Source organism: Balaenoptera acutorostrata, chromosome 4, assembly GCF_949987535.1.
Source record: "Balaenoptera acutorostrata chromosome 4, mBalAcu1.1, whole genome shotgun sequence".
In the NCBI taxonomy this organism is placed as follows: Eukaryota; Metazoa; Chordata; class Mammalia; order Artiodactyla; family Balaenopteridae; genus Balaenoptera; species Balaenoptera acutorostrata.
The window spans coordinates 146,296,929-146,369,017 of record NC_080067.1 but is presented as its reverse complement, the minus strand read 5'-3'; the positions used below and the strand labels follow the sequence as shown (position 1 = coordinate 146,369,017).

The 72,089-nt window shown below is 43.7% G+C and overlaps 1 protein-coding gene across 4 annotated transcripts; it reads right to left on the bottom strand.

The window, feature by feature from the left end:
* Positions 1–14,275: 14,275 nt before the first annotated feature.
* IGSF5 (immunoglobulin superfamily member 5) lies at positions 14,276–58,253 on the bottom strand. 4 transcript variants are annotated; one of them, XM_007183790.2, is made up of 10 exons: positions 58,167–58,245; positions 56,109–56,201; positions 54,634–54,709; positions 47,023–47,340; positions 41,905–42,204; positions 31,011–31,148; positions 28,206–28,230; positions 24,549–24,649; positions 22,960–23,033; positions 14,276–15,283 (listed from the first exon to the last, which is right to left on the bottom strand). In XM_007183790.2, exons 2-10 carry the CDS (start codon positions 56,139–56,141, stop codon positions 15,188–15,190), a joined length of 1,161 nt encoding a protein of 386 aa, XP_007183852.2. In that variant the 5' UTR covers positions 56,142–56,201; positions 58,167–58,245; the 3' UTR covers positions 14,276–15,187. The 4 variants fall into 4 exon arrangements, with proteins under 4 accessions (XP_007183852.2, XP_007183853.2, XP_007183854.2 ...); XM_007183791.2 differs by lacking the exon at positions 58,167–58,245 and adding an exon at positions 57,892–57,943; XM_007183792.2 differs by lacking the exon at positions 56,109–56,201 and having other exon boundaries at positions 58,167–58,253.
* Between the last annotated feature and the right edge of the window lie 13,836 nt (positions 58,254–72,089).

Sequence of the window (72,089 nt, the reverse complement as noted above, 5' to 3'; positions counted from 1 at the left end):
TTAACTATTTTTATCTTAGCGATGAAATAAAAGTCAAGGGTACGTTGGTGCTAACCCAACACATGACCAACTGTAGCCAACGCGCTCTCACCACGATCTTCCATTGGTCATTGAAGCTTAGAGTCGTGCATTTTCCAGAGAACAGATCTAAATTTTGCATTTTGCAGGTTGCCCTTGCACCTCCCCACATTGGCCCTGAAAAGATGCATGAGTTTAGAGTTTACACTCATTCATTTTTAGGTATAGTTACTCCCATAGACCATGGAGAGGACCACTTGCATATCAGTGACAAGGGAAGCATGCTCATCTATACCCCTGGGCTTCTTCATTCATTCGTTTCCTTATAATTATCATAATCAAAGAGCAGCTGCAAGCTCTGCACAATTTCTCAGCGGTTTGCCAATAAAGCAGAAAGACTTTTAGTCTTCAAATCTGGGTACCAAAGTTATATTCATCAAATCTGAGCTTTTTCAAGTCCTCCTCTTCTCCTCCTCCCCGATCTTCGCTTGTTTGATTGTGAAGTCAATCGATCAATAGGAAAAGGAAAAGGGAGATAAGGCTCCCTGAGGCAGATGCTTTCTGGTGCCCTGAGTACCACCTCCTCGACCCACTGTCCACTGATGTGAGGAGTTAGGGGAGCCCTCAGACTCATCTTGCACTTTGCAGCCCCCTTCCACGCCCAACTCAGGCAGCCACCTTTAGTCTTTCCCATTTGTGCTGCAGGGTCTTCTCAGAAGCTGGGAGAGAAGGAGAAGGAAATTAATGTCCCCATCAGTGGCGATGGAGCAGGTGACAGGTGCTGCAGCCTATTGTCCTTCAGGGGGTTCTTTCCGGGGGCTCCCGTACCCTTCCTCAAGGAGCCCTCACTGGGTCAACAGCATCCCCGCTGGCTTTATAGATGAGACTGGTGACATGCATGCCTGCACACTGACTTCCCCTTTCCCTGCTTCCCTCTCTCTCTCCCTAACTCCCACCTCGTGGAATCACCTTCTTTGTCCTTTGGTAGGGGAGGAGACTCACACTAAAACTCTCCCCCTACCCCATCAATTTTGCTATGCGTGTCCTCAAGAAACTGGGTGAGGAGGTAACTGAATTTATGAGCCAATTTTGTTAAGTGGCAATTTTGGATCATCTGAAAATTTCCCTAATTCCTCAGAAAGTCCTGGTCTGTACATTGGCTGCAATATAGCCAGTCTTTGAAGAAACACAAAGTAGACAGACCCAAGAAGCAAAGATGTCTCTCTCTCTCAGACAATATTAGCTCATGTGAGAACCCAAACACAAGTCTACAGGGAGACCATGGTAAGCAGCAGCCAGCCTTAAAACAAGACTTTAACAAACCAATGACTTGAAAATTGGATGTGAACAGTATCTTATTCTTTGTGTCCTAAGGAACCTTGGAAAATCAATGAATGTTTATTGACTGACTCTTCAACTGAAGATAGCAAAATAAAGGTTCTGAAGCAAATTTGGCAGGATACTTCTGTAGTCCCAGAAAAGCTATGTCCCAGAGCAAATCAAGGGTTTATCTTAATAGTCAGATCATCCAGCAGTGGTAAATCTCTCCTCAGTTATTCATTTGTAATTCTTATATAACTCTCGCTCACAGTGTTTGCTGACTCACATGACAGAAAAATGTTTTATTAAAGTTTTCCTCTATTTTTCAAGCGAACACAAATCATGTCATAACAACAAGTATTTAAATAACAGTCTTTATGTATTAACATATAAAAATATACTTTGGAAAAATCTCTATATTAAAAAATATTTATAAGTTTTAGGCATGAATTTCTATAATTCTAGAGTGTTTTGGTTTGGGGGCATTTGGGTGTTTTCAGTTTTGTTTTTTGTTTTGCTTATTTGTTCATTTGCTCATGTGTTTGTTTCCTGGTACATGAAAAGGATGATCTAAAAAAAAAGAAAAATAAATGTCAGAATTAGGGTACCACTTTGTTACTGATAAGCTTAAAGGTACAAAATATATACTTTTGAATTATGGGATATCAGTGTTAGGATCTGACATGGATTTTCAAAAATCATTTAAGTGAGAGAAGTGCATTTGAATATCTTAAGTTTACAGATGACAGAAAAGTCCATTCAGAAGGGGTAGGCACAGAGAAGTTTGTGTAAACAGCCAGAAGAAAAGCAGCTAACTTTTAATATGGACATTTATAGATAAGTAATGCATGTGTGGAAATGGGTTGTAACAGTCTGCTCAGTCTGCCATGCAATATACCACAGAAGGGGTGGCTCTAACTACAGAAATTTTTTTCTCCCAGTTCTAGAGGCTGGAAATCCAAGATCAAAGTGCCAAGAAATTTGATTCCTGGTGATGTTTCCTCCTGGCTTGCAGAAGACTGCCATCTCACTGTGTGCTTGTATGGCCTTTCCTCTGTAGGCGTTTGCTCAGAGAGAGAGAGAGAGAGCTCTGGTGTCTCCTCCTCCTCTTATAAGGACACCAATCCCTTCGGATTAGGGCCCCACCCTTATGACCTTGTTTAACCCTATTACCTCCCAAAGGTCCCACCACCAAATACTATCATATTAGGGTTAGGGGCTTCAACACATGAATTTTGGGGGAGACACAATTTAGCCCATGAGATGGGTCATGCCCTTTGATGCAATAATGTCTCTTTTTAGAATCTATACTAAGGGATGATTCTAAAATCATCATTTATGCACATGGAAAAACATGTGCATAAAGATTTTTACTTGCAGAAAAAAAATACGGCACTAACCTAAAATGTGCAACAACAATAAGGAACATAAAGATGACAAAACCACATGAAGAAATATTATGTAGCCATTAAACATGGCAACTACAAAGATTGTACAGCAACAGGGAAAGAATTTATAATATAATGGCAGGTGATTTTTTAAAAGTGTGAGGAATTGAGTAAATCTAGTTAGGATCGAACTGGGTTTCAGTTTATTTTTTTTACTGTTACTGTTGTAGACTGAGTTGCTCACCCCAAAATCCAGATGTTGAAGCCCTAACCCCCAGTAACTCAGAACATGACTGCATTCGGAGATGAACATTTAAAGAGGTAATAAATGTTAGATGAAGTCAAAAGAGTGAACTGTAATCCAACTTGACTGATGTCCTTATAAGAAGAGGAAGAGGCACCAGGGATGCATGTGCACAGAGGAAAAACCATGTGAGGACACAGTGAGAAGACAGCCATCGTCTGCAAGCCAAGGAGAGAGGCCTTGGGAGAAACCAACCCTGCTGACACATTGATCTTGGACTTCCAGCCTCCAGAACTGTGAGAAAATGAATTCTGTTGTTCCAAACCCCCAAGTCGGTGGTACTTTGTTATGGCAGCCCAAGCTGACTGATCCAGTTACCTTCATGGAACCAAAGGCTTGACTTTCCCTAAGATGCTCTGTGCTCAGGTGGGGGCTGGAGTGCAGAAAGATTCTCCTCTGTGTTCATGCCCCATCCTCAGCTTTCACCCAGCCCTGCGCAGCTGCCTCTCTGAGTTTCCTGAGCTTCTGGGGGCTCTCGCTCCTTCCCCTGCAGCCTGCTGTTGGCTGCTCGGTCCTTGTTGGGCTGGCAGGAGGATGTGCCCGGCATCTCTGTCACCCAGCCCAGCATCAGCCTCAGATGGTCCTGTGTGCTTGGGACTTGAGGGTGGAGCTTTTTGGGTATCCCTGAGCCTTCTTCCCATGAAGGTCAAGCTGCTCTGTATCTTCAGTGAGTCCTACACAAGAGCGCTCCCTACCCACCCCAGAGACAGGAGATCCTAGTGGCGTGTGTAGGATTCCGGGTGCACGGCTTTCCCTGCCCCTCTCCCGGGTAGAGGGTCTGTCTTCTCTCCTTCCCTCAGCAGCAGTGGGTGTATACCTGCACCTTGAACGCTACAGATCCCACTGCCTCTTCTCCCAGAAGCTTAAGGCTTTGAGTGAAGGATCAGGCCTTAGGGTGGGGTTTCCTGACCCTCCCCCCAACTTCCTGCCCACTCTACCCCTGCAATGATACCTAGATTGTCTGCAGGCCTGCACCACCAACGAGGCTCTCTCCAGCCTCACACCCAATCCACCTGGAGAGTCCCAGGTGGAGCTCCATAGGAGAGAGTCTGGGGTGAGTGTGAACCCCATTACACCTGGGGGTCTCTCTGCTGTCCCCATGCTAGTCCACACTAGGCCTGTAACGATTAGTTAAAATTTTGCTGATTTCTTTGAAACACTTTTATGGCAGAGGTGACTTTCTCTCTGTTCTGATGCAGTACTTGTGTCCTGACTTTTCTCAGGGGAGAGACTCTGCCCCCTTGGAATTCAGGCTACTCGATTACCCCTCTGAAGGGTTCAGGAAAAGCTATGATTTTGTAGCTTATCTGGCTTTTCCTCATGAACGTCTGAGTGATGTTCTTTCCAGCTTTCTCCATCCTAGGCAGGAGTGGAACCCACATCCAATTTTAAGTGGCACCTTAGCTGCATGTAAATGCTGAATTCAGCACCGGCAGAAACACATTTTGCAAAAAGACAATGTCAAGCCCAGCACAATAATTACCACGAGGCTCTGAAAACCTCCAAGGAATCTGTAAATATCCAGTTAAGAAAAACAACAGATGGGAAGAGAAAAAATGAATACCTGAACATACCTAAACAGTTTGGGGGATTCCTCTTTTTTCCCTTTGCCAAACCTCCTTCAGAAGCCACATGTGACTCTGTGGAATGGGGGAAACACAGAGATATTTTAAAGCTAAAACGACAATCATGAGCAGATAGTCTAAAGACTCTCACACTTTCAAATGCAACGCCATATGAGTAAAGATTATTTTGCATATGAGTAACAATTATTTTGCAATGTCTATTTTACTTTTCTGAAATTAAATTCATAGATAATGTAACTTAACTACATACCTAAATTTCAAGATAAAAACTCCAACATAATGCCCTGTATATGATATAAAGGAGGTATACACTAATTATTAGAGAAATGCAAATCAAAACTACAATGAGATACCACCTCACACAGGTCAGAAAGGCCATCATTAAAAAGTCTACGAATAACAAATGCTGGAGAGGGTGCGGAGAAAAGGGAACCCTCCTGCACTGCTAGTGGGAATGTAAATTGGCGCAATCACTATGGAAACCAGTATGGAGTTTCCTCAAAAAGCTAAAAATAGAGTTGCATATGATCCAGCAATCCCATTCCTGGGCATTTATCCAGACAAAACTATAATTCGAAAAGATACGTGCACCCTTATGTTCATAGAATAGCAGCACTATTCACAATAGCCAAAATATGGCAACAACCTAAATGTTCATCAACAGATGAATGGATAAAGAATATGTGGTACTAATAAGAACCTGCTGTATAAAAAAATAAATAAAATAAAATTCAAAAAAAAAAGAATATGTGGTACATATATACAATGGAATACTACTCAGCCATAAAAAAGAATGAAATAATGCCATTTGCGGCAACATGGATGGACCTAGAGATAATCACACTAAGTGAAGTAAGTCAGAAAGGGAAAGATAAATACCATAGGATATCACTTATCTGTGGAATCTAAAATATGACACAAATGAACCTATCTATGAAACAGAAACAGACTCACAGATGAAGAGAACAGACTTGTGGTTGGGGGGGAAGGGCAGGGGGAGGATGGACTGGGAGATTGGGGTCAGCAGATGCCAACTAGTGTATATAGGATGGATAAGCAACAAGGTCCTACTGTAGAGCACAGGGGACTACATTCAACATCCTGTGATAAACCATAATGGAAAAGAATATGGAAAAGAATGTATATATATAGGTATAACTGAATCACTTTACTGTACAGCAGAAATTAACACAACATTGTAAATCAACTACTTTTAATAAAATAAATTTTTTTTTAAATAAAGGAGATATAAAAGGGAAGTCATTTATAAGACAGCAAAAATAACGCCAGTAGGACAACACTGAAGACATATGAAGACATATGAAGTAGTCAAATCCCTGAATCTACAATAAGAATTACCAGGGATGCAGCAACTGTAAATCCAGATGGATCCCAGTACACTGTAATAGCAACTCAGATACTCTAAGTAGCAGTGCTATCGGTGATGCGGTTTTCCAAAATGGCAAACAAGTCTTGAGGAAGCTCCTCCGAAAACCAACTTTAACTTTCCCTTGATTTTCAAGGTAGCTTCATTCATAGAAAATTAGATGTACCTTACACACATGATAACTATACTTTATGATATTTTATTGTGAAATATTTATAGTGAAATATAGGCTCAAGTAAACAGAGTTATCACTTACGTAGATGTCCGATGGGATATTTGAAAATTTTCAGGCTTTTCCCAAATATTGTAGGACATCTAGGAACCCACCCTCAACTGAAAGTCACCAGGACTGTCAATCACTAAGAAGTTCAAGCATTGCACCTACACCAGAAGAAGGGCCACGCCTTTGACCAACGATGCCATGACTCAGAGGAGGTCACAGGGCAAGTTGGCTGCAAGCCCAGTCGCTTCTTTGCAGGGTGTTTCCTCTGCATCATGTTTCTGGGGGCTTCTAAGCTCCAAAAAGGGAAAATCTAACTCTGCAACAACCCCCACAAAATTTTTTTAAATCGTGATGATTACCTTAACTGTGCGTCTTTGAGCCTCAGCTTGTGTCCCCTTGGCTGGGGACACTGTGGAACCAGGTGAGCCAAGGAAGGGAGAGTGGCCACTAACGTGTGTTTTGGTCAACGGGTCTCGACAGCCTGGAGGTTCTGAAAATAACGTGAACCACAGCCTAAGAGCAAAACCAATTTCCATGTTCCCTTGCTGGTTCTGGAATAAATCGTTCATTCTGCAAACATTTATAGACCACGCGGAATGCGCCTGCCCCGATGGGAGCAACGCCAGGGCCATGTGGGAGCAGGTGGAGGAGAAGCCCTCCCACCTTCACGGAATTTAATGGGAAAGTAGGCAGTCAGTGATTAATTACACAATTACATCATTAATGCAATGAAGGAGATGCCTAAAGTGACATATTAGCAGCGTGGAAGCATTAACCCAGCAGGGAGAGAGTCAGAGTTCCATTAGGGGAGCAGAAAGTTCTGAGTGATACGGAGTAAGGGATTAATTATCAGAATTCCACCTCCCACATCACGAGAGACGCAGGGGAAGAAAAGGTCCAGAAGCGGAGGGTTAGATGGTCAGAAAAGAGTCACTAACCAGGGCGTGCAAAGGGAAGTTGAGAAGCCCACCGCAAGCGTGGTCCCTGCAATCAGGCCCCAGTAGAAGAGAGAGTCGGGTGTGAAGCAACAGTCAGCAGCCACACAAACTTGACCCCGGGGAGAAAAACGGCCGCCTGCCTTTCTCTCAGCTCACCCACCCGCAATGACGCAGGCGCCCTGCAGAAGCTGGCACCCTTCCCCCTAGAGCCACACACACCTGCCAGGACCCAGAGAAGCGAAGGAGAAGGTCACGACAGTGCTGGAGGGGCTGCAGATCCAGCAGGCAGCAGGCCAGCCTCCGCAGGTGTGAGCTCCCAGGACACGGGGAGCCGCACGCCACGCTTCCACGTGCATTGCCTCTGGCCCTTCACGGGCATCTTTCTGTGCGGGCAGCTCTCACCCAGAACCACAGCAGGAAGAGTGGCTAACTGACAGAGTACAGAAGCATCCAAAAGGCTTCACCAAGGAGAATCTGAAGGATCAGCCAGAGTTGGACAAAGTGAGGGGAGGAGGAGTGAGTGATCCAAGCAGGACCACAGACACCGGGGGAACCTTCCGCGCTTCGGAGACCACAGTGGGATGTGTAGAGAGTGGTGCCTGGCCAGGGAGGGTTGGGGATACACCCAGCTGATCCCTGGAGGCCTTGGCAGGATTTTAGATTTCGTCCTAAGAGTGGTGGAGATGCAGGGGAGATTCTGCCCTGCACAGAGGGTAGGCAGAGCACCAGCCTAGGAGTCCGAAAGGCCTGGGGTCAGAAGGCATACGTGTTGTTCTGTGACCACAGCTTATGAGCTCACTTTGTTCATTGGAACCGCACAGGACTGAGCGAGGATTAAGGGAAATAACCCATGAAACTGCCAGTGTGCGTGAGGCAGGTGGGCACACTTCTTCTGCAAAGGACCACGTAGTGACTATCTCAGGCTTTGTGGGCCAAATGGTCTCAACGGCTCAACTCTGCCATCAGGCCTGAAAGTAGCCACAAAAAACATGTAAATATTGACTGGGTTCCGAAAAAATCTTACTTGTGGACATGGACGTTTGAATTTAACATAATTTTCATGTCATGAAATATTATTATTCTTTCAATTTTCTTCATCCACTTAAAAATGTAAAAACCATTCTTAGTTCACGGGCCATATAAAACTAAGCAGCAGCTGAGTTTGACTCATGGGCTAGAGTTTGTTGGCCCCCGAGGTAGACACAAAACTAGTGTCTCTCCCCTTAACTTTGCTCTTTACACACACACGCACACACACTCATATATATACTACCATATACACCCACACATAGAGCCACACATACATACACACCACACAAACACACACACATGCACGCGTGCACACCACACAACTGTGAAGAGGCTGTTGCCATAAGATAAGCCTTCGTGCTGACTGCATTTCCTTTAATTCAGTCCAATTTGTACATTCTGAGGAAAACAAACAAAACTAGATCAACCGGAATTTTTAAAATTGGTTTTTGATTTAGACAATAATGTGCTATGATTTGAACTACCACAGACTTTATTAGCCATGAAATTGAAGCAGTTATTACCAAGAGTTCCCAAATTAAGTTACTCTGTGAAACATCCCACATTCTTAAGTTTTCTGTAGAGAAATGTAATCAATACATTCTGTACTACATTTTCCCCATAGACTTTACTGGAATCTTATGAATTTTCTGCTTTGTCAACACAGTATGATTACGAGGCCAAGCATGAATCTCTCATTCTGAAGCCATTGGTTGAGCAATGATTCTCACAAAGCTTCCCACCAGCCCGCAGGGTTCTGAAACTCACTGTAGTTTTAGAAATAACATGTCTCACCCAACAAAAGAAGGAAAACAGTTGTGGGGTTGTTTCAGCTCAGGACCCAGCCTGCTGCCCCAAACTCTGCATTTTCCAGGCTGAGAAGCCAGGGCACCTGCTTCATAAACGTTGGAGAGTGAGTCTCATCCGAGGCCATGGCCTGTGGCATGATTTACAGGCTGTGCAGGGTGAGAATTAAATATTTACCATCTGCAGGGGAACGCAGCTCCCTCCAAATGCTGCGGGGATGAGGGAGGCCTGCACACACTCAGAGCAGGGCAGCCTTGGGCCTAAGAACTGGGCCATGTCAGGTGAAGACAGGGCAGGGCGTATATGTGTGCATGTGTGTCTGTGTGTGAACATCTCCATGAGGGTAAGCACCAGAAGGGACTTCAGGGGTCCACAATTCAATCCCTTTGTTCTACTGATGTGTCACCAAAGACATGACTTACTCAAGTTCAATGCAGCCAAATTCCTTTCCCCCCCCCATGTGTGTCCCCTTTTGTTAAATGGATTCACCCCAAGGAGAGGAAAAAGCAGAACCCTACAAGGCAAAACGTCTTTCCCCGTGATGTCACGAGCACAAGGCATGTCTCCATGCCTTGATTTGTTTCCTAAAGGTTGCCAAACCCTCCTGGCTGGGTATCTTCTGCCTGCCTCTCCCATCCATTGGCCGCCCTCGCCCTTCTCCATCCCGCGTGGACGCCACCACTGGGCTCCCTGGACCCCTGGCTCTGGATGGGCTTGGTGAGCAGGAGAGTGAGGAGGTGGCATCATTGTCACCTGACTCCCTCCCTGCCAGCTTTCCAGAGCTTGGCTGTGTCCCTCTACCTGTGGCCCAGCAACCGTCAGAGACCCTCTCCATACAGGGCTGGCCACCTCTCCTACCCCGTCAGCCCTATGGATGGTGACAGCTCCGCAGACATACACATCCTTCACAGGCCTGCTGCACCGTCCTCTGTCCCATCCTACATGCCCTTGAACCCTCCCTCCTGTCTTGCCGCTCACCTATTCCTCTCGTCTCTGAACTCCACGCTCTCATCTGTTCCACAGAGAGCATTTTCCTCCCTCTTTGCACAGGACACGTGTTCTTCCCCAAGGGCATCGTACTCACGTAAATGGCAGGTCCAGATGCTGACACAGCATCTCCTGTATCCTCCGCAGCATCCATTCACCTTGAGGTCATCACCGCCTAGGAACTGGCAACCCAGCTGTAATGCCCCTAAGTGTTTTCCAAGAACAGGGCCACATAGAGCAAAGGAAGTGCTTCTATTGGACCTCTCCAATTATCTTCAATGCGTTGACATTATGACTTGAGTCCTACTCGTAAGTAAACGATGAAGGATCCTTGACTCCATAGGGCAGGCTTGGAATCTGACAGCATAACCAGGGTCAAAGACCCTTGGAAGGATGGGCAGGTGTGGTCTCCCTGGGTAGAATTTTATGACTCAAGGCTTTGAGGAACATTTGTTTAAATATATCTGGGCCTTCATCAGCCATTTATTAGCAGAGAGCCGTATCTATCTTTCTGAGAAACACCCTTGGCCGTGATGTTTTGACTCCTCTCACCCCTTCCCCTTGAGGCTGCTTCAGCTCTCTGCACTGCAGGAGTGAGAGATAAATTTACCACATCAGCAAAATCCCATTATCAGTTGAGAGCTGCTCTGGGGCTTGCAGGATTCCTAAATAGAAACTGGCAAGTACACAGACATAACACTGAGAGAAAACATGGATTGCATGCTTGTGTAAAAGAGCCCACACTTGACACATCAAGGTCATTTCCAAGTAGCTAGCTCTAGGTCAGCACTGTCCAGAAAAAACTTTTTGCAACAATGAAGACTGTAATCTGCATGTCCAATACAGTAGCCACTAGCCAGACGTGGTATTGAGTACTTGACATGTGGCTAGTAGGACTGAGGAAATAAATCTTATATTTTACTTAATTTCAAATAATTTAAATGCAAATAACCATGTGTGTCTATGGTATTGGACAGAGCAGCTCTAGATAGTTTTGTTTATAAAATATCCATACCCCTTGCAAAATAAAAACTAGCCAGGGGTCCCTTTGAGAAAACTTACTCGTAGAATAAGCTACTATAAGAAAGAAGCTTTTTATTTGTGACACAGGAAAACTTCCCGAGCCTGATAAATGAAAAAATATTATAGACTGATTCACCAAGCACATAGCAAATTGAAGAAATTTCTATGAAGATCATTCGGCATTGATCTCCAGAGTTTAAAACTTGACGTTCAACTATATTCTACATGCAACCCCCCACCGACTTCTAAAATAACCACAAGAATATGATTCTTATAGTAGGCAGATGGCAAATATTCATTATACTTCAATATACTGTGTTTCTCAATATTGACTTGTTTGAGGTCAATATTTACTCTGTGCCTCCAGAATGCTAGGTTCTGTAAAGGTTACAAAAAGTGTAAATGACATGACATTTGCTTTGTCTCGGGATCCGTGTCCTGTGGCAATTTAAGGAGAGTAAACTATGAAGCAAAGAATATGGAATTCACTCACTGAACAGGTCTGCTTAACAGGAGACCAGAAGGTCTCCTGAACCTTCTGGGCTTTATCCTTGACTTGTACCCATTCAAGGATGGTGGCAGGAGACAGGATCACATTGACAGGGAGTAAAGAAGTTATAATAAACAAGAGTCTCACTTTTAAGCAGTTGAATTGTCAATTTTTCTCATTAAAAGGACTCTTTGGAAAGTACCAACTGAAAAAAATGCACAACGTGAGAGTTGTGAGTTAAGTTTTATTGGGGGCAAAATGAGGACTATAGGCCAGGAGACAGCATCTCAGATAGCTCTAAGAAACTGTTCTAAAGAGGCAGGGGAGAAGGTCAGTATATATGTGATTTTGTGATGAAGGGGAAGTCCATGCCATCAAGCACATATTTTTTGCAGAAGGGTCTGCTAGTCTCGTGAAGGTTTCTGCTAGTCACAAGGAGCAGACGTCACCATGAAGGATTTTAATGTGTTTCTAGATATGTGGAGATGCAAGAATTAGGCTCATAAAAATCATCTCCTGAAAATAACTATCTGAAGGCCTGTTCTGCCAGTTTTTTCTAGAGCACAGAGGGCCTCATTCCTGATCTCCACCCTGAACTCCTTTCAGACGGTGTTGAAGGTCAGCAGCTGCAGTGGCTCATAATTTAATCCTTGTAAATCTAGATGGCAAGTGCCAATTTGTAGGTGACAAAAGTGATATAGCTATATTCATGGTGTTTCGAAATTTTGCATTTTAGTTCTACTCTAAAGAAAATAGTGACCAATTCCCTCACATTAGGGACACAGTCTTAGAAGAGGTGATCTCTTTTTTAGGATCCTCTAAGTAGCGGGCATATACAAAATATTTGACAACCTATAAAACAGGAACACCACCCAATCAGAACGGATAGTGTATGGGCACCACCCAATCAGAGTGGGTAGTGTAGGGGCACCGACCAATCAGAACAGTACAGAACAGAACACAGCCCCACGTTGTACCAGCAAGTACCCCTTGAGTTAGTTGTCAATTCATAGGAGGGGGTCCAGGGTAGAGACCAAATGTGATTTATGATGAAGAAATACTTTAAAAATCATGGTAGTATACAGGTACACCTTGTTTTATTACTCTTTGCTTTATTCTGCTACGTAGATATTGCATTATTTACAAACTGAAGGCTTGTGACAACCCAGCACAAGTCTATTGGCACCATTTTTCCAAAAGCATTTGCTCACTTCACGTTTCTGAGTCCATTTTGGTAATTCTTGCAATATTTCAAACTTTTTCATTATTATTATACTCGTTATGGTTGTGGATGAAAAACGTTGCCTGCCATATCAGCAAACAAAGGGTGGTGCAGCCATCAAGACCTCAGCCACCGCAGCCCCCCACAAGCAGTGCCCCTGAGGGGACTCAGGATGGGAAAGAAGAGGCTCCTGGCCCCAGGTAGCTGAGGTGCACATCGAAGGAATGATTGTAATGAGCCCAGACTCTTGCATCTTCCCATACATAGAAAAGCACTAAATTCCTTAGCTTGAGATGTCTGGTTTTCTTTAATTAACAGTAACTTTTTGATGTTCCAACTATCTGCTCTTTGCTGCAAAACTCCTATATATCCTGGCTCCACCCTGGCCTCTTTGGAGCGGTCCCTCAGAGTTAACTGAGAGGCTGCCTTCCAGGCTTGAAGTCCTCAGAAAGTCTGCCAAGTAAAACGTAATTCTCAACTTTTAGGTTGTGCAGCTTTATTCAATCGACATGGTGACCTGTGATCAGTGATCTTTGATGTGGCTATTGCAAAAGGATTGCAACTCACTGAACTCTCAGATGATGGCGAGCATTTTTTAGCAAGAAAATATTTTTTAATTAAGGTCTGTGCATTGTTTTTTATACATAGTGCTAGGGCACATTTAATAGACTACTGTATAGTGTAAGTGTCACTTTCACATGCACTGGGAAACCAAAACATTCCTGTTACTTGCTTTATTACTGTGTTCTGGAACCGAACCTGCAACATCTCCAAGGTCTGCCTGTATAGACTTCTCTACCACTGGATTAGCACGCAGGGATGTGGAGTGATAAGAAACATCATCACGATGAATCTGTGCCTTTTACCAGGTAACTTCAAGGAATTCACCACAATCTTAACACTTTTAAAAGTCGAATTCCATAAAGACGCAGACCTACTAGAGAATGGACTTGAGGACACGGGGAGGGGGAAGGGTAAGCTGGGACGAAGTGAGAGAGTGGCATGGACATATATACACTACCAAATGTAAAATAGATAGCTAGTGGGAAGCAGTCGCATAGCACAGGGAGATCAGCTCAGTGTTTTGTGACCAGCTAGAGGGGTAGGTTAGGGAGGGTGGGAGGGAGGGAGATGCAAGAGGGAAGAGATATGGGGACATATGTGTATGTATAACTGATTCACTTTGTTATAAAGCAGAAACTAACACACCATTGTAAAGCAATTATACTCCAATAAAAATGTTAAAAAAAAAAAAAGTCGAATTCCACTTCAGCAATAGTGTGGTTGGGCCTGGGGGCCCAGAGCAGTTGCTAATTACTGACCATCATAGCAATCTGTTCCAACCAGGGCAGAGCACAGCCAAATAATAGCCTCTACGTTAAATATGAAGAGATGGGGTGGACAGTGAAATACACTGAGAATCTCTACATGAAAAAAGAAAAAAAAAAATTATAGAGGTCTCTGTTTTGTTTCTTGGAAAATTCTTGGTTCCTAAATTCTATGATTCTTTAAACTACCCCCAGAATAGTAAAGAGTTAAGAAAAGCAATACAAGTTTTTTGGTATTTTCCCTTTTATTTATGAAAGAACATATTGCCCATTTTCAGTTTTTTCATGGCTGGAGGTATGTCCCCCACAAGACATAATCCACATCTAACTCATCCGAGGACATGAGAACAAGACTCATAAGGGAGCAGATAAAAATGAATGTCTTCATGTCAATATTCAATAATGAGATATTTCTCAAGGTACACATTAGCTTTAGAATTTAAAATTACTTATAACCTGTAAGTTCTGATTTTCTGGGCAATTTTACTTTTTTGCCACGCCATGCAGCTTGAAGGATCTTAGTTCCCCGACCAGGGATTGAACCTGGGCTATGGCAGTGAAAGCGTCAAGTCCTAACCACTGGACCACCAGGGAGCTCCCCATTCTGGGCAATTTTAGATGTCTGATTGATCCTAGTTTTTATCCTCTTTTTTTCACAGATAATATGCAATACCCATATAGTAAACATACATAAATATCACTTCATAGGATTTCAGATAATAAGAACTTCTTAAATGTCATGGTGGGATGTAGACTTATCTACCATTTGTTGGGTTAGCAAGCAGGAGTGTTGAGTGGTGAGAAGCACGATCATGATGAATTTGCAGCTTTTACTTAGTAACTATGGAATTCACTGAAATCTCGAAATATTTTAAAAGTCAAATTCCACTTTAGAAGCTGGGAAAATGGATTCCTCCCCTCCGTATAAAATATCCATTCCGATGATGCCAACATCGCTTCTTCTAGGTCATGTTGGCAAAGCTGGAGCCCAGCCACAGGATGATGGAGAGCAATGGCGACACCATTGTGAGCAATGATGACATCATCATGAGCAGGGATGACATCATCATGAGCGCTGACAATATCTCAATGTAGGTCATCAGCCAAGTGCCATGTGGAGCCAAAGGGATGCCTATACTATACCAAAGTCACATTCCTGACCTTCTTAGGACTGGCCACGTTAAAGGAAACCTGTGGGCGACTTGCTGGGCCCAGCTGGTGCTGATCAGATCCCTGGAGACAGAGAGAAAAGGGTAGATTGAGTTGGTTGAGATCACCATAACGGCACACTTGAGAAGGAAGCTCAACTCGTCAGCTAAGATAAAACGAGGGTGCAGAGAGGAACACAAATGTTAACACAGGTCCTTCCTCTATGATTTTCAATAACACACACTGCAGATGTTTCCCAAGTTCAGGGCCTAAAGAGCAATCCAATTCAAAGAATCCAGTGTTTGTATGAAGGCAAATTACAGTAAAGATTCACTGTTTTGTTTTTCAATATTCCTATGGAAATTCTCACCATTGTGTGAAAATGTAAAATACTTCTAACCTTCTTTAAATAACACACATTCTTTCTAAAGGAAAGGAGCAAAACTGAAGAACTGACTCCGTGTCGATCACCCACCTGTCTCCTCGGACAGTGTTCCTGGCTCTTACATTCTGAAATGTACTACCAAGCAGACCACTCACTCCTCTGAGGGGCCAATGCCTGTGGAAGAGTGTTGCCCCATTAAAATACATGCAGTGGACTTCCCTGGTGGCACAGTGGTTAAGAATCCACCTGCCAGTGCAGGGGACACAGGTTCGAGCCCTGGTCCGGGAAGATCCCACATGCCCTGGAGCAACTAAGCCCGTGTGCCACAACTACTGAGCCCACGTGCCACAACTATTGAATCCCGTCCACCTAGAGCCCGTGCTCCACAACAGGAGAAGCCACCGCAGTGAGAAGCCCACGCACCACAACAAAGAGTAGCCCCTGCTCGCCGCAACTAGAGAAAGCCCGTGTGCAGCAACAAAGACCCATCACAGCCAAAACTTAATTAATTAATTAAAAGTCATCATTAGGGGCTTCCCTGGTGGCGCAGTGGTTGAGAATCTGCCTGCTAATGCAGGGGACACGGGTTCGAGCCCTGGTCTGGGAAGATCCCACATGCCGCGGAGCAACTGGGCCCGTGAGCCACAACTACTGAGCCTGCGCGTCTGGAGCCTGTGCCCCGCAATGGGAGGGGCCGCGATAGTGAAAGGCCCGCGCACCGCGATGAAGAGCGGTCCCTGCACCGCGATGAAGAGTGGCCCCCACTTGCTGTAACTAGAGAAAGCCCTCGCACGAACCGAAGACCCAACACAGTCAAAAATAAAGAAAGAAAGAAATAAAGTAGCTATAAAATTAAAAAAAAAAAAAAAAAAAAAAAAAAAAAAGTCATCAGTCCTTTACATTAAAAATAAATAAATAATTAAAATAAAATACAATACATGCAGCGTATTTTCCTGCCGCCCTGAGGATGCTGACTCAGACTCCAGGGCACCCGAGCACCCGAGCTGCATTTAACGTCTTAAATAATGTAACTGGGTGCCATAATAATTTACATCACAATGGAACGTCAGCCAGTCTGGGGGTGGAATCACTCTGGCTCGTGGTTTTAATTCATTGACTCCCCATCACACAAGGACGTAGCCCCACAGGGCTGATGGGGTTACATCGCACCGTAAAGACGGTGCTTCTGCTGTGATGATGCCTGGGATTTTTGCTGGCGTTTGCCTTTTGTCCCCATGACACGGTTGCACCAACCATTGTTGTTTTCTAAGTTTATCAAGAGTTTATTTCTGTTGACCTCAATGGGGAAAAGATTAGCAGGGAAGACATCGTCCAGGTTTCAAGTTATTCATAAGCTCACCCCCCAAAACTGAAAGAGTCAGGAGGAAAGACACAGAATTGCCTGAAATAACCAGAGAAATGGACTGACGGCGAGTCAAGGAGAGGAAAAGGTGGATCGTTTGATTGAAATATTCATCATGATGCCAAATATTTGCAAACCCTATGGCTTCCTATCAAAATAAAAGGTGCTTCCCTTTCCCATTAACTGTAATTTTCAGAAAGAATTTCTGATTTTATTTATTAGTTTTGCACCAGTGTGTTTCGTGGGCAGTTACACCTGTGTTATCTGTACTTCACCAACAGAAATTCTTGTCTGGAAAGTAATGTCAGTGTTATATATCCTAACTGGAGATGCAGCCAGGATAGAAATAATCAGTGTAGAAAAGTGTCATGTTTTGGTTTATGTCAGTTTGGAAAATCAGTCTCTTTTTTTACCTTCTGAGCCTTCTTAAAATTTAGTGCATGATCTGGGGTCTCTACAACCCAAAATCCTCTTTCTATCATTCATACATATTGAATGAGATGTGCCTTAGACCCACCTAAAACATGGGAGATTTAAAAAGTGTTCCTCAGCTATGGTGCCACGTGGTTATGGAATATTCTGGTGCCGAGACGCTTCCATTTGACCCTCATCACAGCCCCACCACAAGCATCTCGGATCCTCCATGCTCTGTGGCAAGCTCCATGCAGTGGGGTTGTGAACACGGATCATTCCAAATGCACAGATGTAAGCAAACCCCCAAAACTCAGACTGACTTTCCCTTAGAAGCAATGCAATACGTGTCTGTTTTCACGCTGAGCCACAAAACAACTTCCTTAAAGCAGATTGCCTGGGGAACAAGGTGTAGAAATGCCCTTTCTTCGGTCATATCTTCCAGAGATTCTGATCCAGAAGTTCTGGAAGAGATTCAGGAGTGTGCATTTTAACAAGCCCTCCCCCCGCCCCCAAAGAGCTTCTCTGTACCGAGGACCACGGCTCGATGAGCAGGTACCCAGATAAGTGTGTCTCTAGGCGCTGGCTGCACCTCCACGCTCAGCGAGCATTCTTTGGGACCCAGGATACAGGAAGCACTTCCCCCGTTTCTGCCCATTGGTGATAGGAACGAGGATTCCCCATCTCAGCCTCTGGTAAAGACCCCCAAGTTCACGGGGCACCCTGGCAAGGCAGCGGGCTGAGAGGTAGGGATAAGCATGGGAGATGCTCCAGGCGGCTAGCGGGGGCGTCTTCCCATGGTTTACAAGGCAGCAACTCCCAACGGACCTGGCCTACATCAGCCATGGCCCCCTGTGGCCTCTGACCACAGTGGCTGGCCTTCTATGGAACCAACCTCCAGCCCACAGCCTGTCCCCGATGACACTGTCCCTGAGCTGAGCCCTCACCCCTTCTGACGTTTTCAAGGACCGTCAGCACTGAAAACATCGGGAGACACCTGGAGATCTCAGAAAAGAGGTTCGCCACGACATCCATACTGCCCTTCCCCACAGCAGAGTGGGCCTCTGGCGTTCGGACCTTAACGGGAAGGATGTCGGAGGAGCGAGGGTCATGGGGGGTTGGTGTCATGGTGGACGAGGTTTCACCCCTTCCTAAAGCATTAAGAATCCAGGCTCCTGTTCTAGTAACTGTTGAGCGTAGGATGTAATTTAAATCATACTTGGCAATGCATGATGAAGACGCAGCATGTAGAAGCTCTCTGCAGCCTGCGGATGTAGACACAGGTGGTGGAACTCTGGGTGGGAGTGACCCCGAAAACCGCCCGCTCCTCAGCACCTGTGCTCAGCTCTGAGCGGACATGGCCACAGACTCCAGGTCCTTCTCTCCTTGTAAGGGGGTCCACATGATGCCAGCAAGAGTACAGGCACCATCAACCCCGGGGAGGGGTCCAGTACAGCCTCTGCCCGCTGTGGTTACCGTGAATGCCTTGGGACTCCGAACAAATCATAAGTACTGGATGGGGTGAAATGACAAAGTAGGCAAGTCCATCTTTGGCAAAGTCGCACTCTCCCCTCCTGCAAGCCCCATTGCCATCTTACTATAAGGCAGCCAATAACCCTTCAATCTAGCCATGTGTCAAGCCCCCTCAGCTGGCTCTAAAACGCAGAGATGCCCAGGCTGCCGCCCCAGCTCTACTGAGACAGGAAGTCTGCAGGTGGGGGCAAGAGCCTGGGCATCCCAAAGGCCACAGCGATGAGTCCCCTAAGCACCCCAGGCCCTTCGGGTTTCCCCTTTCTTGGATCATGTTTGAACGAGAGAGCCTTGAAGAAAACCCAAAGTGACCAAGATTACAAAGGAGCAAAATGGCAGTTTGACCTGGAATCATGTAACTTTCTTCAGGGATCCAAAACAAATTGTTGCATACTCGTCTATGTTGGTCAAATAGTATTTTTTGTCATGATTGCCCTGTGATGATCAGTCTATATGCACACAGGCTCCTGGTGTCGCCCTGTTGGTGGCACACAATGCTGGGCGTTGAGAACATTCTCCGCTGGAAGGAATTACTGTGTAAGGAATGCCCAGAATGCTGTGCCAGACTGTGTGTAGTCAACGGCCATCCACTACGTAAGACCTCCTGAGATGCAGAGGGCAAATAAGACACCAGCCGAGCAGAAGAGAAGACAGCGTGGAGAGAACACGCACACGTGGACTTGTGAGTTGTTGTGCTTGCCAAAGCCAAGATGGCCCTGCTCTGAGTGAGACCTGTTGACCCACAGCAGGAGCCTTAGCTGCTGTCATGCACACCCTGTCTCCACCCACAGGACTTGCATCCGACCCAACCAGCTCCACAGTGATGGAGCCTGGGCTGTGCTTTTGCTGCAGGCTGACTCACAGCTTGAGATCTCTAGGTTTAACTGACAGGTTTTTCAGGACCTGAGCCTAGCGCAGATTTTCTGCAAAACTGTGTCATCTGTAGTCAACTACCCTGAACTCTAACAAGCCAGCTTCTCAGGCCTCCCACCTGCTCTGGGCCCCTGAGGCCCACGTGGGTCTCACTGGGCACGTGCTCTGGGCCCCTGAGGCCCATGTGGGTCTCACTGGGCACCTGCTCTGGGCCCCTGAGGCCCACGTGGGTGGCCACACCCCACAGCAGCAAGGACGGCAAAGTGGACAAAATGAGTCACACAGAGACACGCAGAGAGGAAGGCAGGATGAAAGGACAAAGGACGGGGTCTGAATATCTCTCAGCTGCCTGTCCTGGGCCCTCCAGGGAGCAAAGCTCATTGCACATGGAGAAAGGTTATGAGGAAAGAAAGGACAGATTGCACTGTCCTTGCTCCGTGTCCTAAGGAGTTCTAAGGAAAGTCCACATGAGCCTGCACAACAAGCAACGTGGCCACACAGACCAGGCTGGGCTGCAGACCTGGCCTTGGCAAGTTCTAAAGGAACCTCTGGCTAAGGGTCGCCTGGACCTGCTTCTACAGGCTATGGCTTGACCACCTGGTGGCTCTTCTGTGGCCAGATGATCACATGCAGGACTATGTCCTCTTTGGAATAAGGACACAGAAGGGACCTACTGAAGGCCCAGCCCTTTCCTCTACTGACCATCTTGTTCCCTCCCTGCTTTTTTTTTTTAATTGAAGTATAGTTGATTTACAATGTCGTGTTAGTTTCAGGTGTACAGCAAAGTGATTCAGTTACATATATTGGGTTGACCAAAAAGTTTGTTCGGGTTTTCCATAAGATGGTACAGACAACCCGAATGAACTTTTTGGCCAAGCCCAATGTATATATATTCAGATTCTTTTCCTTCATAGTTATTACAAAATATTGAGTAGAGTTCCCTGTGCTATACAGTAGGACCTTGTTGTTTATCTATTTTATATATAGTAGTGCGTACCTGTTAATCCAAAACTCCTAATTTATCTCTCCTCCCCCTTTCCCCTTTGGGAACCATAATTTTGTTTTCTATGTCTGTGGGTCTATTTCTGTTTTGTAAATAAGTTCATTTGTATCATTTTTTTAGATTCCACACAGAAGTGATTTTATATGATATTTGTCTGCTCCCTTCCTCCTTTAAGTGCCTCACGGGAAGCATAGCTCACAGTATATCTCATGTTCAGGTTCTTCAAATGGGCATCCAGGACACAGTGCCTGGGCCCACACTGGCAAAGCACCCTTTGCTTAATGACCAAAGATGGGCCTCTTCATAAATGTGCTTGTCCAAGTTCCCTCGCTTAGAAAAATCCAGCTATTAAAAAACGCTTTGTCAGTTTCTAGCTCAGGAAAAAATAGTTCATCTTCCTTTCATCCTCTTTGTTTCTTAAGGACCCTGGTGCTCTGGCCAAGATGCCCTGCTTCCCCAGTAGCCTTACATACACTTCAAGAAACACAGATATGTGTGTTACCAGCCCCCAGGGCCCAGCACCTCAATGGCCACTGTTCTTTTTCCACCAATAGATTATTTAACTGGTTACATGTTTAAGTAGCAGAAACTTCTTAAATTTCTCTCCCTGTATATTTTCAAAACAACACTTCAAGCTTAAGAGCATCCATTCAGAGCTCCAAACGTCATCCTCCATTCCTGTATCCAAATGCATCTAGACGTCCCCTTTCTCCTCGTTTATATCAAGAGGAATCAACTGACATGACCCTCTTCTGCATCTCCTCCCCACCTGCCCCATCCTCCACTGCAGACCTGAGCACTGTGGCTTGTCAGGTGGAAAGACACACAACAGAAAAAAAGTAACCACAGAAAGGCCACGGAAGTAAAGATTGGCTTAAGTGTGTTCTTGGGGTGACCATGCTTGGCGCTGGGGGAGAGAGAGCCACTTCATCAGAACACATTCCCCACTCAGGTCCAGTCGTGGGGTCTTGACAGGAAACATCCTTCACAGCCCGGCGATTACTCCCTTTCACCCGCCATCTCTTAGTCAAGAGACCAGCCCTTCGAAGGGGAAACAGTTGCATCTCTACAGCCAAAAGATATATGTGCCCAAGAGAGCAGCCTTGATGGGAAGAATTTTACGTATCTATTTTCCTGCCACCCAGCCTGAGGAAGTAGCTTGAACTTGTACTGGGGGCTCACAATTTGTCATGTAGGCCCATCTGCTTTTGTGAAGACCCCTCATACATCTTCCCACCTGGCTACCTTGGTTGCCGCTAATAGCATCATTTCGTTCCTCCTGATACATGGCTGAGCATCAATCAAAACTCCCCTTCCCCCCAAAGGCCGGGGAGGCACACGTCACTGGCAAGCTGTGTATATGGAGCTGAATCCCGACTGCAGGAAGGAATATTACAGCCTGGAGCTCCCTGGAAACTCAAGTGAACATCTACGCCAGGAAGGAAACATGGGGCTTCGAAGGCACACGCTCAGCAGTAGCGCCTCAGGCCAGTAGCAACTCCAAGACAGAACAAAGCCAAGGCCACCTGATCCAGCGAACTGCCGGAAACCCAATCTGTGAGTCTGGCTTTCCCAAAAGCTAAATGGGGAAAACACCCACTGGGGATTTTATGGCAGAATCGCACCCAAGTACTTCTCCTTTGAAGATGCACAGGCCAGAAAATGGTCCTGGTTATATACACGTTTGTTTAATATGATTTTTGGATATAGAGAATCATATTTTCTGCATATGAACTCTAATTCATTCATGAGTGACAACCAATGCTAACTCAGTGTTGGAAAATGAATGTACTGTGTCCTCACGGTTCCTAATGGATGGTTTTCTTTATGTGTAACGTCCCTTGGAAGGGAGGTGCCCATCAAAAGTTGCCTAGCAACCAGGAACACCTGCGATCGTGCCTCTGCCTGGAGCCCCAGACTCACACATCCATCTGCACGCCCCATACCTCTGTGTGGACATCTAACAGACACCTCAAGATTACCAGCCCCCAATTAAACTTCTGCTCTTTCCCCAAAAACCCACTACAAAGAGATACTATGTGTTCCAGCCCCATTCCTCCATGCTGTCCCGTTGACTTGGAGGTGAGCAAAGGCCACGTTTGTCCATCATGAATGTAATGTAATCACCTACCACGGGGGAAGGGTTTTTAAGTAGCAAAAAAAAACTCCAAAAGGGAGAGGAAGGTCTGAGTCACCTGATGCGGTTGCCTACTGCCACGTTGTTCTGGAACACTGGATTCAGAGGACTTTGCAGGGAGAGAAGCAGTCTCTGCAACAGAAAAATGATTTTAGCGTCACAAGTGACCAAAACCACACTACCTATTCTAACAATTTCGATCCATAAAGAAATACCTTTGCTTTTAAGTAGTACCCCTGGCATCAATAATCTGTAACCACAAACGGGTTTTTTTTAAGTTTACTTGAGGTTACATATTTTTAGAACTTTGTCTTTCTAATGAAATTTAAAACGTAGCAAAAGGACTCAAAATCGATTCCTTTCTTGACACGTTAGTCTCATCCAGAGACAAGATGAATCCATAGCTTTAACCGCTCGTGGAGGGAAATAAACACAGGGGAAAAAAAGGAGCCAGAGAGGTTCAGTTTGGGCCATGATTTTGGTCAAGCTACTTGATTAATCATATAAAATATTAATGAATAAATATTCTATCACAGGAAATTCTGCAAGAGGCTTTGATCAGATTATCAAAGGAAACTGTCTATGCTTTGTGGAATTCTTTTAAATCTGAAGCATACAATTTGGAATGTATATAGGAGACGGCCACGGAAAAATGGAAATTATGGGGTTGCCAAGAATAGAGTCCCAATCTCAGTGAACAAAAGTTTTCTAGCCTCTCAGCAAGAATCAATTAACCAAAAATCTATCTCTGGAATTTGTTTTGTCGGCAACTTGTGAGGGCCAGTCTCCCTCCCCAACCGCTAAGGGGTAATTTGTACCATCTCTCTTTCTCTCAACTGCTTTCAAAAGGATCTTGGTTCAATCACTACCCTTGCCCCTCACTAGTGACAGTGGTTTCAGAGACACCCCCCGTTATGACTGTCAGACTGAAGAGGAAAAGATTTCTTGCTGAATTTCAGATTTAATTGAAGTTTTGGGGCCGTTACCCTCAATGTATTCAAATGCCTCCTCACACACCTTAAGGTAGAAGCATTTTTTTTAAAAGAGAGAAAACAGGGCTTCCCTGGTGGCGCAGTGGTTGAGAATCTGGCTGCCAATGCAGGGGACACGGGTTCGAGCCCTGGTCTGGGAAGATCCCACATGCCGCGGGGCAACTGGACCCGTGTGCCACAACTACTGAGCCTGCGCGTCTGGAGCCTGTGCTCTGCAACAAGAGAGGCCGCGATAGTGAGAGGCCCGCGCACCGCAATGAAGAGTGGCCCCCGCTTGCCGCAACTAGAGAAAGCCCTCGCACAGAAACGAAGGCCCAACACAGCCAAAAATATAAATTAATTAATTAATTAATTATTTAAAAAAAGTATATTATAAAAAAAAAAGAAAACATTGAGAAAAAAATTATTTTTAAAAAACTCTTAGATTTCCACCTCAATTTCTTTTAAACTTTAGACAAATAGGTGGGTTTTGACTGTTATCTTCTCCTAGAATATTTCTAGTTCTGGAATGTCTCTTTCTTCTAAAAATTACTCCCCAAATAATGACCGCCAACCGCTAAGGCAGCCGCCTTCAGAAGCCGGTATTTGATGGGCCAGCCTCTCTCCCGACACTTTCCCTTACAGATCTTTCCTCTGCACCCGCCCGGCTGCTCACTTGTGGTCCTCGGCTCATCTGAACTGTAGCCATAGTTTTCATTTCCGCTTTTTAACTTTGTCCCAGAAGTGTCTTTGTTTGTCTTCATATTTGCAGATTTCCTAGAATTAGACCATTTGAAAAAGCCAAATGTTAATCAGCAATGGATGCTCGGGTCTCACTACTCCACCCAGAGCATTCACACACGATGAACTCACCATGAGGCCGAAGCTCGGGCACTGGCCTCTGGAGGGTGGCTAGCCACGGGATATACCCTCACAGCCACCAGCACGGCTGTGTGGACGGCCTGTGTCTCGCACACTCCCCTTATGGGGAGAAATGGAACTTTATCATGATAGGCCCATAGACTCCAGTCCCCAGGTGGTTGGTACTCAACTCTCAGACACCAGTGACCAAATAAAGCAGGGCTGGCCAGCTATGACCCACAGGCCAAATCCAGCTCCCTGTCTGTTTTTTTAAATAAAGTTTTACTGGAACCCGTCTGCTTCCATATTGTCTATGGCTGCTTTCCTCTTACAGCAGCAGGGTTGAGTAGTTGTGACAGAGAGCATGTGGCCCACAAAACCCCAAAGATTTACCATCTGGCCCTTGATAGAAGAAGTATGCCAGCCTCTGAAATAAAGCAAAAATTGGTGCAGCTTCCCAGGGGAAAGAAGTTTGGCAATGGATACCCAAAGATTTTTTAATATTTATGCTTAACCACTAAGAACTGATTATAATAAGCAAGGGAAATACACAAGGGTATGTGCAAAGATTTATCTGAAAGAATGTTCATTCAAGAGCTATTTATACTAGCAAAAGTGCAAACACAGGTGCCCAGCCATAGGTAGGGAACTAGTAAAATAAATGACAATGCATCTCTAAAATGGAATTCCATGCCACCTGTAAAAATTATTACAGGTGAGAACTCTCATACACTGCTGGTAGAAGTGTAAACTGCTACACCTACTTTGAAAATTGTATGGTAACATCATCTAAAGCTGAACATATACCTGCCCTATGACCCAGCTTGCACTAATAGATTATACCCAACAGAATGCAAAACAGGAATGAGGACTGGTATACATGTCACCAAAAGACACACACAAGATTGCTTAGTGCAGTAATGTTCGTCATGGTCCCAAATGCCCTTTAGTGTAAAATGGAAAAATCAACTGCCTATATGCCCCTTACTTGGTATTATATAGTAATAAACCACTGACATCTACATTCAATAACATGATCGATCTCATAGCCTGAAGTTCAAGAAGGCAGACATATCACGTGACTTCATTTATATCAAGTTTATACAACTCTAACTTCTGGGGATGTGGGGATAGATGTCAGAAGACATGACCTTTGAGGAAGAGGCAGCAGATGATTTCATGGAAGCCTGAGTAGGGGTTGGGGTCCTGGGGGTGTCCTAGTTCTGCGTCAGCAGTCCAGGTCCAGGTGCATATGCTTTATGAAAATTAATCAAGCTATGTACTCACGATTTGTGTACTTTTCTATACTTATATTTTAATAAAAAACTTTATTAAGCAAATGAAACAAAAACATTGTAGGCAAGTATTTGTCAACAGAAATAATCTTCAGAATAGTGTCAAGTGAGGAGAAACAGATATTAAATGATGTTTATTATGATCCAAATTTCACAAAACATATACATGTGTGTATCTTGGTGAACACACATGTGTGTAAATATATACGTACTTAGGTAACAGTTACTTCTGGGCAATAGAATTAGGGGTGATTTTAAAACCATTTCTTATAAACTATCTTTACTTAAAATTTTTTTTCTAAAATAAGCATGCATTGATCCTACAGGAAAAATATATATACGAAATATATATACATGTTCTTTTAATGTAGTAGAAATCTGTGAGCAGCTAGCGTTAGCACTGTTGACCCAGTGGGAGGGGAAGCAGGTGCAACATGGGGGCCCCAGTGAGCTACCCCATTTTTCTTCCCTGGGCCCAATGCACTTGGATCTAAGGGTGAGAGCTGCACACGGACAAGAGCTCAGGCCCTGAGCAAGGTCAGCTGGTTCACATTCGGACCCTTCCATTCTCTGGACAGGAGATACTGAGCACATTACCCCTCCCTATACCCCTCAGCCTCTTCATCTACAAAATGGAAAAATAGCCTCATAAAATCATTGGGAGAGTTAAGGAAGATAACCTCCACCAAGTGTAAAATAGCCTGACACGCATGCTAGGCACTCATGCTAGCTCTTACTGTCACTACTTTTGTCATGATTATTATTGCCATCGCTATTGTTGTTCTCTACCCATTGCCTTGAATAGCTGTTGATCACTGTACTACGTTTTGAAATCACCTAAGATCCTAGAGAATAGAATTGACATTACACAGTCAATAATGACGAACAGAAGAATTCAGACCACTACCCTGCTGGTGATAGCAATTGAGAGAAATTCCAGTATAATTATAGAGGTCAGTTTTCCTTCCTCTCCTCTTGCCCCACGTCAGGCCCCAAAGGAGGTGTATTTTCAGATTGCTGCTTTGTGGCACCCTCAGAGAGAGCGAACCACATTATCACCAAGGAGCGACTGGGGTCGAGGGAAAATGGATGGTATCTGTTACATGATGATTACATACATCGTCCTTCACCACATGTAGCCAGAAGATATTTTAAATCACAGCATTTCACATATTAAAATTATCTAATAAAATACTGAAAAGTAGACGGGGTTTTAACACCCCCAACAAAATCACCACTGTCTAAAAATCCTTCCCCTGAGTGTATTTATAATTATGTAAATATTGCAGACATTGAAACTGGTTTTAGTAAGTGCTTGACATAGTTATCTTAAAAGTGCTTGCAGGGCTTCCCTGGTGGCGCAGTGGTTGAGAATCTGCCTGCCAATGCAGGGGACACGGGTTCGAGCCCTGGTCTGGGAAGATCCCACATGCCGCCGAACAACTGGGCCCGTGAGCCACAATTACTGAGCCTGCGCATCTGGAGCCTGTGCTCCGCAACAAGAGAGGCCGCTATAGTGAGAGGCCCGCGCACCGCGATGAAGAGTGGCCCCCGCTTGCCGCAACTAGAGAAAGCCCTCGCACAGAAACGAAGACCCAACACAGCCATAAACAAATAAAATTTTTTTAAAAAAAAGTGTTTGCAGTTACTTCTGGACAGCCATGAGAATGGCAGGAATTTCTCTGTCCCTCCGCCCTGAACAGTGAGCTGTGAACACTCCTAATCTGTCTGCCTGGTCAGTTTCATTGCCTTAGCCACCCAGCTGGTCTCACTGCCTCTACCACCCCAGAAATTCCAGCAGGACCTCTGCCTGGTTCTTTGACATCCTTGAAATGGTCCTCACATCTCTAGCCTTGACTCAAAGCAGGAGGGCCAACAGTCACAGTACAGAGTGTCCTCTTGTGGAAAGAGCTTCGAATGCCAGACACCAACTAAAATTCCACTCCACTTTCCTAAGTGAGCAAGTCGAACTTAGGCAGTAGGAACCCACCTATTTTATTCTGCAATTAATGTTGCCCTATGCGTTTGTGATTGGCATACGTGTTTTTCAGAGTTGTCCATTTTTAGTACCTAATTTTGAGTAACATAATCCTAAAATCCCACAGCTCTGTGTGTCTGTGTTGGTTGGTTTTCATTTGTTTTTTATTTTCAGAAAATTGATGTGATCTCAAACTTACCTTATTTCACTTTGATAACTAGATTCTGCAAAAAAAAAAAAAAAAGGAAGAAAATCACATTAGCAAAATCGGGATAGTTATTCTGAAAATAAAATCTCATATATTTTTATAGGTCCCCTGATTTTAAATACTCACATTACTGAGTGTTTGTGATCCAATAGATATTAAGCTTCCCAACAGTGAACTATCAAATGGCTTCCAAGCTTAAGGAAAGTAGAACTCGCTATTCACTATCATAAATATAAGTATTTGTGATACTTGGGTACCTGAAATATAGTAGGTGCCCAGTAAGTACTTAGTGAGTACTGAATCTAATTTCTGAGGTTATAAAGACTCTACTGTTCACCATGAAGAGATGCTCTGTGTTCCCAGTCTGTGCTGTCAATCATTCAGTACTTACCTGTTCGGGCACCATGCCAGTGCTATGCAAGGTGTTATTTCATCTAATCGTCACAACAACCCAAGAGGTAGGTGTTAGCATTATCATATTTTTAACAAACTAGATACTATTACAAGAGTATAACCATGTCTTTAACAGATAAGGAATTTCATTGCCTCGGCACTATATTTCTTTTGTTCTGAAATACTTTTTCAATCAATATGTACCAATGTTATCAATTCATACAGTTGTGTCCATGCCCCAAAAGCTCTCATTAAATTGCTAATGTTTTTAATCAATGGATTCTTGGACTGGAGGGACTCTAGCATTTTACAATGGGGAGTAACAGAGCCCACACAGCAGCCCCCGTCCATCTGGCACTAAAGCCAGTGTGCTTTGCACTTTTGCTGTCCCATCTAGGGCTCCTATGCATCAAGCTTTATCAAGATCAAAAAAATATTCATTTTCCTTATTTTCTGGATAATGTTCTCACTTATTTGCAGTTCTGACAACATCCGCTGATTCACACCTCATATTGAACCTCAGAAGCAATCTTCTTTGAATTGAAGGGGAGAGATTATCTAGTGTCCCTCTGGTAATAGAGGAATGTCGCTAGTGTTCCTGTGAAGCTTCGATCCCAAAGCCTCCAGGCCACGCTGAGTGGGGTCCTCAGCTGTCCTCAGTCAGTCTCCAGTAAACGAGGCAGAGTACTGAGAATTCTCCAGGCACCAACAAAGCAGAGCACCAGAAAATACTCTTTAAAACACTTGCTATTTACTATTTTTAAGCATGGAAATAATTATCATGGGACAATCCAAGTCTTTGCTGGATCCTATACATTTATGTCAAGGTGAAGTGTAGCGTCCATTGTGAATCAACTTTTCAAAGTTAAATGAAGGATAAAATCTAGGACAGATCATGATCACATAAACTTTTATTATGTTAATATACTTAATTCTCATAACCAATCTATAGGATAATACTTATCCCCATTTTGTAAATGAGGAAGCTGAGAATCAGAGAATCTCCCTGGTGCACATCCTGTGTGGCCACAAACCTTCTTAGTAGGCTGGAGTGGGACAGACAGAAGCCTAAGAGATGCAGAAGTCCAAATAAACAGAATGTTCTCCAAATATGCCACAATAGCTAATGTCAGAAATAATAATCTGAAGGCAATGAACAATCCTAGTCAGTTCTAAATTAAAATTTAAGTTATTCATAGTTTTCATTAAAATCCAGTGTTTTTTTTTGAGTAACGCATCTGTGGCATACAGGGTAACTCCTAGGTAAAAACAAATTCCCATCAAATATGGGTCAACAGGTATTTACTACTTCTCACTTCTGTTTCCTAAAGAATAAAGGTATAGCACAGAATTAATTCCCCAAGGACAAACCAAACCCATGCAGGAGCTAAGGCTAGACAATTAGCCTAGTTAAGGCTGGACCATGAACTTCTCATGGAATATCTCACTAAGAGAACTATTCTGAGTAAAAGAGTTAGGTAACATGTGCCTGGCAGACACGCAAAAAGTGCTCATCGAATGGCAGTTAGTGTTAATAAAATTAAAAGTGCAATTAAACTGACATGTAGCTAAACATCAAAACTCTAACTTTAAGAAAATTAATTTCATATTCAAATTTACATATTTGAATATTATTATTTAATTTAAATATTCAGTAGGAGTATGTGGAGGTTTCATGAGAGAAAGAAAGACAAAGTTGGACACACACACTCAACACTTGGAAAGTCCTGAGCTGTCCATATGACAAAGTCCCTGTGGTTTCTGAAATCACAAACTAACTCCAGAATAAGCCCACCCTAATATTAATAAGCCCACCCCTATGTTGGCCTGCTCCCCAAACAAGGCCACTCCTTCATATATCTTGGAGTATCTCAAAAGACTTCATTTAGAAGACATGTGTAACTATTTTTATTTATTTTATTTGTACTATATTTGTTAACAGAAGACCGTGTTTTTCTTTCTACCACTACACCAATATTCACCTACAAAAGGAGACTCGGAATTCTACAAAATAGAAAATAATCTTTTGATGTGTTCAGATAGGTGGGTATTATTCTAGAAAAAACATAGCATCTAAATGACAGATTGCAACAGCCTTATATCCTTGGCAGTAAACACAAAACTCAAATAGTCAGTGTCTTTGGTGAGAAAGTCACCGCCTCTTGACCCTCTCAAAGTGTGAAGATCTGTCTTCCTTGGGGGGGGTTGACTCAGGCCCCAGAGGAATGGCTTCCTTCCTTGAGAAAGTCCTTTCCCTCTCTATGAATGGCATGCATTTCCTTTCAAGGACTCTAAAAGCCAATATATCTTTTGAAAGAGCCGATGAGCTAATGAACTGCAAATGCCTGTACCAAAAGTTCAAAAATATATATAAATCTGTACGAACAACAACAAAAAAATTACCTTCTTTCTCTCTCCTGGAGACACAGCAGCAGAACATTATAACCAGAACAATGATCACGATCAAAAGCAATGACAATGATACTGCAAGTAGAGCTATGGCCCAGGCAGGCAATGATGTACCTGGTTTATCAATACTGTCTATAAGGTAGAAAGGAGAAAAAAATATATTTTAGTGATGCTTGCCACTGTCAAGGGTATGTAATCACTGATTCTGCCACACTATAAATTAGATTATGTTTTCCAACAATGTTGTAACTATTCAATCTGCTACAGCCAGATGTCAAAGGCCAAGTTCCCTTCGGTGTGCTTAAATATTCAATGCTCTACAGTATTTTCCATTACAGTGTTTATTGCTGCCAATAAATACCAGCCTAGTAACACAGTCCAAGCATTCTCTGGTTAACCCCTCTAAAATTCCTGAGAGGTGAATAAGCTGGGCTGGGCCACGACTCCCTGAGGTTGGAACAGTGGTTTCCATGCTCTGACATCCTTTACTTATTCAAGAAATGCTTATTGACTGGATATAAGCCCAGGAGTGGGATTGCTGAATCAAAACTCTAATTTGAAAAGATACATGCACCCTTATGTTCATAGCAGCACTATTTACAATAGCCAAGACGTGGAAACAACCTAAATGTCCATCAACAGATGAATGGATAAAGAAGATGTGGTACATATACACAATGGAATATTACTCAGTCATAAAAAAGAATGAAATAATGCCATTTGCAGCAACAAGGATCGACCTAGAGATTATCATACTAAGTGAAGTAAGTCAGACAGAGAAAGACAAATATATGATATCACTTACATGTGGAATCTAAAAAAAATGATACAAATGAACTTATTTACAAAACAGAAACAGACTCACAGACTTAGAAAACAAACTTATGGTTACCAAAAGGGAAAGGGGATGGGAGAGAGACAAACTGGAGTTTGGGATTAGCAGATACAAACCATTACGTATAGAATGGATAAACAACAAGGTCCTACTGTATAGCACAGGGAACTATATATTCAATATCCTGTCATAAACGGTAATGGAAAAGAATATAAAAAAGAATATATATATGTATAACTGAATCACTGTGTTGTACCGCAGAAATTAACACAACATTGTAGATCAACTGTACTTCAATAAAATAATTTTTTTTAAAAAAAGAAGTACTTATTGAGCAGCTACTTCTGGACAAGACTGGAAGGGTGACCTTGGTTCTCATTTCCATGTCCCCACCCACAGAGAGTCAAAAGCCCAGAGGAAATCAGAGCAAACTGAGGAAGAGTCACTCCCAAAGGAACCTAGTGCAAGTCTCCACCCCAGTGCCACCCACACCTCACCTGCAATTCGCTTCTCTTCTAGTAATTTCCCCTCACATGGCTCTCTGGGAGCCACCTTCCTTAGTGTCTACTTTGCCCTCTTGTTCTATCCAGTAGTCATGGAGGTGGGAGAGAGGAATGATCAGGTGGGGCAAGGCAAGCAGAAAAAAAAAGGAGCCGGGATATTGCTTGCTGTTTATTTTGTTCAAATCTGTACAGAGATTAACGGACATATAACTGAAACTCTCACCTACTCTCACCTGTTTCAAGCTATGGCTCGTCACCAACTTATTTTTAGGAATGGAAACAACTGTGACACTTTTGAAGTTCCTTTCATCTTATTTACATTAATGTGTCTAGTAGTACTTTAACAATGTAAAGGTTTTTTTCCCCCAGAAAGTAATTGCAATGATGATGTCTTTTATAAGTTGTTGATAGCAAAGACATTTTCCTTAAAAAGAGTTTTGATGTACACTACTTTAAATAGGGTGCTGAAATAGTGATTGTGCAAAATACATTGTACTAATTAAGCAAGCTAGAGGTACTAAGAAAATTTGTGATTATTATGTTAATTTCTGGAAGAAATGAAAAAGTGCAGTCAAAAAAAAAGGGAGAGGGAGAGCTGGGGAGAGAAGGAAAGAGAGAAGAAAAGCCATTTTGATTTTTCATAGCCATATCCTAGCTGTAACTTTCTACTACATATCATATGGTTGTCTAAATTCAAATTTAATTTAATTTAAATTATATACAATTAAATAGCGCCAGTCACAGTGGCCACATTTCAAGGGCTCAGTTGCCACAGGTGTAGAACCTCACCTTCATCAGGGAGTCCTGTGGGACCCAGGCCGCCTAGCCATGGGCTGTGGGAACTGCACGGGTGTCCCAGAGAGCCCTCATCCATCATTTCACTTCTCCTACCGAACCACGTTGAAGTCAAACCACATTTACGTTGGTCAGCTTAAATGTGAATTGCTATTCAAGAAAGTCTGTCACTCAACCCTGAGTACGTGGGTAGCATCTCAGTGTAAATTTGTGCTATTTTATTAGATGCTAGTCATTAGAAAAATATTAAAACAACAGACTTCCTATGAAGGAAGATGGGGTTTGCTTTTAAATCAACGGCCTTCCCGCACTTTGGAACCAGAGATATAGCTGGAAAATGTCTCTTGGATGTTCTGACTTAGAGTTTTCCTTGAAATCATAGTTTCAAAGTTAAATCCGCAGAATAAGTTGCGGGAATGGTTAGAAATGATCATTAATGCTCTGGTGTCGACATCTGGTTGCTGATTCATGGGTGAGCAAGGATCCCACTGCAGAATAATCCACAGGCTTATCTCAAAGCAAGTGCTAAAATCCAGGGAACTCTGTGTTTTGAAGAACTATGTAATATAGAAAGATATTTGTCTTTTGCCCTTTGTGCAAGGCTTCTCTGCATTACCTACAATGGTTTTTACATTTCCTTCTTTTTTTTAACATCTCACATTCGACGCCATCTTAAATGTCTATGAAATTGACCACTATCAGGTCCATTCTTCTTACACTTCTGCTCCTATCTAAATTAGACTTAGTCCCCACAAGGACCGTGTCTTATTTTCCTTATACTCCAAGCACCTGGCACATATTGCACACCTTGAACAAATGAATTGATAGATGGATGGATATATGGATGGATGGACCGATAAAGAGGCTGAATTTCCTTCTGACTCTACATGGAGAAATCTGTACATCAGGCAGTCAGCTGCCTCTAAGCCAGACCTAGGACTCATCTTTCTCCCATATTAAGATGCTCAGACAAGAATTACAGGACTTTAGAAAAGTCAGAACTAATGCCATCTATCTCCACATCAGTCACCATTTTTCTGAGGTGAGCTGGGACTGATAGAGATAAGAGTTACCCTCCAAAAACATGAAGGGGGAAGGAACAGGATGATACCTTTCCCATGTCCCATAAATGCAGCTTTAAAACAAGCCAGTCCCTAAATTGGGAGATTGGGATTAACATATACACACTCCTGTATATAAAATAAAGAACAAGAACTTACTGTATAGCACAGGGAACTATACTCAATATTTTGTAATAATCTACAAGGGAAAATAATCTGAAAAAGAATATATATACATATATATGTATATATATAACTGAATCACTTTGCTCTACAACTGAAACTAACACAACATGGTAAATCAACTATACTTCAATTTTTAAAAATAAAAATAAAATAAAATATAGTATATGGTCCAAAAACAACAAAACAAGCCAGACCCTTCACATCCAGAGAGTAATACGGCTCATCCCCTTGCTCCACAGATAACAGAATCCCAAGCATCTCCTGGAATGTTTATTGTGCACACGGATTCAGAGCCCACCTCCCGCGATGCTGAGTCAGGGGTCTGGAATGGTACCCCAGGTGATTCTGAGGCAGGTGGTTGGCGACCCACACTTTGAGAATCCCAAAATGCAGCCAAAATGTAAGCACCGCCCAAGCAACCTGCCACATTACACGGCACCCCTATATTCTCCCTCTCTCTGATGTGATGATAAAATTATTAAGCCCAGAACTGCACTTAGGATACTCACAATCAGACCACTCTACGGAAGCTTCCTGACTGACAGAGACCTTTGGGCTTTGTGTCAGTGGAACCAATCAAATCTCATGGCCACCGTGTCCCTGTGCTCCCTTTGGCCTTGGGCTCACTCATCGGTAACAATTCTCACCCCACCAGGCTGTTCAGAGACTCGAGAGATGGGGGTCAAAGTGCAGAATGCTCTAAGGTCCAGCACACGTGTTCAAGATTGCTGTGGTCATTTTAATTCGGTTTGATGAACTCTTTTACGAACTGAAGTTTGCAAATAATAGGAGCTTTCATAGTAAGGGAGCCAGCTGGGGTTAAACATTAAGGTCTGGCTCAAGATCCAAGAGACAGTCTTGAAATTCTTACTGGAAAAAGTCAACACACTGTTGACCTACTCAGACCCTCTCTGTCAGCGGTGTTTCCTCCCCTGCTGGAGAAAACTCTCAACGCGCCAGCTTTTGTCATCTGAGTCTTGGCATTAACAACTTTCCTCTGATCTTGCACAGAGGCAGCCAGCGATCCCCAGGGAGGGCCTGTTTAAAGGACGGGAGGCCATCTCGCTGGGGTTGGGGACAGAATCAAGAAAGAGAGCGGGTGATATTGTGCCCTGCCTGCTTCTCATGTCCCTTAATTCAACCACCAAGTTCAATGAAGTGATGCCTGCACTCACCTAAAAGCCCCAGGCTCTCAACAAAATGGCAGCCACAGGGCTCATTCTTTGCTTCCACTGGGGGTCAAATTTCCCACGGAGCTTCCTACCTAAGAAAGACTTAAACCCACTACTCCAGGGGAGCCCACAGAAAAGTGTGGTGTGTGCACTCTGAAGAGATGTAATTTAGGATTGGAGCTACACAGAAGAACCATCCTTACTTTAATAATAACTTTTAATTTATCATATAGCACTTACATATATGTGCACACATGCATATATATCATGGGTATTTTTGTTTAGCATGAGGTTAATTTTTAAATGAGCACCTTTACAGTGGGTTGAAAGAAAAAGAAACAATAGTCATATATTGATAAAGCAAAAATCGTGACAGTGGACAGAAAACAGAATCTTGGAATGATCTCATCCATGACCCAACCCCTTCGTCATGCAGATAAGACACTCAGGATAAAGACTCGGTAAAAGGGTCAAGGGCGCTCAGAGCAGGAAAGCCCCAGGGGTTCTCACTCATGTCTTTCTATTCTGCCATGTTGGGTCTCCAATCTGGAAGAATCCTTCTGGGGAAGTTACAGCCCACGTCTTAAAGGAAACAGGGAATCTAGGTGGACGCCAAGCCTTACTGAAGGGTGTGGGTGTGATGATTCAAGGTGAATGGCAGATCTGCAGGCGAGGATAGGTATACTATACCTGAGAACTCACAAATAGTGACTAAGGAAGATTATCTCCAAGGTCAACACAGCTCGCCTTCCTCCCTATGTTCCTTCACACAACTACATGCACGTGAGGGCTGCATGACTGGATTTACTGTGTGATTTTAATCTCAGCTCCGAGATTGTCTTTTTCCCATCTGTGAAGACAAGGAAAATAGTATTTCCCAGATGCTCTCATAGGAATGCTCAGAGTTTTAAAAGGGCACATAGAATTTCTCAAAACCAACTGGATGACTACAAAATGTCACCACCAGCATAGGCAAAGCATGCTCCTGACTACAAGGGACACAGGAGATCTCTGAATCCATAAAATAAATGATAACCATCGCTCACTCTCCTGTCTTGTGGGCTCTGGGATGGGGACTGTCCTAAGCGCTCTCGGTGTTTTAACCCACTTACTTCTCACAATAACAACTACCCAATAAGGTAGGGCTTATTACTATCTCAGTTTCCCAGATGAGAAAACTGAGGCACAGAGAGGTTGTCACTTGCATAAAGTCACACAGCAAGCAAGTAGGCAAGCTGGGGGTTGAGTCCAGGCTGTCTGGTGTCCAAGTCTGTGAATAGTAGCACCTGATGAGGCTGGGTCAGGAGGCAGGGCCTTGGAGAGTTTCCATTTCAGTAGCCCCTAATCCTGACTGCTCAGTAATTTGGGAGCTTTTTTTTAAAATGCCAATTCCCAGACTCCACACAGACCAAGTAAGTCAGAACCTCTGGGGTGGGGCCTGAGAATCAGCATACGTGTTAAAGCTCCCTTGACAGGCAGCCAAGGAGAGGGAACGCCTGCCCTACGTTCCTCCTCACCTCGTTTTACGGGCAAGAAAACTGAGCCTCGAAGGCCAGTGACTTGCCCAACGTCACACAGCTAGTGCCAGGGTTCCCACCAGGACGGTCACTCCCACCGCTCTTGTCTGCTCGTGAAATGACCACATCCCACAAAACTCAGATCATCCCAGGAATCACTACAGTCTACAAGGTGCTCATGTGTCCGAAAAATATGGCTTCACTTTCACAGTTCACAGCCTACACACTTGTAAGTATGTAGAGAAAACAATCCAGACGGTCAGACAGAGGACTGAGGGACCTTGGCTCATGGCAGGCATGATGGGGGCCTTCACCTTCTAGCTGTATGTACGTCTGTGATGCTTAAAGTCTGTATTACCTCTATAATGGAGAAAATAGATTTTTTTAAAAAAAACATTAGCCTGCGACCTTTCAATATGCTTTTCTTTAAAGAATCAATGTGTGTAATACAACCTTTTGGCTTGAACTCACTAGACTTCCTAAGCTGCCAGTGTTGTTCTTCTTTCAAGGACTTGAAAGGATTATTCCGGAAATGAACACAAATTCCTTGCACTTTTAGGAATGAGTGGCAGGACTGATGCTTTTGTCTGACTCCTGAAGAAGCTTGAACAAGCACAGCCTCGTGCATCTTCAGCTCTTTGTAAACGTGGCTTTGCTTCTACAAGCCAGCTCTCCCGGCCGAGGCAGTAACGAGGCCTTCAGACACTAAAACCTGCATAAAACACACAACTCGCAGCCAACCACCAGCTGCTCTGGATCTTGATGAACAATTTAGAAACAAATTACCCTTCTCCAAATGAGTCCAATAAAGTCAGACTCATTGCAACACACCCCTAACTTGCTCTCCTCTGTGAAACTGTCCTGACTCCAGCTGCGGTAATTAAGGCCGCTCACTTCACTGGTCCCGGGCTAAGAAGAATTCAGCCGAATTAAACCCCATCACGGGAAACCGAATGTCCCTTGCCCTTCCCCTACAAAAGAGAAGCTTTGCAGGCGAGCTAATATCCAAATCCATTTCTGTGAAGTATCATCATAGACCAGAGCTCTTCGCTGCATTATTACCTTGTTAAGGTGTGTGCTTTAAACAAATTCATTCCATTTGGTGCTAATGGAACTTTTTTCAATCTTCCCTTTCAAAGCCTGGACCATACTTTGTCATATTTAAATTGCTTAAAAGCAAGCTGGGTTGGCTCCTTGGAGAGAGCTGGCTGATTCCAGGCTGGAACAGGGGAAAGGTGAAGAAAGTTCAGAACATCTTAGTGAGCCAAGAGGAAGGAGATATGGGGATATATGTACACATATAGCTGATTCACTTTGTTATACAGCAGAAACTAACACACCATTGTAAAGCAATTATACTCCAATAAAGATGTTAAAAACAAAACACAAAAAACTAAGAGGGACACATCGGAAGGACAGCAGAGCCAGCCGGAAGGGATTCCCACTGGCCGAATCTGGAGGAATCTGAGCGTTGCAATGAGTAATGATGGAAATAAATCATAATGTATTGGATAAAAATGCATCCGTACTAAAACTGTAAAATTTTTTTTTAAAAAAAGAAAGAAAGAAAAGGAAGAAAAGAAATGCCTCTTCTTTACAGAAGAATGCCAAACTAATAAATATAGAAAAATGATGGAACCAGAAAAATCACTCTTTTACAACCACTATAGAAATAAGTGATTCAGGCAACAACTTATCCATGAATGCAAATGTTATTATGTGAAAGACTGTCAAGAAACAAGATATTCACACAGTATTTATAGATCGTATATTAATTATAAAGGCCAAAAAGGTACCTTTACAGTGGAGAAATCTGGGGGACACCACCTTACCCAAATGATCAAACTTATTACCAATAATAGAGAAAATTGGCATCACATGCCCACATGACATTACCCATGTCTTGCCAAAAATATTTAACCGAAATCAAAGTATGTTGGGAAAATTCAGACAAATCCATATTGAAGGGTATCTTGCAAAAATGGTCTGGATCCTTCAAAGATGTTTATATCGGGAAAGACAAAAAGTGGGGGAACCACTGGATGTTAAAGGAGACAGAAGAAGACCTGACAGCCAGAGGCAATGCATGGCCTTTAACTGGATACTGGTTTGGGGGGAAAAAAATCTAGAAAGGACAGTAGGGGAAATTTGAATATGGACTGAATATTGTATAATAGTATTGTATCAATGTTAAATTTCCTGACTGCCAACTACATTGGGGCTATGTAGAATGGCCTTGTTCTTATTATACACATGCTGGGGTATTTAGGGGTAAAATGTCATAAAATCTCCAACTAAATCTCAAATGGTAAAGAAAGGAAGAAAGGAAGGAAGGAAGGGAGGGAGGAAGGAAGAAGGAAAGAAAGAAATTTTAAAAGGAGTGAGGGAAAGATGGAGGAAGGAAGGAAGAAAGGAAGGAAAGAAGGGAGGGAGAGAGGAAGGGAAAGAAAAGCGAAGAGAGAGAAGCAAACATGAGAAAATGTTAACATCTGTTGTATCTAAGTGAAGATACATTGGTATTCATTGTACTATTCTTGCACCAACTTTTCTAAAGGTTTTTTAATTGTCCAGAAGAATAAGAAGGCAAGTTAGGTTTGAATTCTGGCTTCATCTTCATATACAGTCTTGGTAGGAAATATGCAAAAATCCTTTGAATTTAATAAGCTGAAATAAGTTAAGCTCGACTTAAAACCAAAGAAAACACAGATTTCTGTGTCCTTTACCCTCAAAAGCACTGATATTCCCCAGAACCAGGTCAAAGCGCTGGCAGTCTGAGTCCCCATTCCTAATGGCAACAACCAGCTGGAGCTTGTACAGCTGCTCCGTGTCGATGGGGATGCTGTTTGGTTCCCAGCAGGCCCCTGCACTCTGTCTTCTACCTGACACGTGGATTCACTCACGCTTTAATTTCTGTTGTCTGCCTGGTCTCTGGAGACATCTGAGTTGGAGACAAGGGCCAGACATCAGGAGTGCAAGCTTGTGATGGTACTGCATTGGGGATCAATCTCTGCAGTGCAAAGCTCAGGATGACTGGTGCTAACCACAGCTTAGGCTCTAAATGGCTTTTTACAGGTTCACAGAGACATCATCTGTTATGCGGTGAATTGTCTATCCCCAAAATTCATTTGTTAAAATACTAACTCCTAGTGCCTCAGAATGTGACCTTATTTGGAAACAGGGTTGTTGCAGATGGAATTTAGTTAAGATGAGGTCATAGGGTGGCCCCTGATCCCATATGACTGGGGTCCTTATTAAAAAAAGGAAATATGGACACGAGCCACACATACAGGGAGAACATCATGGGAAGATGAAGGCAGAGATCAGGTGATGCAGGGTCTACAAGCCAAGGGACACCAAAGATTGCCAGCCAACCACCAGAAGCTGGGGGAGAGGTTTGGAACAGATTGGTCCTCAGAAGGAACCAACACTGCGCACACCTTGACCTTGGACTCTTAGACGCCACAGCTGTGAGAGAAACCATGTCTGTTGTTTAAATCCCCAGTCTGAGGTTACGGCAGCCCCAGGACACTCGCAAACCTTCCAGGGCCGCTCACGGGGAGGGCAGAGTGGACGGGCGAGCAGATTCTGGAGACACACTGGCGAGGCCACCTCTGCCGTCTACTATAAACGTGGGCAAGTTCCAAACAATGTGTCTCTGTCGCCTCATCTTTACATCAGGAATAATAACAGCATCCACTCATAAGAAAGTTGTGTAATTTGGTTAATATTTGAGAACTGCTTAAAACAGTGTCTCTAAAGAGTAGATATATGTACACGTATAACTGATTCACTTTGCTGTACAGCAGAAACTAACGCAACATTTTAAATCAAGTATACTCCGATAAAAATTTTTTTAAAAGTGAAGTGAAACACTGAATTGGGAAAAAAAAAACACGCATCTTTACTTAATAAGAGCTATGTAGTACTGTTTTTTATTTTTATTATTGTTATTATTAATCTTGCTATGGCTGTAACTTTATTCCAAACTTTGGAAGATCTAAGTAGAAGTGTTTTCATAGTGGGAAGAGTTTTGGACCAAGGGAGAAGTTCCTCCTGGCTTCAGGATCCCTCTGTGCTATCAGCATAAGACCTGGAACGGAGTGTAGTCCTTCTCTGGGCCTCCCTTTCTTTCCTCTTCTGTAAAATGAAGGCATGAAACTCAGCCCTGGCCCCTGTGCTTTCTAGTTGGCCCAGGTGACCTCCGAGGTCAAGCAGGCTCAGAGGCCCCATGAAGGTGTGGTCAGGGTTTGGCGTTTGCCACGGACCCTACAACAGATTTTCTTCGGGATCTAAACTTTAAACTTATGTCATTTTGTGAAGTTAAAAAAAACAAACAAACATAGACCTGGTACTTTGAGATACACTGTGAATTTGCTGGGTAAAAAAATGAACCCTCCTAATCCCACTAAGATTGGAAGGAATCCTTGAGAACGTGCATGACCTCCTCAGATACTGAAAGAGCTCACTTCCTTGGCCCAGGGGATGGGATCAGACAGGAACAATGAGTGAAAGCTAGAGAAAAACATTGAATTCAAGTATTTACATCTGAACTTGATGCTATTTTATAGGTAATTGTCAAGATTCTCAATGGTTTCCATACGTAAGTAGAAAAGAGAGAGGCACTTGAAGACGGAATTTTAAAAGTGAAATTACAAGGTCATGAAGCTGACACAAGTCATTCGTCTCCATTACCATCCCTACCTGAGATCAAGATCACCGTGCGATTCTCCTGGGCATCACTGATTAAGCAGCACAACATACAAAACGTAAAGCATGCAATAATAATCCACTTTGTATAAAGCAAAACGTCTTCACTTACCCAAGGAAGGCTGAACCACAGTAAGATTTACAGTTACCGACTCGTGGTCGTGCAGCCCCTTCATCTCAGCCACACATGTCACAGTGCCATTGCCCTGCGGCGTCAGAGCCAGAACGCTCACTGCGCTTTGAAGGTCCTCAGGCTCCAGGACGGAGTAATAGCTCGAATGGCTCACGGGAACCCCGATCTCCCAGGAAAGACGTGGGAGTGGGGTCCAGCCCAATGCGCGGCAAGTCACATTACAAGGCTTATCCTCCATGACTACTAGACTGCCTTCAGGAATGAACAACTGCCCCATAACTAAAGAAGAAAAGAAAAATGTTTGGAAGGAATGATCATGCTTCTCAGTGATAGATGTTTTTAAAATTCTCCTTCAAATCACATTGCATGAACACTATCTTCCAGAGCGCAAATTGACTGTGTCTGTATCTGGAAACCTTAACTCAGGTTTGATCTGTGTATTTAATTTATACCTGTCAGGTTCACAGAAGAAGGGGAGGTGGCTCACAAGAAAACATAGATTCCAGAGAAAATGAATAACTAAAAATCAGGATCCAAGGGAATATAAATTACATGGGAAAGAGAGGGCAGATGTGCCCACCATGGAGGGCTACACAATCTCTGCAGTGGAGTTGCAAACTTGCCCTGGGCTGCCCTAGGAGCCAAAGCAAAAAGGGAAACAACCTTTACATTCTTTTCATTGTAAGGAGAACACATCTCAAAGTTTCATGGGAAGCAAGTCTCTCCTGGCCTTTGGTCAGTCAGATTCATTTTATTTTTGAGTCACACTTTTAAGGATAATTTCCTATGATATTGCCTTAAAATATTTTTCTAGGTACAAATTAAATAAAAATCTAATCTAATATAATTATAGAAATAACTACCTTAAATTGTTTCAGAATATATTACTTAGATCAATTATTTTAAAGTTTTTAGTAAAGACCCGCTTGCATATGCCAGGGTTCACACTGTAAATGACCCATCTGAAAATAGCACTTGTATTGTTAATATTAATAAAATAACCTGAGGATTGGCCCAGGTAAAAACACAGTGTTAGTGAACTGTATAGACAGTGAAACATTCAGATTAAAATACCCTAAAACTCCCTGCCATGTAATATAATGGAAAGAACACTGGACTAAGAATCAAAAGATCTGTTCTCCATCTTGGCTTTCCCACAAAATTGCCATCACCTTGAGTAAGTCACTGAAATGTTCAGGCTCTCTGTTTACTGCCTGGTGAACAAGATGATTTAACAAGATCAGTGGTTTTCAAACATTTTGGTTTCAGTAACTTTTATACTCTTAAACACCACTGAGAACTCCAAAGACCTTTGATTTATGTGGGTTCTATCAATATTTTCCATATTTGAAATAAGAATTAAATATTTGCTTATTTTTTTCCAACATTTGTTTTAAAATAACATTAATAACCTATTACCTGTTAATATGGATTAACATATTTTTATGAAAAATATCTTTATTTTTAACCCAAAATAAATTAGATGACATTGTTTTCTATTTATGCAAATCTCTTTAACATCTGGCTGGATTCTCATATCTGCTTCTGCCTTCATTCTGTTGCGATATATTGCCTTCTTTGGAGTATATGAAGAAAATCTGACTTCACACGGATATATGGTTGGGATGGTGAGGAAGCTTTTCAGATAATCATGGATATTCTTTGATACTACTGATACATCAAAACTTGACAAGTAGTGGTTGCCTAAAGGTTAGTTACACTGTGGAAACTGAAACCGTATTAAGGAACTTTCATGCTGTTACATTAGAATCCATTGCTCTAGTTGGCACTTTGGATGGATCTTTTACCCTTGTATGATTTTGTATCATTTTACATCAGTCATTTGGAAAACGCCGGTCCACTGAGTTATGCAGACCTTCCCAATGTACAGTGGGAAAATCCGTGTACACTCATGACAATGAGTGAGCAAGGCAACTAGCATCTTAGTATTACCATGGAAACAGTCATGACCACAGAGACCACCCTGAAGGAATCTAGGGGTTGCCTGGGAGTTTCCAAACTAGACTGAGTTGGATCAGCTCTGAAAGCTCTTCTTACTCCGAAATGTTAATTTCCAGTTTTTACTTTCTTGAATAATGTCTTGGAGCAAGTAAATCACCTTAGCTATTTCAAAGATTACTGTAAACGCAGCAGTGAGAAGGGAACAGATTTGTCCCGTCAGACTACAGAATTTTGTGTTTATTCTTTTTAGTTCATTCATTGTTTCATTGACTGAGAGGTTTAAGATGACAGAAACTGGGGGTAGGGGGGTGGTATTGCTTCAGTTAGTAACAGTTGATCTTGAACTCAAGTCTTAGCTTAGTGGCCTTCAAAACACAAGAGGTCTAGAGTTTGGTGTGTGATTAATTGGTGTATGGGCAAAAATACAGCAATCTGAAGCATTTCCTTTCTCAATATTTGTGATCCACCTTTTCCCACTGGCTTTCACAAAGGTCATCCAGTGGCATTACAAGCACTTTACATAGGGTGATGGCTAGAATATTCATGTAGATTTTGGATGACTCAACATGGAGTTATGTAATTTCTCTTTCTTTTCCTTGTGGATACACGGGAAGGAAAAAAACAAACTTTAGAAAATTCACTTTCAAAATAAACTGGTTGCTTCCTCTTTTTTCATGGTCCTTTTCCCTCGAAGAGACCCTGTTGCCCACAGAACTTTTGTTTCTCTAAGAGCAAAGTGCCATTCAGCCCAGTGCAACCAGGGTAAATGGATGGAGTTCTGTCTTGATCTATGGGTTCCTTCCACGTGACCTTGGGGAAGACTTTAACTTCCCTAGATTCTTGCTCTTCCATCTGTGTTAAAACCAAAAGCTACAGTAATTACCAACATATAAAAATGCATGTTAGGGGTATTCAGACAACTTCATAGATGCATCTTGGGAAAGATACTATAAAACCACATGGATTTATGAATCTGATATGCCATAAGCATAGCAATAATAAGTCATGCCTTTAACCCTGTTGCCTTGATCCAGGGGTGCCCTCCTCCTCTCTTGCTTCCCCATTTTGCCTGTTATCTACAGACCTTCAAGGCACATCTCGTAAGCACCTGCTCCGTGGAGTCATGCTAGAAGCCTTCACTAAGTCTCTCATCTCCCTTCCCAATTTGAACCTTACCTTGTCTCCCTCTCATTGCACTTGCCAGCATCCACATTGCACCACTGTTATTCATGCACTTGCATTATCTACTCTTCTTGTAAGATTCTTGAGGGCAGGACTGTGTCTTATTGCATTCACTTTGGGTCCCCCTTAAATGCCTAACACAATGGCATGCTCCTACTGGGAATGCAACAAATAATAGCAAATGACTTTATGGGCATTTATATGAACCAGGTGCTGTTCTAAAGGCTTTATATAGACCTACTCATTTGATCCCACAACTGCCCTATGATGAGCAAACTAGGACACAAGGTCATTAAGTAACATGTCCAAGGTCACACAGTTAGTCAGTGATAAAGCTGGAACTTGAACCTGGCAGTCAGGCTCCCACGTCTGTGCTATTTACCACTAGACCTCTCTGCCCCACCAGCTTCATTTGCAGTAACTTGAAACAGACAGAGCTTTGGAGTCTTCAAACCATCCTCAGTCATTTTTCCATCCGATCCTCAGAGTAAACCTGTGATGTGGGCAGGGGAGCCTTATCCTCACTTTAAAGATAAAGAAATTGAGCCATTTCAGGAGTCACCAAGGTAGGTAACTGATGAAAACAAAACCAGAACCCATATCTTTGGTTCCTTGTCCTGTGTTCTTTCCTTTATACCACAAATTATTAGAATAATAATTTGGTCATGCAAACTAAGCCAATAATCCAGGTAGCTTCACAGAATCACTTATTTAGAGAATATCATTGTGCCCCTAATTAAACCACACAAAATTAAAGACACATAACAATTTGACTAAATTTAAAAATGCAAATAGAAATAGGTAGACATGTAACTCCACCAAATGTTATCAAATTTGATTTGATAGCAATATGAATATAGACCAAATCATTGGAAATTTCTCCTAAACAAACTAATAAACAGGCATAAGAAAAAATTTCAAAGACACAATGTAGTCTGTTAAAAGAAATGCTGCCATAGAAATCAGGAACTCTAAAAGCTCCAATGCATCTACAAATAGTACATAATTACATTTTTAAGGAATGCAAAATGATTAAACTTTGATAAAGATGTTTTGAATTCTTGTATCCTTTTATTTTTTTCACTAAGTAGCATAATCTTCAGCACCTGAAGACTACCTTTGATCCCACAACTGCCCTATGATGAAAATGAATAAATGATAAAAGGAAAAATAAGTTATCCATTATTATAAATTTTGTTTACTCTTTTATTTTCTCTAAAAGACTTGGTAGGGCTTAGTGAACACACACCTTTGATTATAAGAACCACTGGGGGCAGTAAGAGTAATAAATTAGGGAAATTCAGCTGGAAAGAGGAAAAAGTTAAAGCATGATTCAAAGTTGATAAATGATGTCAGGCAAAGAAATAGAGTCAAGTATATGAAAAACTAGAAAAAGGGCAATGATCGTCAACTCTCTCTCTCTCTAAATCAAAGACAAGTGACCGCAACTGGCCCCAGAATTCCGGGATGTACTTCCAGAAAAGTTATTAGTACTGAAATTGGTCAGATGAAAAAGTGATAAAAGCTGTCTTTGATAGTCTTAATAAAAGAGAAAGGAAAGGAAAGGGAAAGGAAGGAAAAGGAAGAGGAAAGGGAGAGAAGCAGAAAGAAAGAAAGTAGCAAGACAGTCAGTGAGGATGGGAGGAGAGAAATAAACACGTAAAAACAACAAACACTAGTCAGTTCAGAATAGTTCTAAGCATAGTACCAACTGAAGGCGAGCCCACATATGAAAGAAGGAAGGAAGGCCAGGAAGAAGGGAGAGGGGGAGGGAGCGTGGTGATAAGTAACAAAATATCCATCAGTTCAGAATAATTCTAAGCATAGCACCAACTGAAGGTCGACCCTATATGCCCCCATATATGACATGAACTTCAGAAGGTCCCTTTCAGCCCCCTGACATTTAACCCAGTGAACTCCAAATGCTCCCATTGGAGTCACCTGCATACACACCTTGGACAGAAAGAAAGGCGGATCCATCCTGGTCACTGTTCTGGAGGCTGCATTTGATTTGCCCCGTATCATTGAGTTGTACGTTGTGGATTATCATCTCAGAGATGAAGTTACCGCCCTCTTCATAACTCGCGGAGGTGAAGCGGTTGTTGGTGATGATGGGCTCTGTGGGCGTGATGCTCAGAACCACCGTGCCCTTCAGAGCCCACATGATGAGCTTCCAGCCCCGCGAGATGGTGCAGTTGAAGCGAGCCTCCGAGCCCTTCAGCACCGTGACGTTCTTGGGACCCTCTATGATTTCATTGCCGGATCCACAAGCTAAAAGACAACCAATTTTTCGAGGTGGTGAGGGGATGACTACAGAAGTCAACTGTGCAATGTAGCACTTCTGTGTACCAGTTGTGACCACTGGGTGACCATCCCATGGCTCAGATTCCATGTCCTACCAGTCTCAACAACAGGTCTCCCAGTAGCTCAGGAGCTTCCAGTGGACAGGAAGCCACGTCCATGCCCGCCTTTCCATGGCCCTCCCCCCACTCCACAGTCCACAGAACTCCCAGCGGGGTTGGGACTGGAGGGAGAAATGTCCCTCCTCCACCTCCTGCGGGATGTTACCTTAAGTATCTGACCCCAGCCTGTCCAGAGAGCCAGCACTAGCCTAGCTCTGCGACTTCAGGCAAGTTTTTCAGCCTCACCATGAAGTGAGAATTTTCCTCCCCGTGAAGTGGGAAGGACATGTGATTTCCACCTCAGAGGAGATCCCAAGGCTCAAAGGGGGAAGTGGAAAGAAGCTTCTCTTTGCATAGAGGGTGGAGACCCCAGCTTGCCGTGATCATGGTCCACCGCACACCCCCTGCACCCTTAGGACGGAACTGTCACTAATGCCACACCCCTCTTCCTAAGGATGAGAAGAGATACGTGGGGGAGACACAGAGAGGGAAAACACATAGAAGGACGTAGGAGAATGGGATCCCTCAAGGAGAACTCTGTGGGGATGTAAAGGATGCAGGAGAGTGAGATCCCTCAATGACAACACTGGGGGGATGCATTTGGCAGCCTTGTAGAGAGTCTTAGAGCATCTAGTGTTGTGTTTAAAACTCCAGCAGGTGGGCAGGTAGTTCTAGAGCATAATACTGTGAACTCCAGAGTCCTGCCTCACTGGGCATGTTGTCACACTTCTCCTTGACCACTCCCCTCACTGCAAAACAGGGACACTAGTACTGAAACTCAGTAGAATGCTATGGGGCCTTCCCAGGGACAGACCCTCCCCTCCCCTATCCCCTCTGCCTCTTGTTTGTAGAAAAACTTTAACCTCTTAGACCTTCCCTGAGTTCCAAATAGCAAATTTAACCAGAGAAGTGAGAAAATGCAGAAAAAAAGGAAAACAGTCAAACAAGACAAAATAATAATAGTTTAGCCATAAAACAAAGTCAAGGACACTTAGCTCCTCCTCCAGGGCTATAGATAATATCCTGCGCCATATTCTTGAGTTGTTTTGCAGATACTGAAACCCCCACCAGGCGAAAGAAGTTAAGTGCATGTTGACCACAAGCACATAGACTCCAGACCGGTTGGAACCAGAAGGCTGATGATGTTAACTCCTGAAATACTACCCTGTTATCTCCCCACTAACCGATCAGAAGAATGTCCATGATCTGTTCATGAACCCCATGACCCCCTCCCTCACACTGCCTTTTAAAGCCCTTCCCTGAAAGCTAACAGGGAGTCTGGGTCTTTTGAGCATTAGCTGCCTGTTTTCCTTGTTTGGTGCTTGGAATAAACGCTGCACCTTCCTTCACCACAACCTCATGTCAGTAGACTGGCTTGGCTGTGTGTTGCGCAAGTGGACCCAAGGTTGGTTAAAAGTACCACAGCAACTAGTTTTAAGAACCAAATGAGACGATCCACATAAAGCCCTTAACATGACCCTCAAGCACTCAGTAAGCAGTCACTACTATGTGACTTACAAGACAAACCAAGAAAATCATAGAGGAAAGTAAAATGTTTCCTTCAGACTTCTCACAACTTTCTACCTTTTGCTCACCAGATGCACTCTGACACTGGTTTTAACTGGAATGACAACTCCTAACTGGCCTTCCCCATGGAGGGCATCAAGACCTCTCCAGCTCATGGGAACTCAGTCAGAAACACTCAAGATGGAGTGTGTTCTGCTCCTGAAGAACTCAAGAAATCTTTCGGCCATTTAGGACTGATTTTCTTATCACCCCAGAAGAGCAAATTGGTGGTCAGAGTTTTCCTAGACTTTCCCATGTTTGTAATAATAATTCAAAGTAGAACTTGCAGAGCAATTGATAATCTCCAAGATATCTCATCTGTTACCTCTTACATTTTAATGCTGAGGAAATCAAGACCAGCAACGTCTCAGGACTTGTGACCACAGTGGTGGGGCTGAGACACAAACTCAGCCCTTCCCACTCTGAATTTTCCCTCTTTCCCACTCTTTGCCCTCTGATCTCACTCAGAGTTTATAGTAAAAAGACCCCCCAACAGCCCACACCCTTGGTTTCTTCTCAGCCACACCTGCCACCATCAGTAAGACTACATGTTCCAGGGACTTCCCTGGCGGTCCAGTGGTTAAGACTTCACCTTCCAATGCAGGGGGTACAGGTTCGATCCCTGGTTGGGAGCTAAGATCCCACATGCCTCATGGCCAAAAAAACCAAAACATAAAACAGAAGCAATATTGTAACAAATTCAATACAGACTTTAAAAATGGTCCACATCAAAAAAATCTTTAAAAAAAAAAAAAAGACTACATGCTTCTATCACCTTTCAGAGCTATATGAACTCTATGGGTCCACCAGGCAGCCCCCATCCACACTGGGTGCCCCCAAATAACTGCAGCCCCTCTTTCCTTCCAATCTTATAAGGTCAAGTTGTAAGGCAGGTTCTAAAAGAATCTAATTACCACCTGAAAGATTTCTGGGAAGGAACCTCCCCACCAGACACGCATTAACACATTGACACTCACCTGGGTACCCAGAATGCACTTCAGGGATGGTGCCCACGGCAGGGCCAGGTCAATGGGAGAGAATGGGGTGTACAGGCAGCGTCCCTGAGGCCCGCAGGACTGGGTCAACTAGGAGATCCCAGGCTCCAAAGAGGCAGAACTGAGAGAAGGTCAGAATTAACTAGGACTAATCCTGTTTGGGGGTAAACATGATCACTATTCTTTGTTTTGCCTCTGGGCATGATAGAAAGAGAGAGAAAGTATGACCCTAAATAACCCCTCAAATTGGGTATTCTCCCTTACCCTTGGGCACATCTTTCTAATCCAAGGATCCCTCTGACCTGGGATTTTTAAAAAAAGGGGAAAAGCCTGAAGAAGGGAAGTCAGAAATGATTCCCCAGGGAAGCCACAGCCTCTGTGCCAACTTGGCTCTTTCCACGAGCCCTGAATTGCATCTTTAAAAAAACTCAAAGGAAAGAAACAGCCAAATCTACACTCCGAGGAAAAAAAGACGAGACGTGTCCTCTTACTCCACACTGTGATAACAACATCTTTCCCAACTCGGACTCGGGTCCATGGGAGTAGGTTGAACACAGCCCACGGGTCTGGGTGCTGGGAGTGCAGCAGCGGTGAGACCCGGGCTTGCCCAGCCAGCTGCTCTGTCCAGACTGCTCCAACAGGATAAGCAAAGCATCTGAAACCCTGGTTCTATCACTTCCTGGTGCCGGGTAGGTTATTCACTCCAAAACACTGTTCACTCCAAGCCAGTCTTTAAATTCCCTGCAGACTGCACATGGGAGCAAGAATGCACCAGGTACAGACCTTACTGTGCAGCTCAGGAGGTGGGAGCTTGGGAGGGACCTGGACCAAATGGAAACTCTTCCACTTTGAACTTGGCCTTTAAATTAAACAGGCAGCATCAAATCCTAATCACTAAACTCCCCTGACATCGTTGCCTGCAATCCTTGCTACCACCGTGAGTAAACTCCCGTCCAGCTCTGCCTTGTGACTCAGAAGCTCTATTTCTGGTAACGTGAGGCCCTGGAATCTCACTGCTCCCTCACCTGCATCCTATCAGCTGCGGTGTGTGTAACTTGCCCCACACAGGACAAATATGAGAAAATTGTAAATAAGACCTTTCATCAAACAGTCCGCTTTCCCCTTTGCTCTCCCTTTCACTTTGTAGAGCAAAGGGCCGAGCCAGGGGCAGAGCCATGGGAACGATCAATGTCCCCGCACCCACCTCGGCCACCAGCTATGGTGATCACCCAACACCGGGTCCTCCCTTGCAGGAGTTGATCCACTTACAAGATGCTCATTCAGGCCAACACCCTCCAATTCCAAATCCAGGGCTTCAGCCCTGCCCCCCCCCCCTTACTTTCCTCCTGCCTTGCAAATCCTGCTCCACCAGGCCTCTCCGTGTAAATGACTGGCTGCCACCCAGGATTGAGAAGCTTCTCTTCTACTCATTGTGCCCGAACAGCTGCAGAACTGAAATCACTCACACCGTAGCATATGGGCCAGCTGCCTGGCCCCTCCCAGTCCTCTGCAGATAGATCCTAAACATAAGTACCATTCTTCTGCAACTGCTTCTTCGCTCCTTGGAGTAGCAGCCGGGTGTCTCCTTTGCGTGTGGGGCACAGAGGGTCTGCACCAACTAACCCCTCTACTCTTCCACTTACCTCTTCTCCAGCTTCCCTCCTGCACCTGTAGACCCCTCACCTGCTCCCATCTCTTACTTAACATTGGAAATGAACAGACAAGCAGACAATTAAAAGCAGAAGGGAGAAAGGGAAATAAAGCAGAGGGCAGTAGAAAGGAAGTGCCCAGGTAAGACAGCTCCGATGGAGAAAATGGGAGTCAAAACACATCGGGGGCTGGGAGCATCAGAAGGAAACTGGAAAGTGAGGGAGGGGGTCCCGAGGTGTATCAGAGCTGACCCCCATGTCCCGCTGACCATAGCAGGAGGTGCCATCATCACCTCTGTGCCACCACCATCACCCAAGACTGCTTTCCACGCGGCAGCCAGACGGGTCTTCTCAGCATGCCTATGTGACCAGGTACCCTTTCCAACCTCCCACCACCACACCCCAGACTTTGCTTAAAATATTTCCATCCTTTAGGATACAGACCAGATCACCCTTAACACTATTATATCTTAAGACCCTTCTTACTCTCACATCAACGTCTTCTCCAACTTCATTTTGCCCCAAACTCCGCCCTCTGCCCACCAGACCATCTTCTATTTATCCAACTCACCAACTCTTTCTGGCCCCAGGGCCTTTGCACAGGCAGTGACTGCCTGAAGAACTAGTCTCACTTACTCCTCAGCTCCCAGCCAAGTCGTCTCCTCTTCAGGAAGCCTTCCCAGACCACCCTATGCAGGTCAAATGATCCATAACAGGTTTTCGAATCAGTGAAGCAATTGTCATGGTGGTGATTTTGTATTGATTTTTCTATCAATTGATGTCTAAGCTCTTTGTTAGCAGAGACTGTGCCTGGTTTTGCTCACCCCAGTGCCTGCACCTAAATGGCATGTAGGAGGCTCCCAGTGAATATTCACCGAGTGAACAAATAACCCATCACGCTAGGAGAAAGGTGGACAGGCGAGGGCTGGCAGGAGTCCTTTGGGGACACGTGGAGGTTGTCCTCAGCTATTCAAAGCCATTGTAGGTGTCTCTACCCGACACTTTCCAAGATGAAGCATCCTAGGAGTTCAGGCTTTTGCAATGGACCCCATCCCCTAGGGGGCTCTAGGATTACCCATAATCCTCTCCCCTCCTGGAATAGCTATCTCCAGACCTCAACCCAAGCCATCCCTGCCTTCAAAACAGTACTTCAGGAAAAATAGCTCAGAAAAATTGTAGACTCAGAGTTCATCAGTTTCCCGCTAAGCCGCCGGAAGAGACTTTTGCCAGCGTGGCTGAGATAGCCACGTTGGGGCCATATCCCTAAAATGTGTGCTGAGCCTGGTTTGCTAACCCCATGAGTGCCTACACAAGCAGAGAAAATGTTTTCCTCTCCACCCTACAGACAAATGCATATCAAGCACCTACTAAACGCTTAGCACCACATGCTACAAGGCACGGGCTTCCAAACATCTTTGCCCCTAAATACACGTTAACACCACAGCCTGGTTCCCTTGGCTTAATGTGTAAACACACCCAAAACCAAAATTTGTAAAACAGTCCTGACTGCACAGCACACACTCTGATCATTCCTATGCTATTTTATTCTGTTTGATTTTTTCAAGCTGTCGTGGACGGAGTTAGAAAAAAGAAAAAATAAACTGTTATCTAGCCATCTGAAACAGAGTTTATAGGTGTGTAAAATATAAAGCAAGCAAAACTTATCTACACGACTAAAAGTCAGAACAATGGTCACTTTGGGGGAGGGGGAGGGGCTGAAGGAAGCATTTGTGAAGTGTTTTTGGCCCCATCATTGACACACAAAGGTGCTCAGTTTGTAAAATTTCATCAAGCTGTACCTTTATGACTTGTGCACTTTTCTGTATGTATATTATTCTTCAATACAGCACCTTAAAATCCCTGCAGTAGGGGGCTTCCCTGGTTGTGCAGTGGTTGAGAGTCTGCCTGCCAATGCAGGGGACACGGGTTCGAGCCCTGGTCTGGGAGGATCCCACATGCCACGGAGCAACTAAGCCCGTGCGTCACAGCTACTGAGCCTGCGCATCTGGAGCCTGTGCTCCGCAACAAGAGAGGCCATGATAGTGAGAGGCCCACGCACCGATGAAGAGTGGCCCCCGCTTGCCGCAACTAGAGAAAGCCCTCGCACAGAAACGAAGACCCAACACAGCCAAAAATTAATTAATTAATTAATTAATTATTTTAAAAAAACGCAAATGAGTTTTAAAAAAAAATCTGTCACAAGTAAAATTAAAAGAAAAAAATGGAAGTTTAAAAAAAAAAAAAGTCCTTGCAGTAAGAATACCCTGAGGACTTTAAAACCTAGCTAGGAAAACAAGACAAACACACCGGAAGCCATAGAAATCAAGACAAGACATAGTCAAAAGAAAGCTGGCGTACAAACTCCTGTTCCCCTAACCACCCCGGGGTCTGCACACTCCATCTCCTGCAATGCAGAATCTGATCCAGAGACCCTGGCCTGGGACACCTGGAATCTATTCCTACTGATACTCTGGGAAAGTTCCAGGATGAGGAGGAGCTGTGGGGAGGACTGGGGGGTCTCACAGTCAATGGGTCCCTCACTCTGTCAACAACGGGAGCTGGGGTTATCACCCAGAAAACTTCAAGGTCAGGAAGGCTTCAGGGAGGAGGTGACGCCCAAGTCAGGTCTTCCTTGAAGACCAGGTAGAAATGGAAGGGGAGAATATCCAGGCGGGGGGATGGGATGCTTCAACAAGAGCAATGACCTTGGGAAGGTACCCAAGCAAGGACGCCGGTGAGGAGGGCTGGTGGTCTCCTGCACACCTGAAGGACCCTTCCGGAGTGAGGTCGATGCAGCAGGAAACGGAGGAGGTGGGGGGGGAGGGGAACCAACAGGAAGAGCCTAAGGCAGAATCTGCTGGCAGCCACGCGCCCCCGTGGCCTCCTCCAAGTCCCTTCCGCCCACTGCAGGTGGGTGCCCGGGATCACGCCAGCCAGCTCCGTGGTCCCTACCTGCCAGCCCAGCCAGGACGACCAGCGCGGCCAAGATGCCTCGGCAGCTGTCCGCATCTCGCATGCTCCTCCACACCTGGGAAAGCAAAGCAGGCAGGTCACAGCCTGTCTCCATTCAGAGGCGCATGGGGACCCTCCCAGCTCGTGTGTTTCCCTGGAGAGATACGTCAGCCTGGCCAGTGGAACCAGCCTCATCTTGCAACTTGTTAGAAAAGCAAATTCTCGGGCCCAGCCCAGACCTGCTGGATTAGAAGCTTTGGGGGGCACGCTCAGAAATCTGCCTAAAGTTCAACATGGTGCCGATTCCTGTACGTGCTCACGTGTGAGAATCAGTGTATTCAACGACCTTGCTCCCAAGCCCACGTATAAGTCGTGGGAAGCACGTGCTATACCATGACCACAGAATCACTAACCAGAGGGTCAGAGTGTGGGCTTACTGCTACTCACTTCAATCAGGATGCTTTAATCATTGAGAAAAAATATCCTACTCACAACAAGCGTACATTAGCAAGAGGGAAGACAGACAGCAAAAGGAAGGACTAGATCATAAGCTTATTAGGTGGTAAGAGGCATGGAGACAAATAGAAGAGAGCAGTGTGTGTGAGGGGATGTGTGTTTGGTAGGCTGGCTGGTGCTTCGAATGCAGAGGTCAGAGAAAGGCTCCCAAGAAGATGCCCAGTGAACAGGGAAGGCGGTGAGGCGACCGGCACATGGGTATGTACAGAAGAGCTTACCAGGCAAAACAGCAGGTGCAAAGACCCTGGGGTGGGACCGTGCCTGGCACGTTTGGGGAACTGTAGAGGCGGCTCTGGGGCTGGGGCAGGAGAGAGGTCAGGGTAGACCAAGTAAGGCCTTCCTGGCCCCTTGGTAGCACATGCTTGGATCCTGTCATGTACATCTCTCGGCCTTTCCTTTGTTCTTTGATAACCCTCTTGCTCACTCTCCATCCCTGCATTTTTTATTTTTATTTTTTCCTTCTCCTTGGGACAGGCCTATCTGGGGCGGTCACCAGCACTGCTTAGAGTACGTAAGTTAAATCTCCCACTGAACATATCGTGAACTGTCTACAAAATCACCAGCTTCTCAGCCCCAGGAAAGGGTTTCTTTATTTCACACGTCCTTAGCACAGCGACCCGACCTGCGGGGAGTTTTCACTTTGGCTTTGGCCTCCACATGGATTTCACAGCTCCGCTGGCGGGCATACGTCCCTTCCCCCCAAATCAGGGGGCAGCGGGTTCCCTAAGCGAGCCGGCGTGGGATTCTGTGATAAGCTGCCACACGCCCCGGGCTCCGTATTGTCGCATCTAACAGGACATAGGCCACCACAACCCACAAGCCCAGATGCAATAACTGAAATAGACACAGGTAAGAACTGCCCCACCTCCTCCCTCAGAAAGCACCTCATACAAGCTGCTGAATCAAATAGAGTGGGGTGTGAGGGATCGGGGGATGCCCGGCCTGTGACCCCACTTTACCTGTAAGGGCAGCACTGGGTGCTCACAGCTCATGAGCAGGAACGTGGGGTTTCCACCTCTGATTTCTGATGTCTTTGGAAAGCAAAATTCAGCCTGTAGAGTAAACCATAACTGCTCGTGTGTGTAATGTAAGGGTCCCAGCAACTGTGCTGCAGGACCTTCCCACCAAGCAACTGAGCTCCTGACATCATCTAAAAAAGATTCAGTAAATCCCTACAAATACGCCTTGATACCAAGCGGTCCAGCAGCTGAACACAAACCAAACTGAAATCATGGTCTTCCCAGATGGATCCAAGATCCCAAATTACCAAGCGCCAAATAAATCATTTACTAATTTTCAAGGATCAATGAACACAAGTGGACCAGCCAATCGCCCTACGAGTCACCTAGAAATCTAGGCTCAAGTGGAGGATGGAGGAGAGATTGAGCTGCCGAGTTATAAAAGTCACACATTTTCCTGAAAGCAATAAATGTGAAGTGCGGACCCAGCATTACTGAAACTGCAGCATGAGCTTAAGGTCCACCAGGAAAGGCTTCTAGTCACTGATTGTCTAGTCAGCCAGGCTGCAGACTAGCACCTAGATTACTTAACTCGCTTATTCTCTGTGTGACAGAACGAGTCCATTACTAAGAGCCCAGCAGAACCTCCCGGGCGGGGGCACGTAGGAACACCCCGAGTGCTACAGGACCCCAGACGTGGATCTTGAGGGGACAGTATTTTTTGAAGGGTGTGTACAGGAAGGAACTTGATTCCAAGTTGTAACTGAACTCAGACAGTTTGCTTTAATTAAAGGAAGGCTCTGCCAGGTAATTTGCAAGTTCATATCTCTATGGAGTAGTTTGAGATTTTACTTCTCATTCATTTTGTTACAGAAGACTTGGATTACCTACTTTTAGTTGAAAAACTGCAAAGTCTTTCAAAAATCTTAAATCTTATTAAATTGCATTGAAACAGAAATAGAGTTACAGTTGTAGAAAATAAACTTATGGTTACCAGGGGGAGGGATAAATTGCGAGATTGGGATTGACATATACACACTACTATATATGAAATAGATAATTAATAAGGACCTATTATATAGCACAGGAAACTACTCAATACTCTGTAATGACCTATATGGGAAAAGAATCTTAAAAAGAGTGGATATATGTATATGTATAACAGATTCACTTTGCTGTACACCTGAAACTAACACAACATTGTAAATCAGCTACACCCTGATAAAAATATTTTTTTAAATTGCATCAAGACAGGATTTAAATCACAACCACTTCCTACTGCTCAGACAAGGCAGAAACACTCAGGAGACCCATCTGCACCCACCAAGCCTGTCATCTCAGGAAGAAAATTGCCAGATGCGATCATTTCACTTATTTACCCACACACACAAACCCTTATGTCTGGGTTCTTGGAAAAAGCTTGAAATCATAAAATCCAGAGGCTGCAGACATCCTGTTTTTAGGCATCAGCATAAATCCTAAACCCAGAAACAAGTAGGACAGGAGAGAATTTAAATACACACAAGGGGCTCTCCACAAACTTCTATGTGCACATACAAAAGCACCAGGGCCCCTCCTCCACCCCAGTACCCCAGCTCTGGGCGCCCCCGTATTCGGAGGTGCCTTAGCCCTGCCTGCTAGACGTGGGGAATCTTAGGACTTCCAGAGGTTTAGAGCAATTTCCTTTCCATCAGGCCTCTCATTGGGGAAGAATAAATGACATTTAAAGTCTGTCCAATGAATAACGGGAGTGCCAGGAATTTTCCAGCCTTTGAATCCAGACCTTCCAAATTCCAGCGAGTCTCAGCTTTCAAGGCGTTCGGAGAACAGCTCCCTGTGAAGCTTGAGGAGAAATCGTCTCAAATTCCTAAACTCGCAGAGCAGCCCGATCTTTTAATTTTTAACTCTGTGGAATTTGGGAAACAGATACGTGTTGGATCGTCCAGCACTTCCCCCCCCCCCAAGACCAGCAAGCGGCCTGCCCGGGGCTGAGCACCGGCTCCCCAGGAGGAAACGGGTACCTGCGGGGAGTCCGCTGGCCACACACACCAGGCTCACCTGTGACAGGTGGATCTGCCCGTTGGGGCTTCAGCGAAGGTACTGCGGTCCCCAAAGGCCCCTCTCCTGCCTCTGAGCTCTCCCCACAGAAACGCAGGAACAAATCTCTCGGCCGCGGAGAATCCGGACCGCTCTCACCTGTAACCAGGAAGTCGCTCACGTCACAGGCCGGGCTGTGCACACACAGGTGGCCTCCCTGCCTCGGGCCCTGGAGCCGCAGACTCCCCGTTAATCATCAGCCAGCCCCGGGCCCCGGGTCCACTCAGGCTGACCACGCCATGCCTCAGGGCCAAGGCTGCCCTTGCACTTGGCCTCCACCCCCTGTTCCTGCCCCAAGCCTTTCTTATGTCCTGCAGGAGGCCAGCGGGAGGCTGGTGGCCCCCTCCTGCCCTTGGCCTCCTCCTGCACGTGGACGTGGCCGGCCACCGGCCAACCTTGTTTCTTGGCTCCGGCACAGGCCCGGAGCTGGCAAAGCGGGTTTCTTCTCGCAGCCCGGCTCCTCCACATCCACAAGAACAGGTTCTTTTGTGAAAGAAAAAACAAAAAGTCCTGAGAGTGAAGTCCTCTGGAATGGGGCCAGCTTTAGAAGTCAAGTCCAGTTTCCTGTGGAGCGTTTGCAGGAGAACTGCTAAGAGGTTTTCTGCAGGCATCCCAGACCCCACTCCCAGCCCCTGGGAAGTGAACTAAGGAACTTGGCTTTTCAGAGCATTGACAATTCCTGGAAAAAACCATCCCCCCAAATCCTGAAGCAGCAGTGTACTGAATTGTCTGCTCTCTTACGGTTCTTTTTGAGTATCTGGCTGGTCTCCCTCATCGCATTCTAATCCTGTCATGGGACTCAGGGTCAAGGGCATCTGCACAGAAGAGGTGACAACAGAAGGTATGGATCATATACTTAGAGTAAGACGCTGAAGCGAATAAACAGGGGAAATGCTGTGTCTTCCAGTTGAAGGGGATCAGAACATGCCACCCCAAAACATGTCACTTTGGCATAAAGATTATGTTTAAGCTGAAGACATTTGAGAGTCAACAGATGCTTAAAAAAAAAGGAAATAAAGAAAAAAAGCTTTCTCAGAGCTTCCCTTTACTGACTAAAAGCAGGACCTCCTGGGAAATAAGGCTGCCATAAATTCCTCTCCAGGGTGGATCTATGCCCAGAAGGGAGAACACAAATAAAACCTACTCCAAATCCCTTCTTCAGGGGAGTTTATGATGCTAAGGAAGACAGAAAGACCACTCATACCTGTATAGACAAATATTACCACAAATTTCTCAACTCCCATCTGTCTGGAAGAAACATAGGTATTCTTCCCCTAAAATACCTTTTCTCATCCCCTCCCTTTCTCCTACTAAATTAGCTATGTAAGTCTTTAACCATTCAATGAGCCAGTTACTTCCTTTGTTGGCTCCCATATGCACACAAAATAAACCTTTTTCTCCTATTCACCTTTCTTTTGTCAGTTTAATTCACAGGCCTCGGTAAATGAACATAAGAGGGTAGAGGAAAAGGTTTTTTTCCCTCCCTACCAGGCTCTGGTGCTAGGAGCTGGTCAGAAAAATGGTGAACAAGCAGATAGAGAGTCAATATGTTTGTCAAATAATCTCACAAATATACATGGGCTTATAGCATCTTATTTAGGAGCTGTGTCCCTGAAGGCCTACCATAATTCAAAACTCAAATAATTCCAGGGCAGTGAGCCACAGGAATAAAAATTGAAGGCCAGTGTAGCTCATATTTGCCCTAATGTGCTTTCTTTTATTTTTTTGGCTTCATTCCTTCCTGACATTTAGAATTTCATTCACCAGTTCTGCAGACTGGCCTTCGGAGCACAGTATCAGCCAAGATTTCCAGCCCTACCCTCAGCCTCAGCAGTACTACTGGAGAATATCATTAGAGCTTCTAGAAAAATTTAAGGTATAATAACAAAGAGGGTGTAGGGGAGGGGAAAAACAAACTTTACCCTCCTCAATCTGTGGCTGGGACCCTGGAAATTAAACTGACAAAGACAGATCAACAAGAGAAAAACAAGAGATTAACAAGAATTTATTAACACATGCAGTACAGATACATGCAGAGGAAACTCATTGCCGGGTAGCTCAAAGGGGTGGTTAGGACTCGGGCTTATCTAGTATCTAACAAGAGAATAAATTTGTAGAGAAGTGACAAGAAAAGGAAAAGGAGTTCAGGCTATTGGGGTGGCAAACTGTGGGAAGGTGAGTACATGGGTGAGACTAATAGAAGATAAGTGTTGTGTTGATAAGGTTTGTTTGTGTTGATTCTGATAAAAGTCTCCAGTATTAAGATCCCTTTGCCCTTCATGGTACAAAAGAGCGGAGGGTGGAGAGTTTGGTGTCTGCTGTTTCTCAGTCATCTTCAACTTAAAATAATCCATGTGTCAAAGTGGCACATTTTAGGGTGGTATGTTCTGATTCCCCACAAGTGCCATAACAACTATGCACACATAATAATCAAAACCACTGTCAGCAATTCCATAGCAAATGCACGGTCCTCCTCGGACGACCCTGGGGTATTCCTATCTATCAGTTACTGAGAGGTTCCCCCAGGGGAAGAGTGGAAACACTACTGACAAGTCACTGGAAATGCAGCTCAAACTGTGTGGTCCTGAGGGATTTTTTTTTCTTTTTTTTTAATTTGGGAGATTTGCATTATTTCAAAGTTTGAACATAAAGAGAGATTTTACTAATATTTTTAGCCTGTGCTATTTTAAACTTGTAAAGTTCAAATTTACATAAAACATATTCACACTGTAATTCTTATCACAGTAAAATCTCTGAAGGAACTCTGATGAAGGTTGGGGTGAGGAGGGAGTTTCCCTGAGGAAACTGGGTTTGAGCTCAGATTGGGGTGGGGGGATGTAAGTAGTGAACTGGGCAGGAAGGTGGAGGGTGCGGAGGACCACTCCTGGGGCAGAGGGAACAATGTGCATCTGGGCAGCAGGATGGATGGCAGGAGACTTGGTACCCTGAGGATGTTAAAGAGGCTCGTGGGACCTGAATGCAGCTAGGTGGGGGGGCCAGGGGAACCCCCCACCTAGCTGCAATCATTATTGCATTATTATATATAATTTTACCCACAAAATTTGAATTTTTTCACTTCATCCCCTATACTGGGTTGAATAGTGTCCGCCTCAGAATGCATGTCTACCCAGAACCTCAGAATGTGACCTTGTTTGGATATAGGGCCTCGGTAATTAGTTAAATTAAAGTGAGGTCGTACTGGATTACAGAAGGTGATAAATTCAATATAAATGGTGTCCTTATAAGCAGAGAGAAATTTGGACACAGGGGCATACACAGAGGGAAGATTATATGAAGACACAGGGAGAAGGCCATGTGATGACAGAGGCAGAGAGTGGAACGATGCAGCTACAAGCCAAGGAATGCCAAGGATTGCCGGCCAGGAGACGGAAGAAGCGAAGAAGCATCCTCCCCTAGAGCCTTCAGAGGGAGTGTGGTCCTGCTGACACCTTGATTTCGGACTTCCAGCCTCCAGAACTATGAAACAATGAAGACATGTTGTTTTAAGACACCTAATTTGTGGTACGTTGTAACAGTAGCCCTAGGAAACTAATATCCCCACTTAACCAATGGCTTAAATGTGTTTCCATAAATTTATGTATTCTTATGAAATAATTTTGAGTGGCTAAAAAGTGTATGTTTTATGGATGTACCATCAGTTACTTATTAATTCTTTAATTATTAAACATTAAGTTGCCTCTGTATTTTAACTGTTAGAAATCTTTTATTTGAACAAACATATGTACTTTCATGTATTACATAGTAGAATATGTTGATGTCTATACAATTTTATATCATTTTAAATTTACCTCTATATTATAAGCAACATTCTCTATCACTAAAAAACCATTCATGAGCATTGCTTTAATGGACTTATAATAATATGCTATGATACATAATATCATTATAAATTATCATAATAACTGTGAGAATATCCAAGCCCTTAAACATTATGTTGTTTCCAGCTTTTCAATATTGCAAGCAATACCGAGATGAATGTATTTATGCATGTAGAGGGTTGGGGTTTTTTATTTCTTTTATTTTGCATTTGGTACCCTATCTCACATTAGGCTCTTTTTTTTTTTTTTTTTTTTTTTTTTAATATTTTATTTATTTATTTATTTATTTATGGCTGTGTTGGGTCTTCGTTTCTGTGTGAGGGCTTTCTCCAGTTGCGGGAAGTGGGGGCCATTCTTCATCGCGGTGCGCGGGCCTCTCACTATCGTGGCCTCTCTTGTTGCAGAGCACAGGCTCCAGACGCGCAGGCTCAGTAATTGTGGCTCACGGGCCCAGTCGCTCCGCGGCATGTGGGATCTTCCCAGACCAGGGCGCGAACCCGTGTCCCCTGCATTGGCAGGCAGATTCTCAACCACTGCGCCACCAGGGAAACCCCTAGGCTCTTTTAATTAGAGTCATATGTCAAAACATTATTCACTTTAAAATTACTGCTAGAGTTAAATTTGATTCCAGAACCATGCCCGTTTACAATCCCACATGCAGTGTCTGAGATGGCTTATTTCACCACACCCTCAAAAGCATTGAAGATGATCATTTTTGTGAGTGTGGTTAACTGGGGTACAAAGTTAATAAATCCCTCTGTAAGTAGGAATTTGCAAAATACCCTCTGTCCATTGCATTCCTCGATCACGAAATCTTAGGAGGAAAGTTGACTAGAATAATGTGTCCTTAAAGTTGCAGGAGCCATTTACCCTCTCATGCAGGTATGTCTTTCAGTTATTTTTAACATCAACCATATCACTAGGGACATAATGAGAAATTTTGGCCCTGGACCATCGGCAGAAAATTCACCCTCTATTTAAACCACCCCAATACTTAGTGCCTTAAAAGCCATCATTTATTTTTCAATCTGGGCAGGGCTCAGTGGAGATGGCCTGTCCTGCAACACACAGTGTCAGCTGGGACAGATCACCTGGAGCTGGACCCACTTCCAAGGTGGTTCATTCACGAGGCTGGAAGATTGGTCCTAATGGTGAGGGTCTTCACTCCTCTCCACATGGACCTCTCTGTAGCACCGCTTGGGTTCCCTCATAGCATGGCAATTCGGTTCCAAGAGCAATTGCCCCATTGGACAGAATGTGGAAGCTGCTAGTCTTTTAAAGCCTGGACCTAGAAATTGGCAGTGTCACTGTATTAGTTTTTTGTTACTGAGTAACGAACTCCCACCAGTTTAGTGGCTTAAAACAATACCCACTTACTATCTCACAGTTCTGTGAGTCAGAAGTCTGGGCAGGTTCAGCTGGGTTCTCTGGGCAGGTTTAGCTGTGTTCTGGGTTATCTTGAGACTCTGGGAATGAATCCACTGCTAAGTTCATTATTTTTGTGATCTGAACTCACTTGCTTGTGGTTGTAGGACTGAGGTCCCCGTTTCCTTGCTGGGTGTCAGCCAAGGGCTACTCCCTGCTCCTCAAGGTCACGTACATTCCTTGGCACATGACTCCCTCCACCACCTAAGCCAGCAACGGTGCATCGGGCCTCCCTCTGCTTCCAATCTGTGACATCCCCTGTGCAGCCAGCTGGAGAAAACTCTCTGCTTTTAAAAGGCCCATGTGGTTAGATGAGGCCCACTTGGATAATCTCCCTTTCAACCTATGATGTAACATAATCACAGGAGCAATGGCACGGCATGCTCACAGCTTGCACCCACACTCAAAGGACAGGGAGTGTACAAAGGTGGGGGTCATCGGGGGTCATAGAATTCTTCCAACCCCAGTCATCCCACTATATGCTATTCACCAAGAAGTCACAGAGTCCAGATTTGGGGAGACCCCTCTATGGAGGAGTGTCAAAGAATTTGGGGGTCATGTTTTAAAACCACACATCCTCAAATAATTTTGGCTTCAGGAGAGGACCTAAAGGAATGGGAGGGGATGATTTGTGTCTACAAGTACATCCTTGTCAAGCAGGCTCCCAGCCCTAGACCTCAGGTGTCAGGTGTCCTCCACGTGACAAGAAGCCCCGTGAGGTCAATCTGGCTTTGTCACTGGGCAAAGAGTAGTGCTTGCTGATGGATGAGTGGGCTTTAAAAATGTGCAAAATCTTTTAAAAGCAGTCATTAAATTGAAGGGCTTCTATTCGTACCCTGGCCCCAAGCCAGGAGTTCCCCTCTTAGGTACCATCCTGTTCACACACTGATACAGTTCACACACTAATGACTGGATGAAAAGCGAAATAAAAGTGGTCCTTGAAAGTGAACTTAGATTTTCAAAGACAAATAAATTATTTTTTTAATGAATTCCAAAGCATAGGAAAGCATAAACTGCCTTCGGAACACCATCATCTAATTTCTTCTATTCTATTTTTATGGCAGAATTCTCATTTTAGGCATGTCAAAATGGCTTGACACATCACAGGTGCGCATGTCTGGGAAACGATCACATTGCCCTTTTTTGGCAATTAGTGCTTGCACAGGGGCTCAGAGCTGCCTGGGAAATGATACTCCCTGGATGCTAACATGGGCTTTGGTAGTGGGATCTTTCTTGCTTCTGAGGATGAGAGTTAAATTGACTTTGACTTCCGATAATGAATGTCTATCAAGCAAGCCACTATGGGTTGAATTGTGTCTCCCCCCAAAAAGGTCCACACCTGCAGGACCTCAGAATGTGACATCATTTGGAGATAATGTGTTTACAGAGAAATCAAGTTGAAATGAGGTCATTAGAGTGGGCCCTAATCCAGCTTGGCTGGTGTCCTCACAGAAAGGAGAAACTTGGACAGAAAGACAGACATATGCAGAGGGAAGACAATGTGAAGAGACACAGGGAGAAGGCCACGTGAAGACAGAGTCAGGGATTGAAACGATGCTGCCGTCAACCATGGAAAGTCTGGGGCTACCAGAAGCTAGGAGAGGCCAGGAAGGATGCCCCCCTACAGGCTTGAGAGGGACCACGGGCCTGCAGACAACCTGATTTCTTACTCTGGCCGCCAGGACTGAGATAATAAATTTCCATTCATTTTTTTTTTAACATCTTTATTGGAGTATAATTGCTTTACAATGGTGTGTTAGTTTCTGCTTTATAACAAAGTGAATCAGTTGTACATATACATATGTTCCCATATCTCTTCCCTCTTGCGTCTCCCTCCCTCCCACCCTCCCTATCCCACCCCTCTACGTGGTCATTTCCATTCTTCTAAGCCGGTCAGGGTGTGGCTCTTTGTCCTGGCAGCCCGAGGACACATACACCAGGGTTTGCTGAAGTCACTGTTTATCCAGTGGCCACCAGTCGCTGAAAATTCTCCGGTCCAGTGGACTTCTCTGGTCTCATTTCTCTCATGTTCCCACTCTGCTTAAGTCACCTGGTGTATTTCCTTCAAAAGTGGAAGTCGGGGTCAGTGGATTGTTTGGGGATTTTTTATAGCATCCCAAGGAGCTCTGCATCTCAAGTCTTGAACTAGCTTAATATTACTTTCTCTTCGCCTCTTTTTCTTTTCTTAAAAAAAGTTTTTGGCCACACCACACAGCTTGTGGGATCTTAGTTCCCTGATCAGGGACTGAACCCGCATCCTCGGCAGCAAAAGCACAGAGTCCTAACCACTGGGCGGCCAGGGAATTCCCTGCCTCTTTATTACTTTGTTTATTTTGTGTATTCTCCCAGCCAGGACCTGTTGGCTGATCATACTTGGATATCTTCTCTCCCCATTTGTTGTATTCTTGCCATTCCATGGACCACATTGGCTGTGTCTACCTGCTAGCAAAACTTTACCTTTGTGGTCTCCTTCTTCTGGATTTAGGAACCACGATGTGTTCACCTTCCTGTTCCCAACAAGGCTTGATACGGTGCCAAGCCCAAAGTGTGTCCCACGCACAGCTACTGGCAAGGCCCAACATCCATGGCAGAGAGAGTAGGGAGAAGGAATCTGAGCCCTCGGGGGCTCTGAAGAGCAGGACTGCCCCACATGTAGGCTTCTGTAGAGAGAAATAAATGTCTACCGTGTTCAAACCACTGCTATTTTGGTCTCTATAGCAGCCACACTCATATACCAACTAATACAAGAGGATTCATAGATAAAAGCTAGAGACCATAAGGAAAATTCAAGATTTACTGGCCAAGGTTTTGGTCCTAGGTGGTTAGAAAGAACAATGATTTGCGGTCATAAATGGTGCAAGTTACTTAACCTCTACCAGACTCAGTTTTTCTTCTGTAAAATAGTGATACTAATATCTAGCACATGAGCTTGCATTGGATTAAATTTGATATGTCTGTAAAGTGCCAGGCACATAACAGATGGCCAGCAATGGGCAAGTATCATTATAATAAAATATTTCAAAAAAAAAAAGGAAAAAAGGAGTTTGTGCAGACACTTAAGTCTCCTTAGACACTAGTGTAACCTTCTTTACACAGCATTGGGGTTTCTTGGCCTGGGTTTCTAAAAAAGAAGATCCTGAGAAAAAAGCATTCGTGAGCAGGTAGTTTATTTGGGAGGTGATTCCAGGGCAAGAGAGAGGAAATGAAAAGAACCAGTGTGTTAGTTTTCTAGGGCTGCTGTAACCACACATTGGGGGCTTAGAACAGTGGAAATCTACTCCCTCTCAGTTCTGGAGCTGGAAGTCTGAGATCACGGTGTCGGCAGGGCAGTGCTCCCACTGAAACCCGTAGAAGAGACTCTTGATGCTTCCTCCTGGTTTCTGGTGTTTGCTGTCAATCCTTGGTGCTCCTGTGCTTGTGGCTGCATCACTCCAGTCCCTGCCTCTATTGTCACATGGCCTCCTCTCCCCACATCTTCACTTCATCTTCTGATAAAGACACCAGACATGTTAGGTTGGACCCACCCCAATCTAGTATGACTTGTCTTAACTTTATTACATCTGCAAAGACCCTGTTTCCAAATAAAGCCACATTCACAGGTACCACAGGTTGAGCCTTAAACATTCTTTTTAAAGGAGACACAATTCCACAATTCAACCTAGAACAATGACATGGGGAAGGAGGAAGTGACAGTCTTTTTTTTTTTTTTTTAACATCTTTATTGGAGTATAATTGCTTTACAATGGTGTGTTAGTTTCTGCTTTATAATAAAGTGAATCAGCTATATGTATACATATATCCCCATATCTCCTCCCTCTTGTGTCTCCCTCCCACCCTCCTTACCCCACCCCTCTAGGTGGTCACAAAGCACCGAGCTGATTTCCCTGTGCTATGTGGCTGCTTCCCACCAGCTACCTATTTTACATTTGGTAGTGTATATATGTCCATGCCACTCTCTCACTTCATCCCAGCTTACCCTTCCCCCTTCCCATGGCCTCAAGTCCATTCTCTACATTTGCGTCTTTATTCCTTTACTGCCTCTAGATTCTTCAGAACCGGTTTTTTTTGTTTTTTTTTTTAGATTCCATATATATGTATTAGCATACAGTATTTGTTTTTCTCTTTCTGACTTCCTTCACTCTGTATGACAGTGTCTAGGTCCATCCACCTCACTACAAATAACTCAATTTCGTTTCTTTTTATGGCTGAGTAATATTCCATTGTATATATGTGCCAAATCTCCTTTATCCATTCATCTTTTGATGGGCACTTAGCTTGCTTCCCTGTCCTAGCTATTGTAAACAGAGCTGCACTGAACATTGTGGTACATGACTCTTTTTGAATTATGGTTTTCTCAGGGTATATGCCCAGTAGTGGGCTTGCTGGGTCATATGGTAGTTCTATTTTTAGTTTTTCAAGGAACCTCCATACTATTCTCCATTGTGGCTGTATCAATTTACATTCCCATCAACAGTGCAAGAGGGTTCCCTTTTCTCCATACCCTCTCCAGCGTTAACTGTTTGTAGATTTTTTGATGATGGCCATTTTGACTGGTGTGACCTGATACCTCATTGTAGTTTTGATTTCCATTTCTCTAATTATGAGTGATGTTGAGCATCTTTTCATGTGTTTGTTGGCAATCTCTACATCTTTTTTGGAGAAATGTCTATTTAGGTCTTCTGCCCATTTTTGGATTCGGTTGTTTGTTTTTTTGATATTGATCTGCATGAGCTGCTTGTAAATTTTGGAGATTAATCCTTTGTCAGTTGCTTCATTTGCAAATATTTTCTCCCATTCTGAGGGCTGTCTTTTCAACTTGTTTATGGTTTCCTTTGCTGTGCAAAAGCTTTTAAGTTTCACTAGGTGCCATTTGTTTATTTTTGTTTTTATTTCCATTTCTCTAGGAGCTGGGTCAAAAAGGATCTTGCTGTGATGTATGTCATAGAGTATTCTGCCTATGTTTTCCTCTAAGAGTTTTATAGTGTCTGGCCTTACATTTAGGTCTTTAATCCACTTTGAGTTTATTTTTGTATATGGTGTTAGGGAGTGTTCTAATTTCATTCTTTCACATGTAGCTGTCCAGTTTTCCCAGCCCCACTTATTGAAGAGGCTTTCTTTTCTCCATTGTATATTCTTGCCTCCTTTATCACAGATAAGGTGACCATATGTGCGTGGGTTTATCTTTGGGCTTTCTATCCTGTTCCATTGATCTATATTTCTGTTTTTGTGCCAGTACCATACTGTCTTGATTACTGTAGCTTTGTAGTATAGTCTGAAGTCTGGCAGCCTGATTCCTCCAGCTCCGTTTTTCTTTCTCAAGATTGCTTTGGCTATTCGGGGTCTTTTGTGTTTCCATACAAATTGTGAAATTTTTTGTTCTAGTTCTGTGAAAAATGCCATTGATAGTTTGATAGGGATTACACTGAATCTGTAGATTGCTTTGGGTAGTATAGTCACTTTCACAGTGTTGATTCTTCCAATCCAAGAACATAGTACATCTCTCCACCTGTTTGTATCATCTTTAATTTCTTTCATCAGTGTCTTATAGTTTTCTGCATACAGGTGTTTTGTCTCTTTAGGTAGGTTTATTCCTAGGTAATTTATTCTTTTTCTTGCAGTGGTAAATGGGAGTGTTTCCTTAATTTCCCTTTCAGATTTTTCATCATTAGTGTATAGGAATGCAAGAGATTTCTGTGCATTAATTTTGTATCCTGCAACTTTGCCAAATTCATTGATTAGCTCTAGTAGTTTTCTGGTAGCATCTTTAGGATTCTCTATGTATAGTATCATGTCATCTGCAAACAGCGACAGCTTTACTTCTTCTTTTCCTATTTGGATTGCCTTTATTTCTTTTCCTTCTCTAATTGCTGTGGCTAAACCTTCCAGAACTATATTGAATAATAGTGGTGAGGGTGGACAACCTTGTCTTCTTCCTGATCTTAGAGGAAATGGTTTCAGTTTTTCACCATTGAGAATGATGTTGGCTGTGGGTTTGTCATATATGGCCTTTATTATGTTGAGGTAATTTCCCTCTATGCCTACTTTCTGGAGGGTTTTTATCATAAATGGGTGTTGAATTTTGTCAAAAGCTTTTTCTGCATATATTGAGACGATCATGTGGTTTTTCTCCTTCAATTTGTTAATATGCTGTATCACATTAATTGTCTTGCATATATTGAAGAATCCTTGCATTCTTAGGATAAACCCCACTTGATCATGGTGTATGATCCTTTTAATGTGCTGTTGGATTCTGTTTGCTAGTATTTTGTTGAGGATTTTTGCATCTATGTTCATCAGTGATATTGGCCTGTAGTTTTCTTTCTTTGTGACATCTTTGTCTGGTTTTGGTATAAGGGTGATGGTGGCCTCATAGAATGAGTTTGGGAGTGTTCCTCCCACTGCTATATTTTGGAAGAGTTTGAGAAGGATAGGTGTTAGCTCTTCTCTAAATGTTTGATAACATTCGCCTGTGAAGCCATCTGGTCCTGGGCTTCTGTTTGTTGGAAGTTTTTAATCACAATCTCAATTTCAGTGCTTGTGATTGGTCTGTCTATATTTTCTATTTCTTCCTGGTTCAGTCTCAGAAGGTTGTGCTTTTCTAAGAATTTGTCCATTTCTTCCAGGTTGTCCATTTTATTGGCATAGAGTTGCTTGCAGTAATCTCTCATGAGCCTTTGTATTTCTGCAGTGTCAGTTGTTACTTCTCCTTTTTCATTTCTAATTCTATTAATTTGAGTCTTCTCCCTTTTTTTCTTGATGAGTCTGGCTAATGGTTTATCAATTTTGTTTATCTTCTCAAAGAACTAGCTTTTAGTTTTGTTGATCTTTGCTATTGTTTCCTTCACTTCTTGTCCATTTATTTCTGATCTGATCTTTATGATTTCTTTCCTTCTTCTAACTTTGGGGTTTTTTTGTTCCTCTTTCTCTAATTCCTTTAGGTGTAAAGTTAGATTGTTTATCTGAGATGTTTCTTGTTTCTTGAGGTAGGATTGTATTGCTATAAACTTCCCTCTTAGAACTGTTTTTGCTGCATCCCATGGGTTTTGGGTCACTGTGTTTTCATTGTCATTTGTTTCTAGGTATTTTTTGATTTCCTCTTTGATTTCTTCAGTGATCTCTTGGTTATTAAGTAGTGTATTGTTTAGCCTCCATGTGTTTGTATTTTTTACAGATTTTTTCCTGTAATTGATATCTAGTCTCATAGGATTGTGGTCGGAAAAGATACTTGATACGATTTCAATTTTCTTTAATTTGCCAAGGCTTGATTTGTGACCTAAGATATGATCTATCCTGGAGAATGTTCCATGAGGACTTGAGAAGAAAGTGTATTCTGTTGTTTTTGGATGGAATGTCCTATAAATATCAATTAAGCCCATCTTGTTTCATGTATCATTTAAAGCTTGTGTTTCCTTATTCATTTTCATTTTGGATGATTGGTCCATTGGTGAAAGTGGGGTGTTAAAGTCCCCTACTATGATTGTGTTACTGTCGATTTCCCCTTTTATGGCTGTTAACATTTGCCTTATGTATTGAGGTGCTCCTATGCTGGGTGCATAAATATGTACAATTGCTATATCTTATTCTTGGATTGATCCCTTGATCATTATGTAGTGTTCTTGTCTCTTGTAATAGTCTTTATATGAAAGTCTATTTTGTCTGATATGAGAATTGCTACTCCAGCTTTCTTTTGATTTCCATTTGCATGGAATATCTTTTTCCATTCCCTCACTTTCAGTCTGTATGTGTCCCTAGGTCTGAAGTGGGTCTCTTGTAGACAGCATATATATGGGTCTTGTTTTTGTATCCATTCAGCCAGTCTATGTCTTTTGGTGGGAGCATTTAATCCATTTACATGTAAGGTAATTATTGATGTGTATGTTCCTATTACCATTTTCTTAATTGTTTGGGGTTTGTTATTGTAGGTTTTTTCCTTCTCTTTTGTTTCCCACTTAGAGAAGTTCCTTTAGCATTTGCTGTAAAGCTGGTTTGATGGTGCTGAATTCTCTTAGCTTTTGCTTGTCTGTAAAGGTTTTAATTTCTCCATCAAATCTGAATGAGATCCTTGCTGGGTAGAGTAATCTTGGTAGTAGGTTTTTCCCTTTCATCACTTTAAATATATCTTGCCAGTCCCTTCTGGCTTGTAGAGTTTCTGCTGAAAGTTCAGCTGTTAACCTTATGGGGATTCCCTTGTATGTTATTTGTTGTTTTCCCCTTGCTGTTTTTAATTTTTTTTCTTCGTATTTAATTTTTGATAGTTTGATTAATATGTGTCTTGGCGTGTTTCTCCTTGGATTTATCCTGTATGGGACTCTCTGCACTTCCTGGACTTGAGTGACTATTTCCTTTCCCACATTAGGTAAGTTTTCAACTATAATCTCTTCAAATATTTTCTCAGTCCCTTTCTTTTTCTCTTCTTCTTCTGGGACCCCTATAATTCGAATGTTGGTGTGTTTAATGTTGTCCCAGAGGTCTCTGAGACTGCCCTCAATTCTTTTCATTCTTTTTTCTTTATTCTGCTCTGCAGTAGTTATTTCCACTATTTTATCTTCCAGATCACTTATCTGTTCTTCTGCCTCAGTTATTCTGCTATTGATTCCTTCTAGAGATTTTAAAATTTCAT

Bases quoted from the DNA above. Each gene is read 5' to 3' on its own strand.
- IGSF5 (XM_007183790.2), bottom strand. From the start codon at position 56,141: ATGAGCTGTGAGCACCCAGTGCTGCCCTTACAG. The intron at 54,710-56,108 runs GTAAAGTGGGGT...TTGCTTTCCCAG, and splicing joins ACCCAGTGCTGCCCTTACAG to GTGTGGAGGAGCATGCGAGA. The intron at 24,650-28,205 runs GTAAGTTTGAGA...GTCTAATTCTAG, and splicing joins AGTTATCAAAGTGAAATAAG to GAAATCTGCAAATATGAAGA.